The sequence below is a fragment of the Amborella trichopoda genome, chromosome 3 (genome assembly GCF_054954075.1).
Source record: "Amborella trichopoda isolate Santa Cruz 75 chromosome 3, AtrichopodaSantaCruz75HAP2 v2.0, whole genome shotgun sequence".
Classification (NCBI taxonomy): domain Eukaryota; kingdom Viridiplantae; phylum Streptophyta; class Magnoliopsida; order Amborellales; family Amborellaceae; genus Amborella; species Amborella trichopoda.
The window spans coordinates 44964239-45023891 of NC_142338.1; the positions used below are offsets into that span (position 1 = coordinate 44964239).

The 59653-nt window shown below is 33.3% G+C and overlaps 2 protein-coding genes and 4 long non-coding RNA genes across 14 annotated transcripts; 4 read left to right on the top strand and 2 right to left on the bottom strand.

Annotated features, from left to right (window-relative positions):
- Window positions 1–618: 618 nt before the first annotated feature.
- On the bottom strand, window positions 619–5657 carry LOC18443966 (Calcium-binding EF hand family protein). 2 transcript variants are annotated; one of them, XM_006854145.4, is made up of 4 exons: window positions 5504–5657; window positions 2051–2177; window positions 1842–1914; window positions 619–1061 (listed from the first exon to the last, which is right to left on the bottom strand). In XM_006854145.4, the coding sequence occupies exons 1-4, from the start codon at window positions 5541–5543 to the stop codon at window positions 792–794; spliced, it is 510 nt and encodes a 169-aa protein (XP_006854207.1). In that variant the 5' UTR covers window positions 5544–5657; the 3' UTR covers window positions 619–791. The 2 variants fall into 2 exon arrangements, with proteins under 2 accessions (XP_006854207.1, XP_088716960.1); XM_088860834.1 differs by lacking the exon at window positions 2051–2177 and having other exon boundaries at window positions 5504–5607.
- Window positions 5658–8918: 3261 nt separating this feature from the next.
- Window positions 8919–16811, bottom strand: LOC18443965 (uncharacterized). 8 transcript variants are annotated; one of them, XM_088860836.1, is made up of 5 exons: window positions 16537–16811; window positions 12382–12430; window positions 11435–11549; window positions 11209–11281; window positions 8919–9392 (listed from the first exon to the last, which is right to left on the bottom strand). In XM_088860836.1, the coding sequence occupies exons 2-5, from the start codon at window positions 12419–12421 to the stop codon at window positions 9120–9122; spliced, it is 501 nt and encodes a 166-aa protein (XP_088716962.1). In that variant the 5' UTR covers window positions 12422–12430; window positions 16537–16811; the 3' UTR covers window positions 8919–9119. The 8 variants fall into 8 exon arrangements, with proteins under 8 accessions (XP_088716962.1, XP_088716964.1, XP_006854206.1 ...); XM_088860838.1 differs by lacking the exon at window positions 16537–16811 and adding an exon at window positions 13530–13616; XM_006854144.4 differs by lacking the exon at window positions 16537–16811 and adding an exon at window positions 12715–13098.
- A 14700-nt stretch (window positions 16812–31511) lies between these two features.
- Window positions 31512–32771, top strand: LOC148782893 (uncharacterized). Its single transcript, XR_016051273.1, has 2 exons — window positions 31512–31569; window positions 32581–32771. It is a non-coding gene; the product is annotated as an uncharacterized LOC148782893 (long non-coding RNA).
- Window positions 32772–34959: 2188 nt separating this feature from the next.
- Window positions 34960–36372, top strand: LOC148782894 (uncharacterized). The gene is made up of 2 exons (XR_016051274.1): window positions 34960–35020; window positions 36033–36372. It is a non-coding gene; the product is annotated as an uncharacterized LOC148782894 (long non-coding RNA).
- Window positions 36373–36685: 313 nt separating this feature from the next.
- Window positions 36686–38099, top strand: LOC148782895 (uncharacterized). The gene is made up of 2 exons (XR_016051275.1): window positions 36686–36747; window positions 37761–38099. It is a non-coding gene; the product is annotated as an uncharacterized LOC148782895 (long non-coding RNA).
- A 313-nt stretch (window positions 38100–38412) lies between these two features.
- On the top strand, window positions 38413–39674 carry LOC148782896 (uncharacterized). Its single transcript, XR_016051276.1, has 2 exons — window positions 38413–38474; window positions 39486–39674. It is a non-coding gene; the product is annotated as an uncharacterized LOC148782896 (long non-coding RNA).
- The last annotated feature ends 19979 nt before the right edge of the window (window positions 39675–59653 follow it).

The window sequence follows — 59653 nt, forward strand, 5'->3', positions numbered from 1 at the left end:
CTGACGATTATTCACCATTTTTAAATGTTTATAGATCTACTCAATCTACACTACTTTTTTAAACTTTAAATTTTATAATTAAAGATGAAAATAAATTTTTATGCCATCATAAAGATTTTCCCTACTGAAAAATCATCTTGCACACTATTTAAAAATACATTTAACCTTATACAAACCACACCCTTAAAAATAAGAGATTGTATATAATGAAACCATTTATTAAAGAGGTCACAATTACTTAGAACCATCCAATGTAAAATCCGATAGCTTGAATATGTCATAAAGTTCGAAAAAAAAAAAAATTGAACTTTGAGCTTGATCAATAGAATAAATGCAACTATCCAATTTCACATCCAATGGTCAAAATTAATTGTATCCACCTTGTACTATCGATAAGTAGCCTCATTGTATACTTTTCCTAAAAATAAAGGACCTGGTATCTCACTTTTCAAGGCATACATAATGATGTAAATATTTAGAGTAAATAAAGAGACTCCTCTCTCTCTCTTCTTTCGCTCTCTCTCTGAGGTCCATCTATACATGTTCCAATAAAAAGTTTAGGCCCCACTCCAATTCAGAACCATGATACAACCCGGAAGGGAAAAACAAACCCAAGGATTAAAACAAGTACTACTTTATTGACTTTGGAGCCAGACACCAAAAGCATATATAACACAAGAATATAATCAATGTTCTCTTTCTACACAAACTTCTAAAGAAAACCGGTCTTTTCTTTAAACGAAACAACATATAGGACAACAAGGGAATCTCCACCCAACGAACCAGGTTGATTAATCACTAGCGTCACTCATATTTTGAACCAAAACAACCCCAAGGGTTATAAGAGATGCATAAATGGCGTTGGGCATCTTCTGCACCACCTTACCCACCCCTGGCACCCCCTCTGTTGCTCTCTTGGTCATAAGAGCCATGGCAGGGGCCACCACAAGGGCAATGATTAGGTTACGACTAACCAGGGTTAGCGTATCCGAGGTTAATTTTTGTATGAAGTCATAGAATTCTTCACGATCGAGCACCCCATCTTGATTAAAGTCGAAGGTCTGCAATCGAGTGATACAAATGCAATGTTAATCAAATTGTGTAAATATTCTCGGTTGAGATAGTAGTTCAGGGGAAGTTAATACACTTTACGGCTAGGGAATCCACAGTTCAATTTTGCGCATGGTTTTGTCATTAGGAACTACGGTTAAACTCCGTTTTCTATTGGTAACAACAGCCAGTGGATCCCCCAGCTGGGTAATATATATCGGACACAGGCTCTGCATGGTGGATACCTGCCCTCTGGAGAAAGCATTCCACACATAAGTACAGTTTGGCGTGCTTTCAATCATTGGGAGATACAACATACACAGCCTGTGAATGGTTATTGCAAATAGCCCAGGAATCCACTGCCCGTTCGCAATGACTCACACAAGTTTAATTGTAGTTCCTAAGGATAGATATACCCAGGTATGGGGGACTTCCACCATATAGTTTGGAATGGATTTTGGATGCTCCAGCTATGTACGACGCATAGGCTGTGTATAGTCTACATTCTGTTTTCCTATATTAATATCTTTTTTAATTGAAGTGACTGGATATTACACCACATGTAGTCTCCACCATCTGAGTCAATGACAAACAATAGAGATGAACCAATCCAGCACTTGAGCCAACAATGGTAGAAAATGGTTCATCTCCACTCTCTCTACTTGAGAATGGATATTTGAGATCCACATGTAGTCAACAAACAGTGAAGGAACACATATCATTCTAAAATTTATATATCTTGAGTTCAGCAAACGGCCAACTCATGTGAATAAAAAATGAGGAGTGCATACCTCCATCATAACTTTTGCCTCTGCTTTAGAGGGAGGATCATTATGAGGCCCAGGTATGTGCTTATTGATATCACTGAAACAAAAGCAGTCATCTGCTTGAACTTTGGAACATATTCTAGTACCCATATGTAACCAAAAAAGAAGAGAACCTTTTTCAAAAGCAAAAGCGAATAACAGAAGACCAGTAAGAAAAGGTATGGATCTCTCACTTATATACTAATAAGATTGCAATGTAAAGATCCTCAAAAACTAAATGCTCCTTCCCAGTATCTGCCTTAAAATGATCAAAAACCTTATCTGTTATTTTTCTCAGTTGACGTTGCCGCCACTGCTTACCTGCTCAAGAGAAAAGCAGAACTTAAAACACAAAGAAAACAAAACAAAAGGTAAGTGGCACAACAAGGTATTAGCACAAGCACAACGTGTAGCAATTGATCCAACACTATAAAATCTCCAAAAATAAACTAATCCTAAGAAGAACTATATAAAGGAAGAAGAATAATTAAGTTAACCAAATTTTTAGTAGTATTTTAGAGGAGAAAATCTTGTTCATCATAATCAAGAATTAAGTCCAATTCCTCCTCCCTCAATGATACAAATCCTTTCATCAGGAAAAAATAATAATATTAATCCTCCTTGTCTTTCTACTCAGAAGGAGAATAGTGTTTGTTTTAACAATAAACAAGGACAATTGCGCTTATGCATGGTAGTTGGCCCCCATAACATTGGCCATAAAACTGTCCTTAAATCCAGGAGCTTTGGCAAAAGTCATCTAATACAAAGCTAACCTCAGATACCATGACCATGGAAACACCTCTCAACAACCTGAAATGCCCAGAGTCCCTGCTTCAGCAAGTATTTACTACATCGACAGCAAGCCTCTTAATTTTCATAGATTGAACTTATGGCATTATACTCGCAAACAATCCGTACAAAACCTTATCTGCATGGAATGCAAAAGCATCTAAAAAGGTGAAGGTGTCATCTATCGACATAGACAATTCCTTCTCCTGCGAGTGTCAAAAATCCTAAGCAAACCCAAACACCAAGAAACAACAATTAAACACCATAGATGCCCAACCAATCTATATATAGGTTAAGAGGCTCAGGGGTCATAATGGCGTAAGAAGTTTTCCAAATCAGACTGCTAGATTGCCCAATTCTCATTTCAATACCTTGAGTGCCATGACCACTGAAATGAGAAAATATTTTTGTGAGGATGATGTGATTAATCTTAGCTCGTTTATTTTAAACAAATGCACCATAGATATTACTTAGTAAGCATACAATTTCTATATCTCAAATCCTGCTTTCTGTTACCCAAAACATTTTTATGATAAACAACTGAAAAAGTAACATTGAAGTTAATCTGAGCAGCTCAAGAAACCTCTAAGCAAATCACCAAAAAACCATTTCCCAGATACATCTTAATACTCCAAAATGCCATGCAACTCAAGCCCTAAGATAAGTTGGTTAAGAACAGTGTACGACGAGCCTGATTGAAAAGAAGCACTATGCCAACAAACAAATCTCCTTAAAACAAAAAACTAGAAAACCAACAGCCACCATGTAGTGGACTATGTACATATTGAACATGGTGTATCACCTTGTGAAGGCTTATGGTCCTACTGTTTCTTATCTGTCTGTAAGGATCTTTTAATCCTTTTGCACTCATTAGCCTATGTAAGGGATTTAATAAACCTAATCTACATCATTTTTTTAACACTAATATAATGCCGCATCTATTCTTAATCAAATATACTTTCATTTCCAAACTTGTCGTGGAATCAAAGAAATCGAGAACAGAGCATCCCTCAAATCTTCACACAAGTGGAATCGAATCAGAGCTCCAAGGCATCCCTAAGTGAACTTCTCTTATTCTATGTTTTATGATTTTATCTTCTCTAGCATTCTCAATTTACCCTTGCTGATGTGACCACATATGTGATGCTTTTCAGCGATCTTTTCATATTGATCCTCTAATCCAAACCATATTTTGTGACACAACATCTATCAAATATATTTAACTGTCATTTTAGCCCTTATTTCACCCAACATCCAAAACCTTGCACCAAAACCTAAAGGCTTCTTGACTACATATGTGGAAATTCCATTACACAATTAATGGGGCTTTATCAAATTATATCATGGACATTAATCATTATTTCAGCTCTTCTTGAAGTTCTAGAATATAATAAAATCAAATTTGAGGTCCTAATTTCGGCTTTTATGCTTGACACATGAGACACTTGTAAAGCTTGATTACCCGAAAGTGATGAACTTCTAGATTGGGGAAATATTTTTAGTTTTTGTGTTTCGCATGTGCCACATTTGTCACACATGCTTCTACTTGAGATCCCCAAAGCGTAGTTCCAGACTGAGAGGGTAACTTTAATGGGGGCCAAAAATCTCATGAGTGTGCCATATAAGATAGGAAAGCCATATCTTGGTGAAAATCAGAAGCTGCAAGAATTTAGAAGACCCACTAATTCATTGAATGTCATTACAAAAAGCCAAATCCATAAAATCTCTGACGAATCCAACATAAGGCAACATATCAACAAACTAACGCTAAACTAGCACAAATGTTAGGAATCGGGCTTGGATCTAGATGGTAGCAGTTGGGTTTTCACACACTGTCCCAAGTTCCATTCCTATGTAACCTTGTCATAGAAAAGAAGAAGAAAAAACTAGCGCAATTATTAGAAGTGATAGGCATTAAATGGAAGAAAGCCTTTAACAATATGCATATCCTATAGAATAACATCATTTCCCCCCACCACTCCACCAAAGAAAAAGAAAAAGAAAAAGAAAAAAGACAAGGCAAAAAAAGAAACTAGAGATTCACAAGATAGTGATGCAGAATAATTCCCCACTAAATGTCAAAAAAAAAAAACAAACCTAAATCGACAAAAAGTTTACATGCATATATTGTGTACATCAATCACCTTAAAAAGGTCAACAATGAGATTCACACTGTCAAGGTATCAAAGAAAAAGTCATCAATAAAATATGCCCCAAAGGTCCCTCAATTAAGACAAAGTTGCATGCGTGTTTTAAATATTTTTGTAATAGGCACAAACCACAGTAATAATACTTAACAAAGGAAAAAATCAAGATAAAAATTACGAATAATTAACTATGAAACTCCACCAAAATTTCCCTGAATCTGCTTAAACCTTACAATTAGTATATAAATTACAGCACATGAACTAAAACATGCTGACGATTAGCTGAAAGCAGAAAATTTCATAGAAAACTTGAGATGAACCAAGAGGACTCAGTCATGATCAATAGCAAGAGAAACCAATGAAGGCCAAAATTCTGAAAGAAAACGAAGATGAAATTGCGTATAAATTAAGATCAATAATCACTAAAAACCACAACAAAGTAAGGGAAAACACTAAATATCAGTAAAATACTAAAAGCAAAAGAGATATTAAGCCACAATACTAGAAAACAATCAAAATATCATATCACAGAAAAGAATAAGAAAAATAAACAGACAACAGGGTATTGCAGCATGAAATTTACATACAAACCACCTCCGGTATCAAAAAAAAAAAAAATCTAATTGAATTTGATTATCAGAAGAGAAAACCGATTATCGCAAAAGAAACAAAACAACCTAAGAAGAGAAAAGAAAGTACAGAAAGATTTACCTTGGAATTTGTCCTGAACAGTGGCCAATACCTGACCCATCGATGGACCAGACGAAGACGCTCAACACACACCTTGACGAGTAACAGAGAACTGACTGACACTTCCTATCGTACAAATAATTTCTTTGCTCTTGATATTTTGTCAGTACATATTACATACTGGGAGGTCAGAGGGAAATTGAAATGGACCCAACTTTTACGTAAATGGCACAAAACACCCCAAGACTTTGACAAAACCCCAGTGGCCACAGGCTTTAGAACTTTGCGGGCTTTTCAAGCAGCACCATGGGCTTTTACTTTTATGGAATTGCACAAAGAGGCTATTTATTTATGGGAAATAGATGTTTTAGATAATCCTAACAATTTTTTATATCAAAATTATGATAAAATTTAGGGGTGCACTTTAATTGGATTGCTTAAGGTTCCAATTTTATAGAAACCACACCTTTTATTTATTGACGTGGTTAGCATGCGACCAAGCTAATACATGTAGAAATGCGGGTTTCGTAATAAATATATTTTTTAAATATAATTTAATCTTAATTTTTAAAAAATATATAATTTTTAATATGGAGATAAATGCTTTATATCTCTTAATTGCATAGTGTAGAAATGCAGCCTCACCTGTATGAAACAATTATTTTTATTATAATAAAACAAATAGTGCATCTAAAATATCCAAATTATATAATTTTTAACCCGGAGATGAATGCTTTATATTTCTTAATTGCATATTGTAGCAAACAATTATTCTCATTAAAATGAAACAAATAGTGCATCTAAACGGACCCGGACTTGGACCCCGACCCAAACGGACGCCTCCCGTTATTTGCAGGTAAGAAATATCGATGGCAAGACAAAATGTCTCCGGATCCAGGTTCGACTCACCCAGGCTTCACGTGAAGACAAAAAGGAGGAGTTCATTGATAGTCAAATATGGACGAGCGGATCCCCATAAATATCTTCCACTTCTTTTATATATGGAAAAAGCTTATTCCAACCCTAAAATGTTGATTTATTTTAATATTGAAAAACGTTAATTGATCATCTCAACATCGAGGTATATGAATATAAAAAAAAAAAATATTTTGAATCTTAAAAGTAGTACATCTTGCAACATCTCAATATCAAGATATATGAATATGAAAAAAAAATTATTTTGAATCCAAAGAATAGTGCATCTTGCAACATACGATCTAGAACGTCCATTTTCAATATTTTCATAGATCTAATTGATTTTAACCATTTTTGGAGTTTAAAATTTTATAATTGGATATGAACATAGATTTTTCGATAATCTTAAGTTTTTACACCAAAATTACATATATGAGAAAATTTGGAGTTGCACTTTAATTCGATTATTTAAGGTTGCAACCTTATAAGAAACCACACCTTTTATTTATTTATATATATATATATATATATATATATATATAAAGGATGGGGTTGCTACGAGTCGGCCGACTCCTATATACATATGCTGGCCCCCATTAAAATTCATTTTAGATGATTTTTTTTCTAACTTTATTTGTAGATTCATTATCTAAGCCAAGATGATCATAAATATGAAAAGAAAAAAAAGCTTTTAAAATTAAAAATATAATATTTTAGTAGTTTGTTAATGCATTGTCCATATCTTATTTATGGACCATACACTTTAGATGACATCCATCTTTAGGATGGACGTTTGCATGTCAGGGCTCTTGCGCCCACTGACTCATCAAATAATTTTTCCATTATAAATGATAAAGTTTTTATAGGGCCTAGGCTTTATGATAACAAAATAAATACTCACCTCAAATTCTCATATGGAAAGCATTTTAGACATAAAAAATCTCTATGATGGCTCTAAAATGAATTTCTAATACCGACAATTAAATTTGAAACTAAAAAATGGTACAGATCTTGTGGATATGTGAACACTTATTTTTAGGAAAAAATAGACGGTCTAGATGATTTGTTGCAATAGACACTATTTTAGAATTTAAAATCCTAAATTGTTTTCCTAACCATAATGTTCAACCTGAGATGATCAATTTAAATGTTTTCCAACTCTTGAATTGCAATTTTTGATGAGTTATAAGGTGAGGCTGTACTTATTTTGATAGGGCTGCAGCCCTATCAAACTATTTTCCATATATTAAGTATTCTTCTCTCTCTCTCAACTTTTGAATGGCAATGGAATTAAATTTTTTTTTTTTTTTTGATAAGAATGGAATTAAAATTTTCTTATAGGCAAGCACGAGAGACTCTCTCTCCCTCCCCCTTTCTCTCTCTCAGAGTTTGAAGGTCGAATCTGAAAATTATTTTAACAAACATTAGTCACTTCTTTAGACAATTTACACTATACACTCACTGATTAAATGAAATATTAGAAACAAGCCAAACGATCATATGCTTTCGCAGTTACATAACCTCAATCGTTCCTACGCGTAAAACAGTGATTCAAAAATAAAATCAAAATTGCCAGTGACACACACGAGGAAATGGGAGATTTTAGTTTGAATTCTCCTTTTTTTTTTTTTTTTTTCTAATGAAAATATATGACAAGCTTATTTACCTTTGGTAGAAGAAGTCGTAATCATTGTTAATGTTAGATATAAAATCAGGTAGTTGAAGGTGTATCATCTAACAGGCACGAAATCCAAAATAAAATTTCTCGAATATTGCACACTTCAATCTGCCAGATTTCATGTCCACTCGTTGAGCAATGTTGTGACCTTGTACTAAAAGGAAATTATTTTATAGCAATCCCTTTTTAAATTTCGTTGTTAACTATATCTTATTGGACCATTGAGGACTGGGTAGAACCCAATCTAGGAGCATTTTTAGGTCTCACATACCTCATAAAAATAGCATCGTAATCTGATGGTTAGATCTAAGTATTTAGAAGCTCAATTTTTAATTTAAATATAATGACTGTAAAGTGCTTCCCAATTTACCTAGAAACTATTGTGATCCAAAAATGAAAAATCTACGAGTACACTACATTAAAGAGAATATATCCTTCGTCTGCTCTCTCTCCGATTAACTAATCAAGTAATTCCTTTTTCATATTTCAATTGTCGAAATGAAAATCTAGGCATCACATTGTGGCGCTCTGCTACCCAGATGCATGAGTCTACCTTGGTTTTTCATGGATCATTTATCAGAACTCGTTGCAAATGTCTTTATGTATGAAGTCCATGATTTTGAGGCTCAGAAGCCAAAGCCGATCCAAAGACTTGCAACGAATTAAAAATCAAGAGTCCTAAAAAATTTAAGATAGATTATTTTGTCAGGTTTAAAGTTTTTTTCTTCGATTTACAATTGTAGTGATCAAGATTATTGTATGAGACCAATATCTATCTCTTCGATCGATTTTGGAAGGGGTACCGTATTCAAAAAGGTGCACTGCAAGAACTTCCTTCAGAAATTTTACAGAAAGTATTGAACACTTGCATTCACAAGAAAACATTACATTCAGAACAAAACAATGAACAGTAAACAGAGTATCCAATTTTCCTTGCTTGGCATCTTGGGCATATATCAAGCCTCTCTCTCTCTCTCTCTCTCTCTCTCTCTCTCTCTCCAAAGAATGCATTAAAGCTCTCTATCTCGAATAATTAGGTGTAACTCATTCGATCGAAACTGGGGCATCTTGGAGAAGAATGAAGCCGACAGTGAAGAAAGAGGCAAGAACCGAAGTCGGGATCTTCTCCACTGCCTTACCCACTCGAGGAACTCGAGTTGCTACTCTCTTAGTCCCGCAAGCTGCAGCAGGGGCAGCACAAAGAGCAAGGATGAATTTGCTCGCAACGAACCAAAACAAATCTTTAGCGACACATTGTCGAACCAATTCGTAGAACTCGTCTCGATTGATGGCTCTGTCTCGACCCAAATGAAATCGCTGCAAAAATGGCCACAGGATAGTTAAGACTTTTAAAGTGCTTAGTTAGAGAGAGGAGTGGACAATGACAAATGAGTTCCATGTGCAAAAGGCAATTACTACAAATTGTTGGCATGATGTGGATTCCTTTCAGTTATTATCATAATTCACCAACTCAGGCCCAGACTTGCCCAACTCACTCTGGGTGCTGGGTCTAGATGACTAACCCTAAAAACAGGGAGAAGTCAGACCCGAGCCTAGAAGCTTATATATTTTTCAAGGGTGTGGTTTGTACAAGGTTTCAACCTTAAACAATCCAATTAAGGCTGTACAAGGTTTCAACCTTAAACAATTCAATTAAGGCGCAACACCAAAAGCTCATTGAAAGATGCAATTTTGGTGTCGGAAATTTAAATGATGATCTGAAAAATTAGTTCACATCTAATTATAAAATTTAAAACTCACAAAATGGTACAGATCAAGATCTAGAAATACATAGAAATCTTGCGAATGGACAGTCTAGCTAATGTATTACAAGATGCACTATTTTTTTGTATTTTAGAATCTCTTTTTTTCCTTACATCTGTACATCTCGAGGTCACAAAGATCAACAGTTTTTGATAGATTTTTAAGATGTGCATTTTTTCTACATTTTAAGGTTGCAACTTTAAATAAACTCTTCCCATTTTTCAATTGAGAATAGGTGGAGTTGGGCGGTCTGAATCGGCCAAATCAGCCCTCTGGCTTGACATTGGGACCATGGTCAGTCAGAGCCCAAGCCTGGGTTCTAAACAAAAGTGAGAGAGATTGCTTCATGCATTTATATAGTCCTTAGAAGAAGGCCCAGGCAGAATTAGGGAGAGCAAGTTAAAATTCTAGCAACAAAATAGGAATTCATGTTGATACAAATCAAACGAGTCGAGAGAGAGGAACAGAAGTTTGTTACATGGAGAACGTGGCATATAAAGCATGGCTAAATGTTTCCTATATATTTTATTTGAAGTAAATCTCAAAGCATTAATTGTCATCCCCAAAGTAGTCAAATGGTGCATGCCTACTTTTTCTCTTCCGTCAGTATTTCGATAAACACAATCTTAGTGATATGGCAGTCGACAAACACAATCTTAGGGATATGGCAGTGCTCAAACATGGCGCCTATAGCTGGGTGTGTAATTAGAGCTAAGGTTTATAATAGTTTGTGGATTGCCATAAGTCAGTGCTCTAAGGCATCCACTTAATAGACAACTCAACCATGCAACATTTCAAGTAATGGGCACCTCTTTTTGCCTCTTCTGATATAAAATGCCAGTAAAAAACCAAGTGAGTAAGGGGGAGGGGAAAAAAGGAACAACCCATTTTGACATAAGAGGAAAATAAGGGAAAGAAACACTAAAAATTATGAATTATCTAATACCTGCACTGTAAAAATCCCAGACTTTGGGCATTGTAATATTTAGCGATCATGGCAATTGTGGGTGAGAGATCTCTTGAGTCAAACCCAGCTTTTTTAGGCCCTCCTACCTATGGAGATCCTGATAAAGGAAGCCCCCAGCCGTATCTAGAGACATAAAGGGGCCCTTTGTGTTGTATGGTGAATTCAGTTGGTTTTCTTCTTATAGAGGCCTACCAACTACTTGAGACGTCTGGTATTTTTTGCACAGTCCAAATAAAGAAACTACTTGTAAATTAAGCAAATAAAATTTGACCATGCACTCATAACTTGTGACAGTAATTTCAAAAATCAGATTCTAAAAAGAAACTACCGAACTTAAGATTTATTTTAGAAGTTCAAATATTTTTTCAAAACTTCTAGGAGGACTTAGGCAGGAAGACATACCTCAACCATAGCATCCAATAGCTCACGTGATGGAGGTTCCTTGTGAGGGCCAGGGAAATACTTGTTGATATTACTGTAACAGAACAAAATGGAGTATATCAGAACAGGAAACACAGCCTTACCATGTTTTGGAAGATATTTCTCCAATGCAAACATAAACAGAAGATATTTAACACAAAAATGGAATAATTGGGTGTGTCATAGAATCACGAAAACGAGCTCTTACTTATAGACGACCAGAATTGAAATATAGAGATCATTTCGGTTGAATGAAAATGCATCAGGTTCTGCTGCAAATTCATCAAAAACCTTGTCTGTTATCATTCGTAGTTGCTGCTTACCTGTCACATAAAAATGTCATAAGTATACAAATTTCAAGTACATAAATAATTGATCCAATATGGATGAAGCTTGGTTTGATAGAAATGATGGAAAAGACATGACAGATTGGACAAAAAGCTCATCTTCTAGCCTGCCAAAATTACTTAATTACATTATAGGAAAATGTGAAAAGCAAATTTCGAACACTTCCAATACAAAGAGTTGCTTTGCTCGTGATGTCCATGCAAATATAAGCATGTTAGTGATTAAATATGTTGTTTATATGTTGATATCAAGAAATGATGCGAAAAAAAATTAGAAATGGTCATAGCGGCAAATTTAACATGGAAAACAAAGAAATGTGACAGTTTCAGCATTCTAAAGATGGAGCATTGCTCAGTTTCCAACAATTTGATGCTACCCAATAAAGTTTAACACATGCATAAATAACGAATGACTGGTCACCTTCTATCAAGTACTAAATGCGCGACTGTGATGGCATAGTAGTTTCATTTGCAGAAAGTTTAAATATTAGAGCCTTATTCTATGAAGTCGAAGATAAGGCCATATTCTTTGAAAGATGTGTATAAGAACCTTCTAACCGTTCCAAATTACTCAACGGTAAGGCAATTCATTGCATAAATACCTAGAGGCTCATGCATCACAAGTAAATTTCATATGAAACCCAGCTATGGCACAATGAATGACAATATGTCGAAAAATAGGCGAGGAACACCTTAACAATTTTATTGCTCAAAAATAAATGAATAAAAATCCTTAACAATCAGAGGATAGTGTACATTTCATCAATAGCACACAGTTGTCCTGATTAACTACTGGTTTAGAGCATACCTTGAACTCTTCCCCATAGACTTCCAAGCTTCTGCCCCATTTGTTAAACCTGCTACATAGAAAACTTCTCATTAGAGCAAAAAAACAACCTTATTTCATACAAACATAAATGATACTTCAACATAACACATTTTTCACATTAGGACCAAATTTATAGGAAACCTAACTTTCATAAAAAACCAATAAAATCATAATTTTATGGCCATGATTTAATATTGCCACATAAAACACTCTGATTATTACTTGAACCAAAAAAAGAAAATCAGAAACCCAATTCAAGAGAAACCTTCAAATTGAATGTAATCGAGAAAAAATTTTGTATCTGAATGTTACCCTAATTTTGGAGGTGACAATAAGAACAAGGGTTTGATTACATAAGGCAGAAAGAGCTGTGAAAGAATTCCATGCTTATGTACCAAGCCATACAACACTGAATGCACCCATTGCTTGAGGCCTACTTAATTCTCCCGGGCTTTTTCCTGCTTTTTCAAATATATTCCGATTTTACCCCTAATCAAAGGATATTATCCGGAGCACTCCTGCTCTTGAAGGACAAAATTCTAAGATTCCCACACAGTTCTCTATTTTCCTTGGCGTTTGGTTCATTGGAAATCTCTGTCCACAAGAGAGATTTCTGAAAAATTGGCTTCATACCTTGCAAGCCAAAGGTTTATGAGAAATCAATTTCATATGTTGTAAGGTGTAAAGCCCTTTCCTAAGGAAGAAAAAAACAAAAAAGCCACTATTTTATGCGGAAGTCCTATCCTCACGTATTTTTTTATTTTTTCCTATGATGTGATGTGGCCTACATCAAGCCGCTTATTAATTATTTTTTATTTATTTATTTTACTTTCATAAAGTTAGCCATGTCCACAAAATCAAACAAATCCTACTTCTAGGGTGGACGATCCGATGTTTCAAACGTCACCTTATACTTCCTATGTATTGTGCAGTCTGTTGATTAAAACATCAAGTCTATCTATACTTAACACAATTTTTTTTTGTTATTTCACAAGTCTGATATTTCAAACCTCCAGCCGCACTTTAAATAAAAAACTTTTGTTATTCCATCATCAAACTGCCTTTCGGTTTAGGCAACTATCATAACAGTCGAATGTTGTAAATATCGGACTTTTTTATAATCTTACCAAACAATTCTTTTTAATATCGAACCAGTTTGGCTTAATTGGGGCTTGAAAGCCCCAATTCCACCGGTGCTCTCCCACCATTGGGACTCGCACTCCCTCTTTACTCTCTCTCACACCCCTTTCTTTCTCTAACTCTACTCTCTCTCGTAAGTCATTCGCACTCGCTCCCTCTCTCGAGTCTCTCTCTACCGTCTCGTATACCTCCCTCTCTCTTTACCACTTATAGTTAGCAAATATATGGGCAAGTCAAAACATCATGAATCAATTTTGTTTCAAAAAGTCGGTAGAAAAAAATCGGGTCAAAAAATACAGATCATCAAAAAAATGAGGTAAGTTATAAAGTCATAAATAATTCGGATTTGTCTCAAAAAAACAAAGTGAAAAAAATCAAATATGTAAACATGACATAATATAGGATTATGATTTTCAGTTATTGTATAGATAATTAAAACCATCGAACGATAATTTATGACCTTACCTAGTGTCGTTAGAGTGATACTTGACAATTTATTGTCGAAAACTTTCAATAAGTCACAACATGAAACATATCACAGATTTATTTGGAGTATAAAGTGAAATATAAATAATACTTAACACAAGAATTACATTAGCAGATAACAAGAAGTATAAACTAAAAGAAAAAGTTTATATAAGGATGCAACCCTATAATGTAGAACTACGGATGCACCTCAAAAATCTATTAGAAAATGTAGTTTTAATGTTGAAAAACCTTTTGATTGATCATCTTGACATCGATCATCTTGACATTGAGATATATAACCATGAAAAATAAAAAGATTTTAAGTCTCAGAAATAGTGCATTTTACAACATATTACCTACACCGTCCATTTTCAACATTTTTGTATGTTTATAGATCTACTTGATTTTAACTATTTTTGAAATTTAAAATTTTTATAATTAGATGTAAAAATAGATTTTCAAATAATCCTAAGAACATTTTACTTCAAAATTATATACCATGATAAAATTTGAAGGTGCACCTTACCTCTATAGCTACGGATGCATCCGTATGCCAACTGCACCCTAAACTAAGATATATTATTGTTTCAAGAAAAAAGAAGTACAAAAAAGACCATCAGTATAGGATTGCAATTAACTAAAACAAAATGAGGACCCAAATACATAAAATAGTAGTCCATCCAAAATACTATGTTGTAAACACCAATAAAATAAAAAATAAAAATAATTAAACTTCTCTACGTATTAAAAGAGTAATTATCCTATAAGACCCTGTGTGTAGGACTCCAAATGATCACCATTAAAGTTGATACGAATCTCTAAAAAAGTTATCACATAGGTGTGGGATTTAACTTTTTTATAGATCCCTGTCAAATTTAATGGTGATCCTTTAGGGTCCTACACACATGGGTGGAGGAGGGTCCTATAGGATCATTTCTCATATTAAAAAAGCAACAAAATATTTAAGCAAATTCGAATTTCAAACTGAATTCCTAGCTACTTAAATATTTAGTATACAAAATCTGTAAGCAATTTTGAATCTCACACAAAATGTTCTTAATAAGGATGCACGGGGTTTAAAGAGAAAAAAAAAAGGGTTTTTCATTGGGTTAGTCTTCTAATTCTGCCTATTATTTTGGGTTACACAATTATTCTGATATCTTATTTTTTTGGGGAATATATTGTTTGTAATTTTTTGTAAACGTATTTAAGGGATATTATTTTGTACTATTTTATGGAATTTTACTTTAAATCAAGATTCTTAATTTACTCCTACTATTAATTTGCTTATCTTTTAATAAAAATTCAATAATATTAAATTAATGAAGAAGTTTTTTGAAAAAAAGATAAAATACAGATTCCATCGGTTCCATGAAAAAATGCAATTTTTTGAAGATCTTTTGAAAAACTCGTAATTCTAAACGGATTTTAAAAAATCGGAGATTTTTTTTTTAAAAAAATCGTGTTGCAAACTAATAACTATGCTCTCTCTCTGTCGGTCCCGCTGAATGTGGACGCCCTACATCTCTCGCCCCTCTTCCCTCTCTAATCCCTTTCCCTCTCATGTGCCTCTCGCATTGTTTGCAAATAGCCGTATTAAACGCGATTATTTCAAGAAATCGGAGTTTTTCCCTTTTAATTGGCGTATTATTCAAAAGAGTGTCAAAAATTCGCTTTTTTTATGAAAAAATTTAAAACGTAATTTTTTTATATTTACAATAAATAGTTCTATATTTACAATAAATAGTTCTAAAAAAACTTTACTATTAATAACATCTGTTTTTTTTTGGGAACGTTTATTTACATGTTTTCTTTTCCAAAAAAGTTCATTTTTATACCTAAAGAAAAAGTTCATTTACCTTTTTCTTGTTTTTATTTCTTTCTTTTAAAAAAAAAAAATGTGCTCCTTGCATATGGCTGCCGATTTATTGTAGAAAATCACTGAATGCTCACAGAGATTTATAGGCTTTATTGTATTGCAGCTTTATATTGTATTGATCACTAGTTTATTTTTATTTTTTGAATTAAATGTCATTTAATATCTTTATGAATTTATTTACTAGGTATTAATCCGTGTCCATAATGCTTGATATAAAGCTCCAAAGAGAATCGCTCATAGAAAGAAATTAGGGGAAAATAGATTAGGAAATTTATTTACTAGTTATCAATCACTGTTTATAATGCTCGATATCAAGCTCCAATACACAGAGAGAGAAAGATAACCACTGATAGAGAACCATCTCAAAGAAATTAGGAGAAAATACATTAGAAAAAAAGATAGATATAAATAATTATAAACAATCCCCAAATTTAACATCTTGAAAAAAATTAGGAAAAAATAGATTAGGGAAAAAAGAGAACCGTATCATAGTGAGAACTTTTAAAGCACATATTCAACATTAACTATCAAAAGTTCCAAAATTTAACATAGCTCAAAAATCCCCAAATGTAACATAGCTCAAAGAATATTACATTAAGGCAAAAAAAAAAAAAAAAGGTAAAAAAAATTAGGGTTGTTCCCTAAACCTGATTCAACAATCTATCAGCTTCAAAAAAGACAGCACCGTCTGAGTTCTACACAGCTCATCCACCTGATTTTCTTTACAAACAGGTTCACCATCTACTTCAAAAGACAACACCACCTGAAAAACCTCTGCACGTGCATGTGCCTGCTCTTCAGTGCTATTCTATGAGAGATTGGTGGTCACCCCCCTTCTCTCTTTCTCTACGTTCATTTCTTCTCTGTCTGTCTTTCTCTGCAACCACTTCTCTCTTTTCCCTCCCCGCTCCATTTGTTGTATTAAAACTTAAAAGTGATGGTTTTTTGGGCAAGTAACACTTAGCTTTTTTGGGTATTCAACACGTGTCATGAGTAAATGGGTAAGTACCTCAAAGAAACATGCACCACCTTTGGATTTGGAATTCATCAACATGACCAAATAGTTAGTATGGTGCACACGCACAAGCTTTGAATTACATGACTAAATGGTTAGCATGGCTCAAGCTTTTAATTTAGAATTCAAATTAACATGGCTAGTATAGTGCATGGTTATGATAGTTAGTATGGAGCATAATTATGATAGTTAGTATGGTACATAGTTAACCTATCTGTTTTTTTCACTCCGATTTTTTTAGCTTAGTTCGATTTATTTACGATATTTTTACATAAAGTATTTTTGCTGATCCGTATTTTTTATCCGAATTTTTCATTCGACTTTTTAAAATAAAAACGATTTATTTTCGATTTTATAGTGAAGCGATATGTTGATACTCCCGACTTGCTAACTATGGTCTCTCGTCCCTTTGCATTTTCCCCCACTTGGAACATCGTAGAAGTCGATTTATGTTATGTATTCTTTTTTTTCTATATTTCCCATTTGTTTATGTTCAAGTTTGTAATGTTTATATTTAGAACAATTGTTTCGTACGGGCTGGACTGCATTTGTACGATATGCGGTCATGAGTTATAAACATTCATCTTAAAGATGAATGCAAATAAGTGATCCATCTAAAACCAATTGAGACTAATAGTCTAAATATTTTTTAATAGAATTATTATTTTCAGTTTTTAAAATTTATTTATTTTTTCATATTCGTAATATCTATATTAAAGATTTTATATTCCCTAAAATTAGGATCGAATTTTATTTTAAAAATAAATTAATTCAGGAGCCCGCATTTCTACATGTGTGGGCTTGGCCGCATGCTAACCGTGTCCTTAAACTTATTGCTTGTAGAAAGTTGTGTTTTGTGTACTGCATTATGTATGCAATACTCTATTTTGTCACTTCTTTTTTGTTCCTTGTCTTTGGATTCATATATTATGTGCATCTTTGGATTCATATAGTATGTGCTAACAAACTAGTTCAATCTATATTTTTTATTTGTGTTTGTTTAATTTTTATTCAATTTGTTGTTTTTATATTTATTACTTGTATGAAGAGGGCTGTTGCAGAGTACATTAATTATGAGAGACTATGTTTTTTTATATTCTATTTTGTTCTTGGTATTTAGATTCATATTTTTTATGTTTAAAAAAAACTAATTGAATCAATGTTTTGATGTATCTTGTGCACGAAGACTACTGGTACTAATCATTTGTATCGATGTTTAAAAAATCAGATCCGAATCGAAATCGTTTGATGGGAATAAAAAATCATTTAAGGCAATCTAGTTCGTTCAATATATCGAGAATTGGCCGTGACCCGAAAACCAGCCAGTTCGGGACGGTCTGTACCGGTTTTATCAGACAAAGATTCACCCAATGGTTTAAAAAGCGGATCGGTGACCAGGATCGGGCACCTCAAAAACCGATCCGGATCGGCGAATCGGCGATCCTGATCGGGAATCGAGTGAATCGGTCAGATTAAAGATTTAAAAAAATCCGAAAAAATTATTAAAATTCATTATAAATATTGTTTTTTAGGAATTCAATAAAAATGAGGGTACTCCATTAAGAATTTTCATTTCTTTGTATGAATATGGGAATATTGATATGTTCTTTCCCTACATGAACTACTATTTACCATTTAATTTACATCACACAAAAGGATAAACATAGAATTATCATGGAATAAGTATATCAACATACATGGACTACAATAAAGCATACAATTAGTAACATATGATCTAAAAATAAAATGACAGACGACGTCATGCTTCTTCTTAGCCACGCTGGTGCCATTGATTGTATTTGTTTGACAATTCATTGATTCGATCTAAAAACGAATCATCGATATTAACAGGCGTCTGACTATATCCAAATCCCTGAGTGTTAGTGTTCTGTTGTGTTCCCAATTCAAAATCACCGAAGCTTGTCCATCATTCATGCTTACCTACACTGTCGTGCTCATCCCTACCCTGTTGCTGTTGGGACTCGATATGTGAATAATATGGCTGGGATAGGGTGGCCTCGAAATCATCATCTCTTTCATTTTCCCTTAGACCCCCTTCCCACTCTTCCTCATTAGCTGCAATATCACCGACATCTCTAACGAATGGTGGATACGTTGGCTGCATGCTTCCTCTTTCATGCTGCTCATCACCTTCTTCAAGATCTTCCTCACCGATAGCCTCAAGGAACGCTCTCTTGTGCAACACTGGCTCCTCCTCTTCTATTACCCATCGGTCTGCTGTGTCTGTGACAAATGTTGTGTTTAAGTCTATCGGCCCATAGTCTTCAAGCTTCCTTCTTATTTGTCGCTCTCGAAGGTTTAAGTTGTAATGAACGTAGACTAGTTTATGAAGCTTCTCCGAAGCGAGTCGATTTCTCCTAATAGTGTGCAACCATTGGAACGTACTCCAGTTGCACTTAAAGCCAATAACAGAACATGTTTGGGAGAGCACCTTGATTGCTATCCTCTGTAGGTGAGGTGCATCAGTACCATATATCTCCCACCATTCAGCTATATTAAAATGCAAAAAAGATTGTAAGGGTAAGAACAATTCATAAGATTAAATATGTGAATGAACAAAATATTAGCTAGGGGATAACCTGGATCCATCTTAGTTCGAGAATTCCTAGCAAGTCTAGTTCCGAAGGATCCTATAGCATCCCTATACATAGCAAGCTAAAACAAATATATTTCGTTTTAGTGCATTATTCCTCACAAATATAACAACTCAATAAAGTTCTTACCCAAACATTGAATAATACCTCTTGTATTACTGCTACTTGGTTTCGTTGGCTTCTCTCCAACCTTGCAATAATGTATCTGACCCCTTCCATAATCTTGTAGGGATGTTCAGGTATCAAATAGGAAAATTTTGGGTTGAAGTAGTAACCTATAAAATATATAGATAGAAAAATATCATTTACAATTTCATAAAAAATGATTTAAAATGAAACATTCTAATGATATAAATATATATTTACCAGCATAATGAATTGGACGTCCAAATTTGGTGTTCCACCTTCGTTCTATAATCTCGATCACTTTGCTAGCAAAACTACACTTCTCCTCAATAGCTGATTTCGCTCTTTCGATACCTTCATAAAGGATGCTCATGGTAGCTTTCTTGTCAGCATCTATCATTCTTAACACCGTGACCAAAGGGCCAATGGCCTCTACGACACTGGAACATCGAGACCAGAACCTCCTATTTGAGACTATGTCGTCCACTTTTATACCGGTATTGAACTTCGAGAGGCGGTCATTTAACCACTCTTCACAGGTAAACAATCTCTTTAATGCACCTTCAGATTCTCGAATGGAGTCCACAGCTAAGTAATCGGTCGCAAAGCGGGTTATGGCAGGCCTGATTATCTCTTTTTTCTTAGAGTGCTCTCTAAACAGAAATAATATTTTAGAGTGGTTGTATATAAATCTCGACACCTACCTTGCTTCCTCTGGAGTCTCCTCCACAATTTTGATCTCACCGATCTCCTTTAACATAAGATTGATGCTGTGTGCAGCACACGGGGTCCATACTAGATGCTTCCTCTTATCCATCAACTTGCTGCCCGCAGAAACATATGCACGCGCATTGTTCGTAATAAACTCGACTACATGCTTATCTCCTACTTCCTCCACTATCCGATCATATAGTCGTACGTAGAAGTTTGCATCATTCTTCGTTCCTGATACGTCTTTGCTAAACAAAAAAGCTGTACCTTTTTGGGGAATAAGACAAGAAGTTTAAAAACTCCATTTTGCTAACTTTATTCAACCAACCATCACTCATGAGAGTAATGCCAGTCCTTGGCCAACTCTGTTTATATTCTTCAATCCACTTTGTAACTTCCTCCACCTCTTCATCTAATATTGGCCCACTGAACTCATATGCCGTCCGGGGTTTTACCCCGGGCCCGGCTCTCTGGATTGCATTGACCATAGGCGGAAAATATGAGTTATTGGCTGCATCAAAGGGAATCCCTTTATCGTAGAACCATTTACCAACATATCTCCCCAACATGTTTCTTGTACCTTTAACCATGCTTTTTAGGGTCATCTGTTGTGACTTAGGCTTTGAGAGAAATGGGTCTACACGACCATGACCTGCAATACTGGCACTCATTGATAAGCTAGAAACTATTTCTTCAACGTTTGATTCTTGTTGACACATACTGCCACCAACCCGTCCATACATATTTGAGCTGGGCCCGTCATACATGCTCGACTTGGGCCCGCCATGCATATCTAAGCTGGGCCTGTCATACATGTCTGAGCTAGATCCACCATGCATGTCTGAGCTAGACCCACCAAGCATTCTAAACCCACGTTCGCTCTGATATTGTTCATGTAAACTCATTCTTGTGGCCATGTCCAGGTCATTATTATATTGCTCTTTTAGGTCATTATTATATTGCTCTTCTGTATCATTCCAGCTTGATGGCGCATATAAACTAGCTATCTCCTCATTCATCCTATGTTTGGCAATTTTTTGACCTTTGTTAGCATTAAGAAATGTCGCCATCTGTTTTTTTACATTACTAGGGACACTACTGCATGCAGAAACATCTCCCTTAACCCCTGTCAAGTGTTGCTTGAACCTATGTACCCCACTACTTATCGCTCTTTGGAAGTAATTACAAATAATTGTCTTTTTTGTTGGGATCAAGTCTGACCCGATGTTGCCATGTAGGGTCTTCTGCAGATCTAGACATGATTCAACTGTTTTAATATGTAAAACGTTAAAAATCAACCTGACAGTTCAACAAGAAAAATAATCACCATGTGTAGTGATAATATGTTGGGGTAGTTCATGTAGTTATATTTGTTGTTATTTGTTATTGCAAATTACTTTTATTGACAATAATATTTTCGTACATATCAATTACAAACATACAGGATAATATAATACAAAATGCAAGCTCCAAACATGGCTACAACTCAATTATCAAGAACATACATTTTTTGCATTAAAAAAGTAATAATAAAATTTAAAAAATGCAGGATAATATAATTGTCATATATGCCACGATTTTTTTACAATGATATTCACTTTAATTCCTCACGATAATACAATTTAACAACATGTATTTTTGGCGTTCAAAATTTTAAAAATTGAAAATACATTTTTAATGCATAACTGCATTAAAAATATAATATAGTTTTGCATTAGAAATATAATAACATGTATGTTTTTTGCATAAATATTCTATCAACATGCAATTTTTTCAACAAAAACTTTAACAATAAAAATTAAAAATATGGTTTAATACCTCATGATAATCAAAACTTGGTCATTATTTTCACATCTTTTAGGAAAATCGCGATTTTTTTTAAAAAATCGATCATGTACTAAAAAAAAAAAACAAATAAAAACAATTCTTCACAGAGCCACGTAACATCAGTCATTCCAACTCAAAAATGCATTAACAACAAATTAAACAAATACAATTTTACATTAAAAATATAATAACATGCATTTTTTTTGCATAAATAATCTATCAACATACACTTTTTTCAACAAAAACTTTAACAATAAAATTTAAAAATATGGTTTAATACCTCATGATAATCAAAACCTGGTCACGATTTTCACATCTTTTAAGAAAATCATCATTTTTCAAAAAATTCGATCATGGATAAAAAAAAAAAAAAAAGTACAGCAAACTCAAGCAATAAAAATAAAAAATATGGTTTAATACTGCATGATAATCAGAACTTTGTCACGATTTTCACATCTTTTTTTTTGGAAAATTATCATTTTTCAAAAAATTCGATCATGGATTACAAAAAAAAAATTAATCATGGATTACAAAAACAAAATCACAAATTTTCAAAAAATTCGATCATGGATTACGAAAAAATCGATCATGGATTAAAAAAATTCGATCATGGATTACAAAAAATTCGATCATGGATTACAAAAAATTCGATCATGGATTATGGATTACAAAAAATTCGATTATGGATTTACAAAAAATTCGATCATGGATTACAAATAATTCGATCATGGATTACAAAAAAAAAAAAAAAACAACAAAAAAGACAAATTTTCAAAAAATTCAATCATGGATTATAAAAACAAAAAAAAAACAAACTATTCGATCATGGATTACAAAAAAAAAAAAAAAATTTTCAAAAAATTCGATCATGGATTACCAAAAAAAAAAAAAAACAATTCGATCATGGATTACAAAAAAATCGACCATGGATTACAAAAAAAATTCGATCATGGATTACACACACAAAAAACAAAAAAAAAAAAAAAAAAAAAAAAAAAAAAAAAGCAAAATCTTTTTTTTTCACAGACATCACTGTGTTCATCTAACAAATCAGGCTGTAATTGAGTAAATTAAATAAAATTGAATATGGTAAATGATAAAAGACACGATAAAAATTTAATACCCTACAAATGTAACTCATTATTTTCAAAATATGGACTGAAATTGATCAAATGGCGGAAAAAAAAAAAAAAAAACCAGAGTTCTTACCTTGTTTCGTGAACCCGTGGCTTCAATCTCCAAATTTCTCTGTTTTTCTCAAAGATTATTATAAATTCGTAACAAAAATTTTTGATGAATACATTTACGATCAAAATGCCTAAAAATTTTCACATATTCATGCCCTATTTGGCATGAAACAAAAGGAAAGACGGAAACCCTAAAACCGCAACTTTCATGATCCAAGAACACGAAATTTTTCCACCATTTAATCCATGAAAAGGCTGAAAAAGCTGCATAAAGCCTGAATATTCGATCACATGGCAAAAAAAAAGAAAAAATATATCAAAAAATGACAAATTTTGAAGAATCCCGTGAAGAACACTCACCGATTCCGTACAATGAATCGGCGAGTCACTGTACATAATTGCCCAGTTCTCTCTGGAACCGGGCGATTTCGTATAATTTGCTGGAATCGGCACGTCCCAGTGCCGATTCCCAAGTCGAACCGGGCGAGTCCGGTTTGACTCGACCTTTTTTAAACACTGGATTCACCCATAACCGATTTTCCCCCTTGCAGTTTTTAATTTTCAAAATTTTGAACCGATTCCCCCATGTCTTTTGTAGATCTTCACAATTTAAAATAAAAAAATTTCAAAATTTTGAACCAATTCCCCATGTCTTTTGTAGATTTTCACAATTCAAAATAAAAAAGTGGGCGGCGATAGATGATACACCCAATTTTCGAATTATTGAAAGTCGCACTACCCAACCGCTCCACATGTCTTGTTTTAATTGCACGCGTGAGACGACTCAACGACTGTTTTATAAAACTCTTCGCCTCTCTAACTCCCTGATGTACGACGTTTCTTTCTTCCTTGCTCGTTGCATCCTCTTTTTTGGCGAGACTATAATGTATGTAACATATCAAACGCTAGTAGATAAGATAGCTATTGAATATACTCAATATTTTCTTCACACAGCGGTATATAAATGTTTTATTTTTCTTGGTTGTGTGTATGGTTTTTTCCATTTAAACATAATCAAATGTTGTATTCCTTGTTCATAAAATGTTGAAAGCTTATGTCACCAGTGATTTTTATTTTTATTTTTCTTTATAACAAGAAATGAGGGGCCAAAATCCCATATTTTTACAATCGCAATTGATAATAGAGATTATAAAAATGTAAAATAAAAAAAGTTGAGTTAGAGTGATATATTTTTATTGTAATGAGTTGCATTTTAAACTAGATTTTAACTATGAAATGGATGTAGTAGTCAACAAATACTCGGGCGTGAAAAATGGTCTCAGTATATATATTTTCAATAAATAGTAAAAATCTACATTGCAATACCCCAAATTTCTTTGAAGTGGGCCGGTTCTCCAATCCAAATCGCCGATCCACCAATCTAACACAGTTTTTAAAGTGGCCGATCCAAATCACTGATCTATTTTTTAAAACCTTGATTTGTATATGATATATATAGTTTTCATACTGTATGTATTATGAGTTATATATATATATGTGAAGATACTACAAAACTCCTATAGGCGAAAATAAATAGTGATTTCGTCTATCCTCATCACCGTCCAAAGTTTATCGCATGGTCACGATTGTCTGGTAGTGTTTTATTTTTCATTTTTTTTTCTATTGATTAGAATGACCTGAAATTTGAAACGTATGTTCATAAAAAATTGGTGAATCTACAAAAAATATCAAAAAAATATTTTACATGAAAAATAATGATCAAAATACCCCCGAAAAGTTTTAGGGGTATTTTGGTCAAAATTTTATGTGAATTATTTTTTTACATATTTTTATTTGGTGCGTCTCACTAAGATGTACACATATTCTAAATTTCAGATCATTCTGATTTTTAGAAGAAAAAAAAATACTATTGGACAATCGTGACCATACGATGAACTTTGGACGGTGATGAAAGTAGGCAAAATCACCGTTCATTTTCATTTATAGGCGTTGGGAAGACTTTTCCATATATATATATATATATATATATATATATATATATATATATATATATATATATATATATATATATATATATATATATATATATATAATGAGAGATAGAGAGAGCAAGAGCCTAACTCTAAACAATCAAATTAGAGCCTACCTTTCAAAATTTCACCGTACTAATGGTGATTTTAGAATACTCTACTCCAATATTCTTGACAATATGTTACCCTTATCTTATTTAAAATTACATTGGTTTCGTTATTCAAATCAATATTTTGGAGGGCATTGGTGATAATTATTGATGATACTGAAACTTCAAAATGCCAAATTTTAAATTTAAAGTCAAGCCCACGTTCAAACTTCAAAACCAAATTTGAATCTCAAAGCTTTGCTCTCTCTCTCTCTCTCAACAAAAAAACATCAGCGTGAGTCTCTCATTCTCTCTCAAGCCCTGATCGTGCCCTACTCTATCTTTATCTCTCTCTCAACAAATTTAGATCATTGTGGAGTCCCTCATTCTTTTCTAAACCAAAATCGTGCCCTACTCCCTCTCTGTAAACAAATATGGGTTTTGAAGTTTGAACGTGGGCTTGACTTTAAATTTCAAATTTGGTATTTTTAAAGTTGACAACTGCTTAAAAAATATAGGTTCAAATTAGAATATCTTGTGAATCTCTTTTTTACCCCTATTACCCTCATATTAAAAGAATTTAAAGCCTATATAGAAGGAAATTTCTAACTTTTAGCTCAAAATTTAAAAAATAAATAACGGAAAAGGCAAATTTTGAATTTCGGCCCATCCCCTCTCTCTTATACGCATCTCTTTTTTTTTTTTGACAATGATCCTTAATTTTATTAGATAACCAAAATTACAATGCTATCAAAAGGAAATTACATCGAAAATAGCATCCCCCCCCCTCTTTGCCAAATAATATGCAATGTCATGCTCCTCTCTACAGACATGTTGGAATGTGATCGTCATACATCGACTGAGATCTATAATCTCCATCCAACTTGATCTCAGCTTCCAAGGTGGTCTAGACAGAGCATTGCACCAATTTATCATGTTCAATGCATCACATTCAATCACGCAACAGTCTTGTATCCCTCGGTCTCTAATGATCTTCATCCCTTGTAACACAGCAAGTAGCTCTGCTTCATTAGCCGTTGTTACCCCACAAGGCCCAGCAAAACAAAAAACGCACTCACCATAATGATTTCTCAACACCCCCCTACACCTGCCAAACCCGGATTCTATAAAGAGCTATCATCACAATTTAACTTCACACTACCCAATAACAGCGGAGTCCACCTCCCCATATGTCTCACCTTTAGCATATTTTGCAACATAAAGCTCCTAACATTAACCTCCATATCCACCTTAGAGACCCTAAAACCTTCTTTTGTCACAAAAAACCAACTCCAAATCATATGCAATGTTTTCCTCTTAACCATATCTCTATCCATAACTATTCCCTAAAAAACCCTCCTATTTCTTTCCAACTAAACCTCCCATAGACCCGCTGCCTTTCCTATCAAAAATATTATATTTCCAACCTTTGGCAGACCAACGCAAGACAAAAACTTAATAATTTTGGTATGGTTTTAAGGTAACATACCAGTTATGCCCAAGTGATTAAAAAACCAACACCAGATATCATAGGTGAAAACACAATGCAAAAATAAGTGATTATGATTCTCATCACTTTCATTGCAAAGCATACAAATATTTGTGATAATTCTCCCTCTTCGAAATAACTTATCCACTGTTAGGCACTTACCTTAGAACAAAACCCACAAAAACACTATTAACCTTTTGTGGAACCTTCCATGACCAGATTTGACGCAAAGAGCCCCTATTCCACCTAGTCCTATCATGGAACATCAATTTGTATACTGACTTCACAGAAAAAACACCGTCATTTTCAGCTTCCCACACCAACTCATCATGAAAATCTTGATGTAGTTTAACCTTATCCAACAATCGCAGCAGCTCAGACATTTGCACAATAAAAGCATCGCTAGCCCTATGATAGACGCATCTGATATCCCAACTTCCTCTCTCCCTACAAAACATCTCTCACTTTAGCCATGGGATTAGAAGATACATTGAAAATTAGAGGACAAGCAAGCTTCAAAGGTACCTCCCCAATTCATTTCCCATGCTAAAAAGGAACATTTAATCCATCTCCCACTTCCCATCTAGAACATGATATCATGAAAGATCTATTTTGCATAACTCTTTACTAGATCCACGAATGAGTTCTGGACCCTGTACCACTTTCCAACCACAAATTATTCTTATCTTTTCCATATTTCTCCTTTATGACATTCTTCCATAAAGCATTTATCCCGTCCATCGATCTCCACCACCATTTGGCCAATAAGACATAGTTTGCCAACTTTAACCTTCTAACCCCTAGCCCTCCTTCATAAACAAGTGTGCAAACTCTATCCCAGATCACCAGAATATCTCTATTCCCAAATTCTCTTGACCCCACAAAAGAGACATTTGAAAAATCGGCACATTAGATAGAGATGATTTCATCAAAGTCGATCTACCACCAAGAGACAAATTTTTTTATTTCCACAAATTCAATTTAGAGTGCATCCGTTCTACTACAGGATCCCATACTGATCTCGGGAGTCTTCTATCTGAAATAGGTAATCCCTGGTACTTCCCAGGAAACACCTCCACTTTACACCCCAAGATATTGGCTAGCCGATCTATCAACACATCATCACAAGCCACACCAATAATTGAAGTTTTTGAAAAGTTTACCTTGAGACCAAGGCCCACTTCACAACATAGAAGCATCCATCTAAAATTCAAAATATGTTCCTCACAAGCATCACTGAAAAATAAAGTATCATCAGCATACTTAAGGTGTGAAATCAGGGCACTATTAGGGGAAACTTGAAATCTTTTAAATCTACCCATGTTCACCACGTTCCCAATACTTCGACTGAAAGCTTCCCCTATAATTATAAACATGAATGGAGACAATTGATCTCTTTGCCTCAACCCTCTCGTAACCTGAAAAAACTTTTAAGACTTCTTTCAACCAAAATTGAAAAGTGAAAGCTTGATAAAATCCCCTCATCCACTGGCACCCCATACACCTCATAATTTCGAGTAACACATCCCAATCCACCCGATCATATGCTTTTTCCAAATCTAGTTTGAGCAAAATCCCAGGCTCATCAGAGAGGTTCCTCGAATGGATAAATTCCTGCGCAATAAGAACCCCATCTGTGATTATCCGTCTCTGGATAAAAGCAGATTGGGGTACCATAATAACCTTATTCAAAAAAATTTTCAATCTTTCAGCTAATAACTTTGCAATTACATTATGCATGATTGTTAATTGAGTGATTGGGCGAATATCTGATATACCAGAGATAGAACCACTTTTGGGGATAAGTGCCACATAAGTTGAATTAATTGATTTGCTCAACACACCTTTGTCTAAGAACTCATTGACCATCGTCAATAGATCGAATTTCTTCTTCTCCCAAAAAGTTTGAAAGAATTTTAAGGGGAATCCATATGGTTCTGAAGCCTTTTCCCCAGGCAAGGCAAACACGGCAAATGCAGTCTCCTCTTCAGATGCACACTCGTCCAAAGAATTCGCCTCATCCATAGATAACCATTGAAAATTCAAATCATGAAGATTAGGAAAAAAATACATATCCTTTATAAACAATAGCTGAAAATAGTTGACAAATTGTATTTCCCACGCCACTCTATCCCCTTCCAAGACCCCCTCAAAACATACTCATGGTAAATCATTCTGCCTCCTCCTTGAATTTGTAATTGTATGGAAATATTTTGTATTTAAGTCTCATTCTCTCAACCACTTCACCCTTGATCTTTGGCGCCAGTAAATTTCTTCTACTCTCAATATATCATGAAGAGAGCTAAGAAGAATGACCTTCTCCTCTCGAAGCACTTTTTGTAAAAGTTACCCCATTCTGAACCTGAGCATCTAAAGCCTCCAAGTCAAACAAATCTTGTTAATTTTATGCTTTATCTGAAACTTGGTTTCTTTTTTCTATTGGATGAGATTATGCTTAATGCTTATCAACTTATTATGCTTCTTGCAACCAACCTGTAACAATCCTAAACTTTCAAAAAAAAAAAAAATAAATAAACTTTTAATACATGATGATTCGTTTGAACATGATGGTGTTTAGAGACCATCGCTACTTTTCAAAGCTTTTCGTTTAAAAGCTTTGTGTTTCCTTGCTCTTGCCACGTACACTACAGGACGTGGGCTTTAGGTGTTTAAAGCGTAAACTAACGCTCACACCTGTAACGTAATAAAAGCTTGAGGTGTTTAAAGCGTAAACTAACGCTCACACCTGTAACGTAATAAAAGAATAAAATAATATGGTAGTAGAATTTAAATTCAGAGAGGTGAAGACTCCTACCTTAGAAAACTTTTGAGATTTTTTCTCTGGTCGAAACACAGTGAACTCCTCTCTCGAGCCGAATTTTTATCGTAAGCTCCCTCTCAAATATTTGTGAGTAAGTGACATGATCTTCCTGAAAAATAATCGGTTTAATAAAAATTGTGATATTTTATCTATGTTAGAAATTTTGAATGCTGTAAATTATGAAAAATAAATTTATTTATTTTTCTTGTCTATTGTTAGAAATAAATGTGATATTTTTGCCTTTAGTAAAATTGTGATATTTCTTTCTACTGTTTTGAATATTTAGACATTGTAAAATTCATGTGCGAATGACTGCCTTATTATTTAAAAATTGACATTTTTGTAATTGATTATAGTATTGTTGTGAAATGTTTATTTGTGGATTGATATCCCATAAATTGTGATAATTTCGTATTCTTGAATTTCTATAAGAGTTTTTCTATACATATTAAATTGGCAATTATGCTAGAATGCCTTTACAAACTGCTACCTTTCTAAATTTAAGCCCAAAATATTTGATTGGTTATTTTTGAAATGTTATCGAGAGTGATTGTTATTAATGGTTTAAGTGAAATTCATATTAATGATTTCAGTGATATGTTGAGTACATGATATCGCTGCTTTCGAATGTTTAAGGAGATTTAGAAATAATTTAAGTATGCAAGTAGACTCATCCGGTTCGCCGGTGAGGTATAAGTGGACGTATCTGGGATGCCGGTAGGGATTAAGTGGACTCATCCGGTACGCAGGTGAGGTATAAGTGGATCTGCAGGGATTAAGTGGACCTATCTGGGACGCTGATAGGGATTAAGTAGACCCATCGGGATGCTGATGGGGTATATAGGTGACCTACTTGGGACGCCAGTAGGGTATTTTGTGAAATCCTTTGAATTATGCGCTGCCGTTAAAAGTGTTATAAGCATTTCAATTACTTGGATTATACTTAATTATGCATTTATTGAAAGTGAAACTGTTGATGCATTTCTGTTAATAGATCTCACTTTTTGAAAATATTGATATCTTTCAATCATGATTATTTTTAGGATTATGATGATCGCTTACTGAGTAGCCAAACTCATCAAACTATGATAAACATTTTTCAGGATAACTGCGGTTTCATTTGAGTGCTCGTCAGGATCAACTTTGGGAAAATATTGAAATTGTGCTTAAACTTTCTTTTGTTACTTTTTAAAAATTCGCCATTGTAAATTTGTCCTAACAAGAGATGTATATATATGTTTTGACTGCCACATCTCAGGAATATCAGTATTGTAAATTCTTGGGGTGTGACAATTATGGTATCAGAGCAATAGGTTTAAGATTCTTAGGAAATTTAAAAATCTTTTTCGATAATCAGGTACACAAATTTAGAGGACTAAATTTCTTTAAGGGGGGACGAATGTAACAATCCTAAACTTTCAAAAAAAAAATAAACTTTTAATACATGATGATTCGTTTGAACATGATGGTGTTTAGGGACCATCGCTACTTTCAAAGCTTTTCGTTGAAAAGCTTTGTGTTTCCTTGCTCTTGCCACGTCCACTAAAGGACGTGGGCTTTAGGTGTTTAAAGCGTAAACTAACGCTCACACCTGTAACGTAATAAAAGCTTGAGGTGTTTAGAGCGTAAACTAACGCTCACAACTGTAACTTAATAAAAGAATAAAATAATATGTTAGTAGAATTTAAATTCAGAGAGGTGAAGACTCCTACTTTAGAAAACTTTTGAGATTTTTTCTCTGGTCGAAACACAGTGAACTCCTCTCTTGAGCCGAATTTTTATCGGAAGCTCCCTCTCAAATATTTGTGAGTAAGTGACATCATCTTCCTGAAAAATAATCGATTTAATAAAAATTGTGATATTTTATCTATGTTAGAAATTTTGAATGCTGTAAATTATGAAAAATAAATTTATTTATTTTTCTTGTCTATTGTTAGAAATAAATGTGATATTTCTGCTTTTAGTAAAATTGTGATATTTCTTTCTACTGTTTTGAATATTTAGACATTGTAAAATTCATGTGCGAATGACTGCCTTATTATTTAAAAATTGACATTTTTGCAATTGATTATAGTATTGTTGTGAAATGTTTATTTGTGGATTGATATCCCATAAATTGTGATAATTTCGTATTCTTGAATTTCTATAAGAGTTTTTCTATACATATTAAATTGGCAATTATGCTAGAATGCCTTTAGAAACTGCTACCTTTCTAAATTTGAGCCCAAAATATTTGATTGGTTATTTTTGAAATGTTATAGAGAGTGACTGTTATTAATGGTTTAAGTGAAATTCATATTAATGATTTCAGTGATATGTTGAGTACATGATATTGCTGCTTTCGAATGTTTAAAGAGATTTAGAAATAATTTAAGTATGCAAGTAGACTCATCCGGTTCGCCGGTGAGGTATAAGTGGACGTATCTGGGACGCCGGTAGGGATTAAGTGGACTCATCCGGTATGCCGGTGAGGTATAAGTGGACCTACAGGGATTAAGTAGACCTATCTGGGACGTCGATAGGGATTAAGTGGACCCATCAGGACGCTGATGGGGTATATAGGCTGCCTATTAGGGACGTCAGTAGGGTATTTTGTGAAATCCTTTGAATTATGCACTGCCGTTAAAAGTGTTATAAGCATTTCAATTACTTGGATTATACTTAATTATGCATTTATTGAAAGTGAAACTATTGATGCATTTCTGTTAATAGATCTCATTTTGGAAAATATTGATATCTTTCAATCATGATTATTTTTAGGATTATGATGATCACTTAGTGAGTAGCCAAACTCATCAAACTATGATAAACATTTTTCAGGATAACTGCGGTTTCATTTGAGTGCTCGTCAGGATCAACTTTGGGAAGATATTGAAGTTGTGCTTAAACTTTCTTTTGTTACTTTTTAAAAATTCGCCATTGTAAATTTGTCCTAAAAAGAGATGTATATATATGTTTTGACTGCCACATCTCAGGAATATCGGTATTGTAAATTCTTGGGGTGTGACAATTATGGTATCAGAGCAATAGGTTTAAGATTCTTAAAAAATTTAAAAATTTTTTTCAATAATCAGGTACACAAATTTAGAGGACTAAATTTCTTTAAGGAGGGACGAATGTAACAATCCTAAACTTTCAAAAAAAAAAAAAAAAATTAATCTTTTAATACATGATGATTCGTTTGAACATGATGGTGTTTAGGGACCATCGCTACTTTCAAAGCTTTTCGTTTAAAAGCTTTGTGTTTCCTTGCTCTTGCCACGTCCACTAAAGGACGTGGGCTTTAGGTGTTTAAAGCGTAAACTAACACTCACACCTGTAACGTAATAAAAGCTTGAGGTGTTTAAAGCGTAAACTAACGCTCACACCTGTAACTTAATAAAAGAATAAAATAATATGTTAGTAGAATTTAAATTCAGAGAGGTGAAGACTCCTACCTTAGAAAACTTTTGAGATTTTTTCTCTGGTCGAAACACAGTGAACTCCTCTCTCGAGCCGAATTTTTATCAGAAGCTCCCTCTCAAATATTTGTGAGTAAGTGACATCATCTTCATGAAAAATAATCGGTTTAATAAAAATTGTGATATTTTATCTATGTTAGAAATTTTGAATGCTGTAAATTATGAAAAATAAATTTATTTATTTTTCTTGTCTATTGTTAGAAATAAATGTGATATTTCTGCTTTTAGTAAAATTGTGATATTTCTTTCTACTGTTTTGAATATTTAGACATTGTAAAATTCATGTGCGAATGACTGCCTAATTATTTAAAAATAGACATTTTTGCAATTGATTATAGTATTGTTGTGAAATGTTTATTTGTGGATTGATATCCCATAAATTGTGATAATTTCGTATTCTTGAATTTCTATAAGAGTTTTTCTATACATATTAAATTGGCAATTATGCTAGAATGCCTTTAGAAACTGCTACCTTTCTAAATTTGAGCCCAAAATATTTGATTGGTTATTTTTGAAATGTTATAAAGAGTGACTGTTATTAATGGTTTAAGTGAAATTCATATTAATGATTTCAGTGATATGTTGAGTACATGATATTGCTGCTTTCGAATGTTTAAAGAGATTTAGAAATAATTTAAGTATGCAAGTAGACTCATCCGGTTCGCCGGTGAGGTATAAGTGGACGTATCTGGGACGCCGATAGGGATTAAGTGGACTCATCCGGTACGCCGGTGAGGTATAAGTGGACCTGCAGGGATTAAGTGGACCTATCTGGGACGCTGATAGGGATTAAGTGGACCCATCGGGATGCTGATGGGGTATATAGGTGACCTACTTGGGACGCCAGTAGGGTATTTTGTGAAATCCTTTGAATTATGCGCTGCCGTTAAATGTGTTATAAGCATTTCAATTACTTGGATTATACTTAATTATGCATTTATTGAAAGTGAAACTGTTGATGCATTTCTGTTAATAGATCTCACTTTTTGAAAATATTGAAATTTTTCAATCATGATTATTTTTAGGATTATGATGATCACTTACTGAGTAGCCAAACTCATCAAACTATGATAAACATTTTTCAGGATAACTGCGGTTTCATTTGAGTGCTCGTCAGGATCAACTTTGGGAAGATATTGAAGTTGTGCTTAAACTTTCTTTTGTTACTTTTTAAGAATTCGCCATTGTAAATTTGTCCTAAAAAGAGATGTATATATATGTTTTGATTGCCACATCTCAGGAATATCAGTATTGTAAATTATTGCGGTGTGACAATTATGGTATCAGAGCAATAGGTTTAAGATTCTTAGGAAATTTAAAAATCTTTTTCAATAATCAGGTACACAAATTTAGAGGACTAAATTTCTTTAAGGGGGGACGAATGTAACAATCCTAAACTTTCAAAAAAAAAAAAAAAAAAAAAACTTTTAATACATGATGATTCGTTTGAACATGATGGTGTTTAGGGACCATCGCTACTTTCAAAGCTTTTCGTTGAAAAGCTTTGTGTTTCCTTGCTCTTGCCACGTCCACTAAAGGACGTGGGCTTTAGGTGTTTAAAGCGTAAACTAACGCTCACACCTGTAACGTAATAAAAGCTTGAGGTGTTTAGAGCGTAAACTAACGCTCACAACTGTAACTTAATAAAAGAATAAAATAATATGTTAGTAGAATTTAAATTCAGAGAGGTGAAGACTCCTACCTTAGAAAACTTTTGAGATTTTTTCTCTGGTCGAAACACAGTGAACTCCTCTCTCGAGCCGAATTTTTATCGGAAGCTCCCTCTCAAATATTTGTGAGTAAGTGACATCATCTTCCTGAAAAATAATCGGTTTAATAAAAATTGTGATATTTTATCTATGTTAGAAATTTTGAATGCTGTAAATTATGAAAAATAAATTTATTTATTTTTCTTGTCTATTGTTAGAAATAAATGTGATATTTCTGCCTTTAGTAAAATTGTGATATTTCTTTCTACTGTTTTGAATATTCAGACATTGTAAAATTCATGTGCGAATGACTGCCTTATTATTTAAAAATTGACATTTTTGCAATTGATTATAGTATTGTTGTGAAATGTTTATTTGTGGATTGATATCCCATAAATTGTGATAATTTCGTATTCTTGAATTTCTATAAGAGTTTTTCTATACATATTAAATTGGCAATTATGCTAGAATGCCTTTAGAAACTGCTACCTTTCTAAATTTGAGCCCAAAATATTTGATTGGTTATTTTTGAAATGTTATAGAGAGTGACTGTTATTAATGGTTTAAGTGAAATTCATATTAATGATTTCAGTGATATGTTGAGTACATGATATTGCTGCTTTCGAATGTTTAAAGAGATTTAGAAATAATTTAAGTATGCAAGTAGACTCATCCGGTTCGCCGGTGAGGTATAAGTGGACGTATCTGGGACGCCGGTAGGGATTAAGTGGACTCATCCAGTACGCCGATGAGGTATAAGTGGACTTGCAGGGATTAAGTGGACCTATCTGGGACGTCGATAGGGATTAAGTGGACCCATCGGGATGCTGATGGGGTATATAGGTGACCTACTTGGGACGCCAATAGGGCATTTTGTGAAATCCTTTGAATTATGCGCTGCCGTTAAAAGTGTTATAAGCATTTCAATTACTTGGATTATACTTAATTAAGCATTTATTGAAAGTGAAACTGTTGATGCATTTCTGTCAATAGATCTTACTTTTTTAAAATATTGATATCTTTCAATCATGATTATTTTTAGGATTATGATGATCACTTACTGAGTAGCCAAACTCATCAAACTATGATAAACATTTTTCAGGATAACTGCGGTTTCATTTGAGTGCTCGTCAGGATCAACTTTGGGAAGATATTGAAGTTGTGCTTAAACTTTCTTTTGTTACTTTTTAAAAATTCGCCATTGTAAATTTGTCCTAAAAAGAGATGTATATATATGTTTTGACTGCCACATCTAAGGAATATCAGTATTGTAAATTCTAGGGGTATGACAATTATGGTATCAGAGCAATAGGTTTAAGATTCTTAGGAAATTTAAAAATCTTTTTCAATAATCAGGTACACAAATTTAGATGACTAAATTTCTTTAAGGGGGGACGAATGTAACAATCCTAAACTTTCAAAAAAAAAAATAAATAAATAAACTTTTAATACATGATGATTCATTTGAACATGATGGTGTTTAGGGACCATCTCTACTTTCAAAGCTTTTCGTTTAAAAGCTTTGTGTTTCCTTGCTCTTGCCACGTCCACTAAAGGATGTGGGCTTTAGGTGTTTAAAGCGTAAACTAACGCTCACACCTGTAACGTAATAAAAGCTTGAGGTGTTTAAAGCGTAAACTAACGCTCACACCTGTAACTTAATAAAAGAATAAAATAATATGTTAGTAGAATTTAAATTCAGAGAGGTGAAGACTCCTACCTTAGAAAACTTTTGAGATTTTTTCTCTGGTCGAAACACAGTGAACTCCTCTCTCGAGCCGAATTTTTATCGGAAGCTCCCTCTCAAATATTTGTGAGTAAGTGACATCATCTTCATGAAAAATAATCGGTTTAATAAAAATTGTGATATTTTATCTATGTTAGAAATTTTGAATGCTGTAAATTATGAAAAATAAATTTATTTATTTTTCTTGTCTATTGTTAGAAATAAATGTGATATTTCTGCTTTTAGTAAAATTGTGATATTTCTTTCTACTGTTTTGAATATTTAGACATTGTAAAATTCATGTGCGAATGACTGCCTTATTATTTAAAAATAGACATTTTTGCAATTGATTATAGTATTGTTGTGAAATGTTTATTTGTTGATTGATATCCCATAAATTGTGATAATTTCGTATATCTCTAATTTCTATAAGAGTTTTTCTATACATATTAAATTGGCAATTATGCTAGAATGCCTTTAGAAACTGCTACCTTTCTAAATTTGAGCCCAAAATATTTGATTGGTTATTTTTGAAATGTTATAAAGAGTGACTGTTATTAATGGTTTAAGTGAAATTCATATTAATGATTTCAGTGATATGTTGAGTACATGATATTGCTGCTTTCGAATGTTTAAAGAGATTTAGAAATAATTTAAGTATGCAAGTAGACTCATCCGGTTCGCCGGTGAGGTATAAGTGGACGTATCTGGGACGCCGGTAGGGATTAAGTGGACTCATCCGGTACGCCGGTGAGGTATAAGTGGACCTGCAGGGATTAAGTGGACCTATCTGGGACGCTGATAGGGATTAAGTGGACCCATCGGGATGCTGATGGGGTATATAGGTGACCTACTTGGGACGCCAGTAGGGTATTTTGTGAAATCCTTTGAATTATGCGCTGCCGTTAAATGTGTTATAAGCATTTCAATTACTTGGATTATACTTAATTATGCATTTATTGAAAGTGAAACTGTTGATGCATTTCTGTTAATAGATCTCACTTTTTGAAAATATTGATATTTTTCAATCATGATTATTTTTAGGATTATGATGATCACTTACTGAGTAGCCAAACTCATCAAACTATGATAAACATTTTTCAGGATAACTGCGGTTTCATTTGAGTGCTCGTCAGGATCAACTTTGGGAAGATATTGAAGTTGTGCTTAAACTTTCTTTTGTTACTTTTTAAGAATTCGCCATTGTAAATTTGTCCTAAAAAGAGATGTATATATATGTTTTGACTGCCACATCTCAGGAATATCAGTATTGTAAATTCTTGGGGTGTGACAATTATGGTATCAGAGCAATAGGTTTAAGATTCTTAGGAAATTTAAAAATCTTTTTCAATAATCAGATACACAAATTTAGAGGACTAAATTTCTTTAAGGGGGGACGAATGTAACAATCCTAAACTTTCAAAAAAAAAATAAAAAAATAAACTTTTAATACATGATGATTCGTTTGAACATGATGGTGTTTAGGGACCATCTCTACTTTCAAAGCTTTTCGTTTAAAAGCTTTGTGTTTCCTTGCTCTTGCCACGTCCACTAAAGGATGTGGGCTTTAGGTGTTTAAAGCGTAAACTAACGCTCACACCTGTAACGTAATAAAAGCTTGAGGTGTTTAAAGCGTAAACTAACGCTCACACCTGTAACTTAATAAAAGAATAAAATAATATGTTAGTAGAATTTAAATTCAGAGAGGTGAAGACTCCTACCTTAGAAAACTTTTGAGATTTTTTCTCTGGTCGAAACACAGTGAACTCCTCTCTCGAGCCGAATTTTTATCGGAAGCTCCCTCTCAAATATTTGTGAGTAAGTGACATCATCTTCCTGAAAAATAATCGGTTTAATAAAAATTGTGATATTTTATCTATGTTAGAAATTTTGAATGCTGTAAATTATGAAAAATAAATTTATTTATTTTTCTTGTCTATTGTTAGAAATAAATGTGATATTTCTGCTTTTAGTAAAATTGTGATATTTCTTTCTACTGTTTTGAATATTTAGACATTGTAAATCTCATGTGCGAATGACTGCCTTATTATTTAAAAATTGACATTTTTGCAATTGACTATAGTATTGTTGTGAAATGTTTATTTGTGGATTGATATCCCATAAATTGTGATAATTTCGTATTCTTGAATTTCTATAAGAGTTTTTCTATACATATTAAATTGGCAATTATGCTAGAATGCCTTTAGAAACTGTTACCTTTCTAAATTTGAGCCCAAAATATTTGATTGGTTATTTTTGAAATGTTATAGAGAGTGACTGTTATTAATGGTTTAAGTGAAATTCATATTAATGATTTCAGTGATATGTTGAGTACATGATATTGCTGCTTTCGAATGTTTAAAGAGATTTAGAAATAATTTAAGTATGCAAGTAGACTCATCCGGTTCGCCGGTGAGGTATAAGTGGACGTATCTGGGACGCCGGTAAGGATTAAGTGGACTCATCCGGTACGCCGGTGAGGTATAAGTGGACCTACATGGATTAAGTAGACCTATCTGGGACGCCGATAGAGATTAAGTGGACCCATCAGGACGCTGATGGGGTATATAGGTGACCTACTTGGGACGCCAGTAGGGTATTTTGTGAAATCCTTTGAATTATGCACTGCCATTAAAAGTGTTATAAGCATTTCAATTATTTGGATTATACTTAATTATGCATTTATTGAAAGTGAAACTGTTGATGCATTTCTGTTAATAGATCTCATTTTGGAAAATATTGATATCTTTCAATCATGATTATTTTTAGGATTATGATGATCACTTACTGAGTAGCCAAACTCATCAAACTATGATAAACATTTTTCAGGATAACTGCGGTTTCATTTGAGTGCTCGTCAGGATCAACTTTGGGAAGATATTGAAGTTGTGCTTAAACTTTCTTTTGTTACTTTTTAAAAATTCGCCATTGTAAATTTGTCCTAAAAAGAGATGTATATATATGTTTTGACTGCCACATCTCAGGAATATCATTATTGTAAATTCTTGGGGTGTGACACAACCCCTCCCAAAATAATTGAGTTTTGCTAAGTACTTTTTATGATATCCACTACATCTTCTTGTTCGAGCCACACAAGGTCAAACCAAAATGGCCTATGACCAATTTGGTTGTTATCTGTATGTAAACATAGTGGAGGATGATCTGAATAAAGTTTATTAAAAGCCACGACTAGTGCTAATGGAAAATGTTGCTCCCATTCATTCGAGATAAAAAATCGATCAACCTTACTTTGAATAAGATTATCGACGCAATTATTTGACCAAGTATAATGCACACCATTAATTGGCAAATCAATTAATTGATGCCTCATAATGAACTGATTAATGATTCTCACGGATTGATTAAGAGAAGTAACAAATGATCTTTCCACAAGCCACCGAATCATGTTAAAATCACCAGCAATACAAGTTAGCAAGTTCACATCTGTAATCAAATTTGATAAAGCACTAAGAAATTCTTCTTTCATTTCAATTGCATTAGGATCATAAACATTGCAACATATCCCTATGAAACCATTTACAGTCCCCTACAAGATCATCGTACATATTATATCAAACAAAAACGAGTTATCAATTTAAAACAAGTTGGGTCACATAAGGACCACAAACCCTCAGATGCTCCTACTGAGTCACAACCAACAAAAGCTACCGGCCCTACTCCACAGATATAAACTGTCCATTTTGGTAATTTAGTTTTCTGCAACAACAAAACATGAAGCTTTGAGGACCTGACTAGAAGCAGAACTTCACGTTTCCTCCTCGCCCAACCAAGACCTTGAACATTCCAACTACACACTTTCATTAAACCGGGAAAAGAAGCCATTCCTGGCCATGTCCGAACCATCACCAGAACTTGAAGATGAAGAATTGGAATCGGCCGCCTGAACTGCCTTCTTACCTTGGTTGTCCTCTGCAACCATGCTCTTCTTTAGCTGCGGTTCACGTCTTGCCACCAGCCTGAGTAAAAATCTAATCAGAGTAGCCGGCACCCGACTTACACCATTATCCTTGCTCATCTCCCCAGAGGCAAACTTACCAATCACCATACCCACATTCTTCTTTTTGCTCTTCCTCGCAACATTCACCTATCTTTAAGTACTTCCAGCACGTTAGCAATAGGTATATCTAAACCCACACCTATATCATCTAACATTATCATAATTTCCGCCGGTTGATCCACAACATTCTGACTTGGATCATCATGATCCAGCCCTTTGTCATTTCCAGCCACATCCTCTGATGCAATAACTTTAGCCTTGACACCTTCCACAATTTCACCCTCCTCCCTTAGAGCAAAACCATCATCGATCAAACCCTCATCCCTGACATCATTATTAACAGCCACACCATCAACAATGACTTGATAAAAATCCAACCCCACACCCAAATGAGCCTCTCCATTCACGACCCCAACATTATCTATCTGTGCTCCATACGCTCCTCCAAACTAAACCTCCCCCACTTCCGGAACTAAATGCCCATTAGGAAAACCTTGCCCACCCATCTCTCTTGCAAATGGCAAGAACAATGGGTGTGCAACTTCCTCCTCTGAATCATTGGCCACCACCCTATAAAAAACTATGAATGACTCAGTTGGAAGCATCTAAATAGAGCCCACATCAGCTTAAGTCCCTTCATTAAGCACCATTATCGGCAGCCCTTGCTAGAATCCTTGGCAACCTATTCGATCGACGATGAGCGGCCCTACAAAAAGCAAGAACCTCTGATTCATCGCTCTCCACCAGGCAGCTGTAAAAGCTAAAGCAATGACCTTGTACAAGGTAAACAGGAACAATAGAATACCAAGGATTTCTTCCAAATAGCAATTCTTCTTTCTAAATTTTGTAACACCGACCTCCACCTCTCCTAGTTTCTTTCCAATGGATAAACCCCGACTGCCTGTCTTGGCCAATGAAAACTCTTCCCTCTCTAGGATTACTTTATTGATGGGAACCATCAAAGCTCCCGCACAGATCACGGCACCCCCATTCAGCTGACAATTCTCTTTCCCCAAGTCACCCCTCTTCGATGCAATCTTGTCAATATAACCTGCAAGGGAATATTTCCCAAATCTCCCTTCTTGTTTTTGCTTGTGGATCCCACCTACTCCCTAGAATGGTCAACCTTTTTCGAATTAAAAAAACCGTCGTCCTTAAGAGGTTGCTTCTTTTTTTTTGACCCAAATCTTTTTTAATTTGGAAAGTGAATGGATAGGCTGATCCCATGCACTAAACCGTTACGACATGCATGTGTACTATCGTAAATCCTTTTGGACGCCATGGCTCTTTGAAAATTTTCTCTAGTCCTTCACAAGCAATGGTTTTTCCTTTCTCAATATTCCACCCATTTCTCACAACAGTCTGCCACTCAGCTTCTGCCTCTTCCCTCACAATAATATCATGTGCCTCTGAGCATGTTTTTTCCAATAGGGATAGAAGCTTTTTTCACTCTTTCGACCTGGATTTGAATTAAGAAATCCTCCCTTGAACAGAAATTCTAATAACACTCAGCATAAGAGAAAGTGAGTTTCTTTTAATTCTCATCCGAACAAAGGACATGTCACCACTATTGATATCCGCCCAATCCAAACTTATAAATTCATCACACAATTTACCAATCTTATGAAAGACATCAAAATTCCAAACATGCAATGCAACACTAAATAATCTAATTCAACATAAATCTTTTCGAATCAAAGGGGAATGAACCAAAGGACTCCAAATTCTAATAGTCAAAAGCTTACCTCGAACCCAACGTATTGGATTTTGCATAGCTTTCCAAACATCATCAGATGAAGTAAGTACAAATACACAATGATTATCCTCCATTTTTTTAACCACCAATTCATACGACAGATTCCAAATCCTTTTGGCCCAACTTCCTAGGCCAAACAAGTCATTGGATGAGGGTGAAAGGAACTTATCACCATCATAAAAGCTCTTTTCAAAGTATCTAAGATGTCATCCTTCTCTAAAACAATGGAAAGAGAGTCCTCCTGACCACCCTTATCATCATCTCCATCACCATTTTCTCCTCCTGATCGTACCATTATCTCTCCAAAAGGGCTCTTACACATATCTCTCCTCTCTTTCTCTCTCCTTGTCTTCCCCGTCCTCTCTGCCCTTCTAATCTTCATGCCTTGCCCTCTCCCATACGATCTCTATTACCTAAGAAACACACGAAAGTACCCCATTCTCTTTCTCGCCTTACCCTTCTCTCACGCCTTGCCCTCCCTCTTTCTCAAGACCTCTATTAGGGAAGCCACCAATTTTTTGTTTGAAGATTGAATGGAGGATTGTCTCTTTGAGAACCCAATATTTGATTCAAGTTCAAAGCTACTTTCAAGATCTAGATTTTGAGTAGGGTATGGGTTAATACTTAATATATGTATTCACTTTTGGTGAAAAATTAGCAAGCTAATAATCCATATCTCTCTTTCTCTCTCGTCCTATGGTTCATCTCAAATATGAATTTATAGGCCCACTAAAACATGGACTTCATGATCTTTTTATTACTTTAATCTTGGGGTGTTTTCCATAATTTACATTGTTTATCTGTCTATTGATTGATTTTTTGTTGTGGGATTCTCTATTCATTTTGATTTTTCACTGTATTTGTGTTTGTTCAGGCAACTCAATACTAAAAGCCCAAGTAACTGATATAAAATGGAATTATCTCAGTCCATATATAATTTAAAAAGTCCACCAAAAAATTAGAGGTTCAATTATAATCACTCAATTTAATATTTGATTCATACTTGTTTGTAAATCTCGTTGAAATCCAACACATTTGCAAAGTGTTTGGTAAATTTTTTAATAGAGGTACAAATGGAGAAGCCATCCCATGATTGTCACCAAATGGGTTTTTATGTTGATTAATGGTGGAAAGACCCTACATTATCAAAAAAAATTGGCAAAAATATCCTTGTGAATGTCATATATTGCATCCCTATTGCCAAAGCAGTCTTATGTATTATGCTTTTATTTACAATTTTCTATGGTTATGTAGGGCATATTACAATTCCAAAAGCACTACATTTTTTCACTATTTTACTTTCATGTTAATTTTGATTTATTGATATGTACTGTTATGATACCATAGGCAATGCATATTTTTTTTTTTAATAATCAAATTTGGACAATTTCCACGTGCACATAAGTGAAATGCCATATGGAAACTCCTCCAAATGAAACCATGATTGTAGATAGCTTAGCTTCAATTGAAGAAAACCCAAACTGTTCCTAGTGATTTAGTTCCATACCATGGGAAAATATTTTCAACTCATGACGATGCTTATGAATTTGACAAGTGTTTTGCCAATGCATGGGGATTTTCAGTGCGTCGTCAATGAACTATTGGAAAGGAAGGTGATGGCAATGGACCTATTAGACGATATTATGTTTGCCATAGGGCAGGCCATTAACAAAGAAAGAATTGTTTAAAATTAAAGGAGAAAGAAATCGATTATCAAGGAGATGCAATTGTGGAGCACAATTGGGGCTAGAAATACTACTTTACATACGAGTTTTTGGGTATTTACATGTGACAACTTTGTATATGTAATTTTGGAGTTGTACATAATGATTATTGTCCGAGCAATTTTATTGAGAAGTTATTATAGGGTTGAATGTGGATGTGAGAAGTTATTGTAAGGATGAATATGGATGCAATATTGATGTTGTACATCAAATATAACATCAAGGAGCTATGTTGAAGATTTTCTGTGATATTGTTTTGGCATATCAACAACTTCATCATGAAATTCATTCATCATTCACCCCTTATGGGTTATATACCATTTGACTACACAGACATAAGAAATAAAACTGCTCCTATCTTCCCTTTCCCTCTTTTCAACTAGAGTACGTGAATTACTTGCTGCTCTATTTTTTAGTAGAAGTTCTTCATCCATCAATTATGTTACAAATGTGGGTTGAGAATCCATTTCTATGCCAACTTCATCATTTGTCTACTCCTCACAGACACCACCTGTTAACAATGTTTGATGCTATCAAAGAAAATAAAATACAAAACTATCATTAGCAAATATTAGAGGGAGAGCAAGCAACAAATGCTTGTGCAATTATAAAGCCCAATTAATAAAAAGTACAACATTGGCAATTTGTATGAAACTTTTTTTACATTGATTTTGTGCATCAAGATCAGGGGCAAAAATTAATATCAAGCTACAAAAAATAGGCGAATCTATGAAAAATATCAAAAAAATATTTTACATAAAAAAATTGACCAAAATACCCTTAAAAAATTTTGGGGGTTTTTTGATCTTTTTTTTTGCGAATTATTTTTTTATATTTTTATTAGGTGCGCCTCACTAAGATGTATACACGCTTCAAATTTCAGGTATTCTGATTTGTCGAAAAAAAATGAAAAATAAAACACTACCGGACAATCGTAACTATACGATGAACTTTGGACGGTGATGAGGGTAGGCGAAATCACTGTTCATTTTCACCTATAGCCATTGGGAAGACTTTTCCATATATATATGTATATATATATATATATAGAAAAGTATACAATACAATGAGACCATTTACCTTAGGTGATCACAATTAATATTTGATCATTGGATTTGATATTCGGTAGCTGCATTTATTTCATTGACCAAGCTCAAATTTTAAAAGAAATTTTTTTGAACTTTGTGATACATCTAAGCAATCAGATTTCACATCGGAGGGTTATAAGTAATTGTGACCTCTATGTATTAAGGTAAATAGTCTCATTTTATACAATCTTGAGATTCTTATGAATACAAATCCTGGGATTCTTGTGAATACAAATGGACACGGTTTCTATGAGTCGTACGATTCATTTGTAGGAGCGAGTCGTCATTTAAAAATCAATTTCTGATATGAATTTTAGACCGAACTTTTAAGGAATATATAATCTCCAACATAAAGATCATGAATATGTAAAAAATTAAATTTTAAAATTTTAAATAATAATTTTACGAAGAAAATATATAGAGCATCGGTTTTAACTTGTTTTTGGAGGATTGCCAATTTGCTTCTATCTTTAAGATCGATGTCTTAGGCCTCGTGGCACACAAATGGAGGAATGTGTCCCCTCATGCATACAACAATTTTTCTAATTAAATATAGGTATAGTTTATAGTTTATACAATATTCCAACTTAAACAATCAAATGTACACCTCCAAACCATGTCAGAAGGCCTAGTACCAATGCCGAAAGCTCTTAGGAAGACAATCAGTTTCAGCCCTAATTATAAAATTTAAGGTTAAAAATTAGTGTCCATTAAGTAAATCTATAAATACTTAAAAATCTTGAAAAAGAACGATGCATATAATATGTTATAAGATACATTATTTTTAAGACTATAAATCCCTTTTTTTGGTCCATACATCTCGATGTTGAGATAAACAATTAGAGAATTTTCTAACATCATAACAACTTTTTTCCATAGGTTTTTTTATGAATGCTTCACTTCTATAACATAAGGTTGAAACCTTCTATAAACTTTTTCGCTTAAATAAATCTATAACAAAGAATGATAGTATTTTGGGTCAAAAACTTTGGGGCATTTTGTGGAGTATCCACTACCAATTTTTTATGAGTAGTGGATATTTATTTAATTTTTTTTCTATTTTCTTAATTTTTCTCAAAAATGAATAATGGAGATTCTCTCCAAAAGAATATCATTTTTTTTGTGAACAACTACTTTGAATCTTCAAAGTAGCTCCAAAAGAATGTCATTTTTTTTTTGTGTACAACTACTTTGAATCTCCAAAATAATGTAGATACTAGTTTTATCCATATATGAACGATACTAAATTGGTGAGGGATCTGATCTAATTAAAATTAGTTTGATAGTCAATTTGACCAAATCTTAAAAAATAAAAGAAAAAATAATAATATCTAAAAGTATGACATATATTATAAACAAGCTACATAATCTTGTGGTGGCTAGTTTAATTGGTCAAAACTACTCAAATATTGATTTTGACTAGTTTTTTTATTAAACCCAACTTTTATGTTGAGATAGATTGACCAAAGCAATAGTCAACAATCCAACTAGTGAGACAAACTAATTCGATCACCCTGATATGTGTGAAATAACAATCATTATATTTTGACAAACTCATTGTGGAGAAGGGAAACGTAAATGACACCCCGGCGATGTATCGCATGGTACAAAAAAAAAATTATAAAAGGCTAAGCTCTTAAACAAGCAAATTAAAGCGCATCTCAAAAAATCACTAGAAGAGGTTATCTCAATGCGCAAAAATCCTCAAAACGATCGTCTCAACATTGACATATATGACTAAGAGAAAACATGGATTTCAAGTTGAGGAATCGGGCTTCATTCAAGGCAGTAGCCATTGGATTTTCATAACACTGCATCTCAAGTTCTATTCCTATATAATCTTGTCAAAAGAAAAGTCTTGGAAATAGTGCATCTTGCAATATATTTTATGTACTGTCAATTTTCAAGATTATCAAGTATTCATAGATCTGTTTGATTTATACTATTTTTTAACCTTTAAGTTTTGTAATTAAAAATGATAATAAACTTTTAGGCTATCTCAAAGATTTCCAGGACTGAAATAGCATCTATCATTATTATTTCAAAGTACGTCTTACTTAGATTGTTTAGGGCCTCAGCCTTATACAAACTAAAAGAAGGGTACATGTGACCTAGTCGGAGTATATAATAATTTTTCTTTTATTTTCAACTCTTTTCTTTTCTTCACTGTCTAGATCACTCACAAAAAGTCCTTTTACAATATAGCAACTTCAAATAAAGTAAAAGAAAAGAATACAATGGGATCTCAAGAATTTGAAGCCATTCAAAACCACACTTTTCAATAACAAAGAAACGGCACAACCTATGCCTAGAAATAAATAAATATAATAAATAAATATGGAAGAAACAAAATATGATGTCAAATATTACCTCAACTGAGCTTCTTATAACCCACACCGAGTCACCTCTAATGACACAGGATCTAATTGTCAACCTTCAATCTCAACCGGGAAAGCAAGTTTCGACAAGTTATACCAATGAAATATGAACCCCTTTGATCATAAAACTCAAACATTAAATAAATCCCCTTAGCAACCTAATTTGAGAGAGATATGCTTCTCTTTTCTATCACAACCCTATAATCTAAAACCCCAAAGAGAGATGAGAGACTCCATGATAGAAACTATGGAATGAGAGAGAGTGGGGCGTGCCCCCCTTGGGCCTTTCAAGAGAGAGAGAAAGTTTCTAAGAAGAGAGAGATAGAAAGATAAGGTATAGATATTTGGGTAGGGATCAACCCCTTATTATAGCGCTTGAACAAGATTAGGGTTTCTTAAGGTTTTCGTTAGTTTGCAACTCATGTGAGATTGAACATGTACCATTGATCTTGGGTTATTTGTGGGGTGAAAGATATAAGTTGTCCATTCCATAGATGGACCATCAACAACATATGGAAGGTGCTAAAACCATTATTTCCTACTTTCTAAACTATTTTTCCATCAATTAATTTAAATAAAAAATTAGTAAATGATGATAGTATTCTTTCTTATTTTATGCTCAAGCATCCTTACACATACTAAAAATTTGATTCGAAATCTTTACAAGGCTTAAGCTTTCCAAACATTTCTTTCTTATCCCACAAGACAAGAGCATGTGCTCTTTAGAAATGGCAAGTTACCTAGGTGGGGCGTGCCACCCTTTGAGGCACATAATGGGCCCCACCTAATTTGCTATGGTGGGCCCAAAGGTCCTATTGGGCATCCCATACAATTATAATATTTTTATATTTTTAAAAAATTATAAAATCATTATTTAAATATTTAAATCAATATCTCTATTTTTATAAATCCAAATTTGATAAATAAAATATCCACAATATTTAAAAAAGTTCAAATAACAATTCTAAAAACCATATTATTAAAAGGGAAAAGTTTATATAGAGCCAAGGCTCTAAACAATTAAATTAAGGACTACATAAAAAATTTCAGTAGAAGAGGTTGTTTTGATGCCCAAATATCCTCAAATTGATCATCTCGGCATCAAAATGTATGGACATGAGAAAAATAATAGATTTCAAAATTTGAAAATAGTATATTTTGTAACGCATTTCTGGACCGTCAATTTTCAATATTTTCAAGTTTTCATAGATTTGTCAATCTCCACTATTTTTTAAGCTTTAAAATTTATAAATAAATATGAAAATATATTTTAAGACTATCACAAATATTTCCAGTATTGAAACTACATTTCTAGACACTTTTGAAGGTAGGCTCTAATTTGATTGTTTAGAACCTAGGCTCTATACAAATTGCACCCTTATTAAAATAAACAAAATGAAGTACTTTGATGAGAAAATGATCTATATGGTCTAAGAATAAATGTGTACTTGGGCACTCTACCTTTAACTGTGGACTACGGACCATGCATGTTGTCTCAAACCGACCTAGGATTGCCTATGATCCACAATCAATGCAAGGGGTCATTAGTAGGTCACCAAAGTTTAGCCAATGGGCAAGGGGTCGCAGTCTCAGTTTATAGATTTCAAGTTCTCCCCTAGAGATAAACAAAGATCACCCAGACCTTGATAAATCTATAGCTCAATGGTGCATAGGGTTATCTCTCTCACATGCACACGTTTCACTATGAAAGGTGGTTCGTTTTCTTGAAAACGGCTATCAATGTGTATGTTGTGTGATGGTACATGGATTAGGTTTTGGCCCCGTCCCTAAAAGCCTCCATTACAAACAAGGGTCATACAGTCACTCGATTAACTCATCCGGACATACTCCGACCTCATCAAAGGATGACCCATCATAACCCTCATCGGTTTAGTTTTATATGCTCATGTAATCATAGGTTTTTTCTGATCAGACTGGCTAGCATGTTGAACACAGTCCGGTATCAGCAAACATCGTTTGCTTAGTATGGTCCACAAGGGACTACACTCCCACTGAGTTGATGTTCCACTATATAATTTCATTTTACAAGCACCCATAAGGCCTTTAATGGCCACACTCACCCAACACAAACAACACCTTAATATAAATTCTCCATGATGGGACTAAAGTTGGCATATATGCCTATCAAAAAATGAAGTACCTGTAACATCATATATCATATACGACTAGTGTATAATTTTGCACATTATGACTCTATGTAGGTATGTGCCTTCTCTATAATCCATTTTTGAAATAGATTTTGAATTTAATTTTTTGAAAATATATAATTTGTAATATGGGAGCATTACTGTATCTAAAAAATAAATGTTAAAATTGAACACCAATATTTATTTTATTTTATTTTTATGTAGGACCGAGACTTTTTGACATGCATCATTAGGACAGATGCGTTGTGCATCAAGGAACTTAAATGTAGGATTGAGTCCCCTGATCCGCAAAGTACTCTTCCTTTTATAAAGTTCTATCTGGAATTAATAATAATAATAATAATAATAATAATAATAATAATAATAATAATAATAATAATAATAATAATAATGATAATGATGATAATAATAATAATAATAATAATAATAATAATAATAACAATAATAATAATAATAATAAAATAATGTACGTCGAAACTCTTAGTCATTCTCAACATGTTTTTATAGTTGATTCAAATATCATCATCTTCTAAATCTTATCCCAATTAATTGGCAGTCAGCTATTCAAATGCACTAATTAGCTTTGGCAAATAGCAATCCTATCATTAGAGATGTTGGAAACTAAATGGCATTAAGGTATTAACAATTTGGCACATGCTTAGCACATGAAAGCTACATAAACCACAAAGGTGAAGGTGGAAAGTTGTAGAATATCAACGAACTCATGGCATATTGGCATCTTCTTTTTTTTTTTTTTCTTTTTTAATAAGGGAAGGGATACAGAGAGGCCAAATGGAGAGATTGTACTAGATTGGAAGCGGGCTTATACGAATATTAGTACGTATACTATGTCCACACATGAGCATATTGTCCACTTATTCCATTGGGTTGAAAAGCTAATTAGGAGAATTTTTGGATAAGAACTTTATAATTCACTTAAGAATCACCAAATGATTAATTTCAAGAAAAAAAAAAAAAAAAGGATTATGGGTTCTTTACACTTTTAGATATGGAAAATTGCTTCATGCGGGCTAGACCGCATATCTACATATACGGTCCAAAAAGTGTAAAGCATCCATTTTAAAGATGGATGCAAATAGGTGCTTCATCTAAAAACAATAGAAATTAACGGTCCAGATATTTTCTAACTAGAATTATTATTTATAGTTTTTAAAATTTATTTATTTATTCATATTCATGATCTCCATGTTAGATATTGCATATCCTTAAAAACTAAATCTTAAAATCCATCTAAAATAGATTTTATTAAGAAGCCCGCATCTCTACAAATACGGGCTTGGCCGCATAGAAACCGTGTCCTTTTTATTTATTTATATATATATATATATATATGTTAGTATTCAAATAAATAAAATCAATAGAATCACATAACTCCAAGGTTGCTCTTCCCTAATAAGAGGATTAGCATACAATAATGGAGATGCTGATCAAAAAACTAAGGCATTAGAATGTAGATGCTTTTACAGATGCGAGGCACATTGTGAGTTAAAAAAGAGATGTATTCTTTAGCATAACACAACAAAAGATGGACGTGAACATGGACGCACATGGGGGGAGACCTATGAGAATATTTTGAATTTAGGAGTTTTGAGATTAGGTATTTTGTAATTTTAGAACACAAATACAATTGAGAGCATATGGCATGCTTCTGCCGGAGCATACTGTGCAACTTAGGAGGACTAATCTGCTGGAGCATATTGTGTAACTTAGGAGGAATATTTTTATCAAAAGTTTTGGGATCCATCTAAATATCTCAGATGATCATTTTCATGAAAAAAATTAATATTTTAAATTCGAAAACATGTTTTAGATGTGCCCCTCCAAAAGTGGATTGTTTTGTTCAATTTTAGGACATTAATTTTTTCTGAGAGACATAAAGAGTCCTATTAACTATTTTTTTTGTTTTTTTTGAGGTTTGGTTCTTAGGTTCTGGAGGCTACATCACCAGAACTTGGGATCCAAAAAAAAATTTACTAACATGACTTTTATTTCAAGGGAGCAAATGCCTATCATTTAGCTATTGGGCGGTGCGGCGAAAACAAGTGTGAACGGTGTGGGAATCCCAAATCTGATTACGAATCGGAGAAAGAGAGCTTCATATAATTTAGCTATTCCAGTTTTTCAAAACCCAGTGACTTTTTATCCAGATGGAAACCAGTCGATACTGAACTGGTTCTGGGATAGTATAGGTCACGGTTTGGTTTCTTTTTAACCCGCCGCCCATCCCCCACTACCGCTGAAAAAAAATAATAATAATAAAAATAATAATAATAAAAATAATAATAATAATAATAATAATAATAATAATTGTATATTTTGTTTTAAGCTTATGAATGTTTCTCAAGTCCCCTTAAATCCCCTACTTATAAACTCTTGTTTTAATTTTTATATTATTTTATTTATTTTTACTATTTTGTTGGATTATCGACCAGCAATTCAACCGATCTAGTTCTGAAACATTGAGCTATTCAAAAGTAGGAGTGCTATGGATAATTTCCATTGAATTATGGCTTTGGCATAAGCAGGGAATTCCTTCACAGCTCTCTCTGACTTATGTAATCAAATCCTTGTTCTTTTTTGTCTCCTACAAAATTAGGGTAACATGCATATACAAGATTCTTTCTTAACTTCATTTAATTTGAAGAAGGGTGCAGTTGGCATACGGATGCATCCGTAGCTGTAGAGGTAAGGTGTACTTTCAAATTTTATCATGGTATATAATTTTGATGTAAAATGTTCTTAAGATTATCTCAAAATCTATTTTTATATCTAAGTATAAAATTTTAAATTTAAAAAATGGTTAAAATCAAGTTGATCTATAAACATATAAAAATATTGACAATGGATGGTGTAAATAATATGATGTAAAATGCACTATTTTTTAGAATTAAATTCTTTTTATTTTTCATGGTCATACATCTCGATGTAGAGATGATCAATCAAAGGGTCTTTCAACATTAAAACTTCCTTTTTCGATGGATTTTTGAGGTGCATCCGTCGTTCTACATTATAAGGTTGCATCCTTATATAAAGTCTTTCCTTTGAAGGATGTGCTTTTTTTTGTTTAGTTTAAGTGATAATCAGAGTGTATTATGCGGCAATAAGTTATGGCTGTAAAAAAAATGAAAAAGTTTGTATAAGGCTTCAACCTTATACTATACGAGTAACGTTCATCTAAAAAACCCATTAGAGAAAGTTGTTCCTATGCTGGAAAACCCTTAAATTGATCATCTCGACCTCGGGATCCCTAGACATGAAAAAAAAAGGATTTCTAGTCCTAAGAATAGTTCATCTTCCAACACATTAACTGGACCATCTATTTTTAAGATTTTCAAGGGTGTATAGATCTACTTGATCATCGCAATTTCTGGAATTTTAAATTTTATAATTGGGGGCAACAATAGATTGTCATATCATCACACGGCTTTACGGCACCGAAATTGCATTTTCAACATAGTTTTTGAGGCGTACCTCACTTCAATAGTATAAGGTTGATTCCTTATACTAACCTCACCCATAAAAAATCATGTTTTAATTGAAATGTTGGGTTTCCTATAAAATGGGGTTTGTACCAAAAAATGGGTTCTGTTGAAGTCTATCATTTATGTCCATAGGATATCAGGCTCTCTTTGTTTTTTTCTTTTTGTTTCTTTTCAAAGTTTTCGATGTGGCAGGTTTAAAAACTTGGAAGTTTATGGGGAAGAGTTCAAGGTATTCTTAAATCAGTTAAATCTTTCATAACGTTTTTTTTTTTGTTACTTTTGATGTAATGGTTACATGTCATGCAATATTTTTTGTTCAACTGTCATATCGATGAAAAGTGCACCATCATCTGATTACTTTTAAGCTTTTTCTTCTTTTTTTGAGAATGTAAATGGTGTATGATTACTTTCTTCTCTTTTTTTTGGGAATCTAAATGGTATATAATTACTTTTAATCTTTTTTCTCACCCATATTTCCACATATTTTTATTCATTATGGTGTAGATTGTTTCATATGGACTTTACTTGTGATGCATGAGTCTCTAGATGTTTATGCAATAAATCACCATGCCTTAAAATTTTTGGAAGAATTAGAAGGTTCTCATGCACAACTTTCAACTCTTTTTATGTATCGGATTTATAGAAAAAGACACTAATATATATACTTTTTGCAAAGGACACGTTTTCTTTGCGGCCAGCCCGTATATTGGAGAAATGTGTAAAATATAATTTGACCTTAGTTTTTAGATAGTATATAATCTTGTAACATGGAGATCATAAATATGAAAAAAAAAAAAAAAAGTTAGAAATAATAATTATATTAAAAAAACATTTTGGACCGATAGTTACAATTGGTTTTAGATGAACCACCTATTTGCATCCATCTTTAAGATAGATGCTTTATACCTCGACTGCATATTGTAGAAATGCGGTCCAGCCCGCATGAAACAATTTTCCAAATGACACTAATATATTGTGACATTGAAGCATAGAGAAAGTTTATATATTGTTGATACCTTAAAATGTAGAATTAATGCACACCTCTAAAATCCCTCGAAAATGATTGTTTTGATTTTGAAAAAACATCTAATTGAACATCTTTACACTTAGATGTATACGATTAGAGAAAAAAAAGATTTCAAGTCCTAAAAATAGCACATCTTATAATGCATAATCTAAATCATCTATTTTCAAAATCTTCATGTGTTTGTAGATCTGCTCGATTAAAGTATTTTTGAAATTGAAAACTTTATAATTAGAGATAAAAATATGTCCTTGTGCCATCCCGTGAATTTTCGACACTAAATTGTATCTCATGAAAAAGTTTGGAAGTACACTTTATTTTGATTGTTTAAGGTTGCAACCTTATGAAACTACGCCCTTTAAGCATTTATTACTGATGAAGGGTGACCAGTCATTCACTATTTATGAACGCCTTATGGTACAGCGTCAAATTGAAGCAATACTACAGCTTTAAGTTGTTGCAACTCATACCATCACATCTTTTATTTTCCATGTTAACATTGCCGCAGGGAAAATTGTTTCATGCGGGCTGGACCGTATAATGCTGTCCAAAAAGTGTAAAGCATCTATCTCAAAGATGGATGCAAGTAGGTGTACAATGGCAACTAACGGTCCAAATGTCTTCTTATTAGAATTATTGTTTCTATTTTTAAAATTTATTTATTTTTTCATATTCATGATCTTCATGAGATTACATGTTCTTAAAAATTAAGTATTGAAATCCATCTCAAAAAGAGATTTATTGAGAGGCCCGAATTTCTACATATGCGGGCTTGGCCGCATAAAAACCAGGTCCTTGCCACAATGACATTTTTTTTTAACATCATTTTCTTGATGTGAGTATAGAAAGAACATGTTAGAATTTTGTTTTAATGTTTTGTATAATGTAAACAATTGATTTTGACATATTAGAAGATAGTTTTTTGTCCATTTATCAAATCTATTCATTCCATCATTTCCATCATACCAACCTTTAGAAGACCGACCTTGGTATTGAGAACACATGGGCGTTCTTTAGGTCATGGTTGTTATCTCAAAATTTACTCATTATATTTGGGATCGCTCTCCAAGTTGGTCGGGGGGCTACATTCATCTATACAATAAATTTTCGTGCCAGCTACACACAGAGAATTTGCCCCAAAAATGAAGACTGCTGAAAATCAAAAGAGGCCTAGTGATTTGATCGTAATTCCATCAAGTTTGGAAATTTTTTATCGAACTCATTTTTCAAATATCTAAGAATGTTTCCTCATAAAATTTTGGCTGCAGATTGTTGAATAACAGACAATAATAGGTGAATTTTACATTGTCTCTTCAAAGACATCCAATAAAATAGGTGAATTTGCAAGAATTTGAAAGGAACTAGGGGTAATCTTTAAAGGGTGCAGTTTGTATAGAGCTGAGGCTCTAAACATCAAAGTAAAGTGCCCTTTCAAATAGTATTGAGAAATGTGGCTTCAATATTGAAAATATTTCTGATAGTCTTAAAATATATTTTCATATTTATTTATAAAATTTAAAGCTTAAAAAATAGTGTAGATCAAGCAGATCTATGAAAAATTAAAAATCTTAAAAATTGACGGTCCAAAATATGTTATAAGATACACTATTTTTCGAAACTTGAAACATACATCTTAATGTTGATATGATCAATTCAAGGATATTTGAATGTCAAAACAACCTCTTCTTGTGAAAGTTTTGAGGTGGGCTCTAATTTGATTGTTTAGAACCTCGGCTCTATATAAACTTTCTCCTTCTTTAAAAGCTTGATGTCAAATCCTTAAATGGTCATAACTCTCTCAATCTTTCAATCTTTGAAGTTTTTGATCCAAATGTGTCGCAAATTTGATTACGACAAGCTATAAAATTCAAGAGAAAAATTAATCAAACAAAATGCATCAAATAAAAGCATATTGTATGTGGCGCGAGAGAGAGGCTTCCAAATGGTATAGTCATAATATTTCTCAAATTTTAATACAAAAATGGTCAAGTTTTATCTAGCCCGAGCCACTTTTTGATAATCCACGCATAGGTGGGCCCAATAATGAATTTCCACCTATGTTTCTCAAGTGGATGTAAAATTGGGTGGTTGCATTCATTTCATTGACCAAACTTAAAGTTCAAAAGAAACTTTCTCGAACTTTATGACACACGCAAGCTATCAAATTTCAAATCAGATGGTTGTAAGTAATTGTGACTACCCTGATAAATAGTTTCATTGTATACAATCCCTTTTAGTATTTACAAGGGTTTTAAGATTCATGACAATATGGATTTTGTATATGCAACCATACTCATCTGTGCTTTAACCACAACTGCAAGAACCTAGAGCCAGTTGTACATTTGCTTCAAGAAAAGTGTGAGGTTTGTGTAGGTGCCTTCATCATACCTTACAAGTAAGGCACACCTCTAAAATTTGCTTATAGATGCAGTTCAGTATCGAAAACCTTATGATAGCTTGAAAGTCTAACTTTATCAATAGTTATGAAATTTATAATTTAAAAAATGATACAAATTGAGTATATCTGTAAACATTTGAAAATATTGAAAATAGACTATTTGGATAACTTATTACAAGAATTACAAGATGTGTTATTTTTATGGCTTGAAAATGTGTTTTTTTTTTAATATCCAAACATCTCAGTCGAGATGATCAATTGGATGGTTCTCCAGTGTTCGAACAATCTCTTCTATAAGATTTTTGAGGTACACCTTATTCAACAATATAAGGTTGCAACCTTATATAAGCTTTTTCATTTAAGAAATTGCTTAAAATTGCTCCACACATAGGGTGGCAACGAGTCGGGTCCGGCTGGACCCAGACCCGGATCCGTCGGGTGCTTGATCTAATCGGATTTGTTAGCAATATATGACTATGAGCTTATTACTATTATTTTTTGCCCCTTTTTTTACCATCATATACCCTATGACTATGAGCTTATTCTTTTGCCAATAATACTGTAAATGTTGTCAATATTGTGAAAATATAAACACCTAGCATGCCTAAAGACACATGATTGTCTTCGTATATGCTATGATTATAAAGACAAGTCACGTATGGGTCGGGTCCAGCTAGACCTAGACCCGGATCCGAATAGTCTTCAAATCTAAATTTTGGACCCATACCCAAACCCGAGATCGGATATACCCTTTGGGTCTCAGGTCTAATCAGGTCCATTCCCACGCTTATGGACCACATGTACACTCCTTTGTACATTTACAATGGAGAAGGGAGATTTTTAGGTTTGGAAACTTTGGGAGCATTCTATGCTTTTTGAGAGTTGTAGACATTGAACAAACTTTTTTGAAAGTGTGAATTAAATCCTCTTTAAATATTAGGATATCTTAAAGGGCAAGCTTTTCATGTTAAAGGTAAATAGTCTTTTTCGTCCCTCTACTTTTGTCACTTACAATAAAAAAGAGTGTATTCCCCCACATTCAAACATTGGCATCTTCCACCATGCTCAATGGCGCCTTCCTCCACTCAAATCATACTATAATACCCATTCAAATTTTAAATGACCAAAAAGACCTTTGTCAAGAATACGAAGTGGACTGATGGTTGCCCCAACCATTTAATTAATGACCACATTAACATTCCAAAACCTTTCTTCCATTCCGTTTTTCTAGTGTGAATGTGCCACTGTTTTGTTGAAAATTTACAAAGCTACACCCACTGGATGCATATTTTATATTTAAAAGAGAAAGTTCCTATAAGGTTGCAACTTTATACGCTAGATGTACAAGTCTAAAATCTAGTAGAAAAGAGATTTTAGAAGAAAACCTCTGAGTAATCATCTAGACCTCGAAATATATGGATATAAATAAATAAATAATTTCAAATCCTTAAAATAATCTATTTTTTAATAAATTATATGGATCGTCTATTATCAAGATTTTTAAGTATTTATAGATTTGTTTGATTTACACTATTTTTAAAATTTAAAATTTTATAATTAGAGTTGAATACGGCTTTTCTAGCGATCGTAAGGTTTACTACGCTGAACTATATCTTTTGAGAAAATTTAGAGGTGTGTTTTACTTGTAAAGTATAAGGTGGGTACCTTATACAAACCTCATGCATATTTAAACCTCATGAATTCCCTTTATAGTATTTATGAATAGTCGATCAAGATATAAAGGGTGTGGTTTGCATAAGGTTGCAACATTAAACAATCAAAGTAAGATGCACCTCCAAAGTTTGTTATAAGATGCAACTTTTGTATCGAAAATTCTTAAGATGGTCTAAGAATCTATTTTCATTTCTACTTATAAAATTTTAAACTCAAAAAATGGTTCAAATTAAGCAGATCTATAAACACATGAAAATCTTGAAAATTGACAGTCCAAATTATATATTACAAGATGTACTATTTTTTAGACCTAAATTTATATTTTTTTTCTTTTTTTCATTTCCATACCTCTTGATGTCAAATATGATCAATTTGTTGGTTTGCCGACATCAAAACAAACTTTTTCATGTAGTTTACATGTGCAACTTAATTTTACAATTTAAGGCGTCAATGTTATATAAACTTTTTCCCTATTTATTGACAAAGGGCAATTTTCAAAGGTGGCCCTTCATCAAACCAACATATATTTTAGGAAACTTAGCTGCATGAATAGGGATTGTATATAATGAAATTGTTTACCTTTGATTTGATACAAGGTGGTCACAATTCCTTACAACTATTTGATGTGAAATTTGATAGTTTAGATGTGTCACAAAATTCGAAAAAAATTCATTTGAAGTTTGAGCATGGTCAATTGAATAATTGCAACCATCCAATATCACATCCAATGGTCAAGATTAATGTGATTACCTTATATCAAAGGTAAATAGTCTCATTCTATACTTTCTCGCATGAATATAATAAAATTTCTCAATATCTCGTTCTAAACGCTCTATGAAATTTCAATTTCTTTTTTTCTTTTTTCTTGAATGTTAACTTCAATGAATATGATAGTAAAATCTCGCAAGTGAAATATTGATGCTCGAAACACCAATATCTAAAGGATACGGTTTGTATAAAGCCGATGCTCAAAACAGTCAAACTAGAGCTCACCTTCAAATAGTGTCAAGAAATGTGGTTTCAATACTGGAAATCTTTGTGATAGCCTTAAAATATATTTTCATCTTTAATTATAAAATTTAAAGCTTCTGTATATCGAGCAGATATATAAAATCTTGAAAATCTTGAAAATTGACAATCGAAAAATGCATTACAAGATGTACTATTTTCAAAAATATGAAATCCGCTTTTTTTTCTCATGTCCATGTATCTTAATGTCGAGATGATCAATTTGAAGATATTTGGACATCAAAACAACCTCTTCTA

Excerpts from the sequence above, each read along its gene's own strand:
- LOC18443966 (XM_006854145.4), bottom strand. The coding sequence starts at position 5,543 with ATGGGTCAGGTATTGGCCACTGTTCAGGACAAATTCCAAG. Across the intron at positions 2,178-5,503 it reads TGTTCAGGACAAATTCCAAG|GTAAGCAGTGGCGGCAACGT; the intron begins GTAAATCTTTCT and ends TCTCTTGAGCAG. Across the intron at positions 1,062-1,841 it reads AGGCAAAAGTTATGATGGAG|ACCTTCGACTTTAATCAAGA; the intron begins GTATGCACTCCT and ends ACTCGATTGCAG.
- LOC18443965 (XM_088860836.1), bottom strand. The coding sequence starts at position 12,421 with ATGGGGCAGAAGCTTGGAAGTCTATGGGGAAGAGTTCAAG. Across the intron at positions 11,550-12,381 it reads TCTATGGGGAAGAGTTCAAG|GTAAGCAGCAACTACGAATG; the intron begins GTATGCTCTAAA and ends TTTATGTGACAG. Across the intron at positions 11,282-11,434 it reads TCAATTCTGGTCGTCTATAA|TAATATCAACAAGTATTTCC; the intron begins GTAAGAGCTCGT and ends GTTCTGTTACAG.